Source organism: Pinus tabuliformis, chromosome 7 (assembly GCF_031772625.1).
Source record: "Pinus tabuliformis cultivar Carrire ecotype Pingquan chromosome 7, CPIR1, whole genome shotgun sequence".
In the NCBI taxonomy this organism is placed as follows: domain Eukaryota; kingdom Viridiplantae; phylum Streptophyta; class Pinopsida; order Pinales; family Pinaceae; genus Pinus; species Pinus tabuliformis.
This window is the reverse complement of record NC_142293.1, coordinates 1,317,798,120-1,317,870,208: the sequence shown is the minus strand read 5'-3', so window position 1 is coordinate 1,317,870,208 and position 72,089 is coordinate 1,317,798,120. Positions and strand designations below refer to the sequence as shown.

At 35.4% G+C, this 72,089-nt stretch overlaps 2 pseudogenes; one reads left to right on the top strand and one right to left on the bottom strand.

Moving 5' to 3' along the window:
* Positions 1–25,103: 25,103 nt before the first annotated feature.
* Positions 25,104–62,645, bottom strand: LOC149252413 (ATP-dependent 6-phosphofructokinase 2 pseudogene; annotated as a pseudogene).
* A 144-nt stretch (positions 62,646–62,789) lies between these two features.
* On the top strand, positions 62,790–65,333 carry LOC149252412 (expansin-like B1; annotated as a pseudogene).
* The last annotated feature ends 6,756 nt before the right edge of the window (positions 65,334–72,089 follow it).

Sequence of the window (72,089 nt, the reverse complement as noted above, 5' to 3'; positions counted from 1 at the left end):
AAATCAACCAACTGCAACCCTTCGATACTATTAATTTTTGGATGAGGAGACAATAGCTAGGGCACGAGCGCAAGAACTAAGCGGGTCACCAAGGTACATGGATTTCAACATGCCTTAAGTAGACATCAATTTTGTCCACATAAAAGCACATGTTCCTCAACATTCTCTTAACTTCCTCTAGGGAAGCAAATAGGTTGTATTTTTCAACTTGTCTGATTTTGAGAGCTAAGTCCAACAGTGTCTTCATTTTCCAATGAAGGGACACTAAATTCAATATTCTTTTCTTTCTACCTCTTGTTTGTCCTGAATCTAGAACCCATCCACTCAAATGTTTGAGAAATTTTGAATCCAATATAGACTTCCTTTCTTCTCCCACCTTCACCACCAATTCTTTTATTTCTATACACACATTTAGTGGTACTGTGTTGAAACAAGATGCCACTGATTCATAATAAAACAACATCGTTCCCCTCTGACTAGGTTGAGCAACACTTCTACCACCACTTCTGCTTCTTTGATGTTGCCTTGCAAGAATTTTGGAGTTGTCGACATGGGGGTTCACTGGGGGAGAAATACCATATCACGTGCATTCATATTGGGGGATATATATGTTGGCATTATGATATAGGTATTGTACTTGATGGCAACTCACTCAAAAGAAAGATCACAGTATAGCAGGTAAACAACAAAGAATTACAGATCAATGTTCACAGAATAAAGAAATAAAGGTATACACAGGTTCACCATTGACCAAGTTGTGTATACACGCAGGTTCATTGTATACAAGTCGTGTATATGTACACACACACTTTCATAGAAGGAAAAGCGCATATACCTTGGAAAACTAAGTTTCTGTTTTGAGGTATTTGGTCCATGGTATTTTGATCCATGGTATTGGTCCAAGGTATCTGGTCCGAGGTATTGACCCTAGGTATTTGGTCCAAGGTATTGGTCCTAAGTGGTTTTGGTCCATGGTATTGAGAAAGGCCTAAAAACTATAAAAGAGGAGAATATCATTAGGCCAAGAAGTGCAAGTATCGAATATCTGATGAAGTGTGAGATCTAGTATGCAGGTTATTCGGTTATGGTGCATTGCTGGATCTGAACCAAGGATGAACCTTAGTGGATGATGAGGGATTAGATATAATGATGGATCGGGATCTTAAGGCGTAAAATGAACTATCATTATGTGTTTTTGCTCATGTATATTCTAGATCTGAATACTGACACATATATTATTCTGTAAATGATATGATCTAGGTATAACTAAAGTCTGGAATAGCTGCAGAACTCTGAATTTATATTTGCAGATGTATACATTGGTTGGCGTTGAGAAAAGTGTGTATACACGCAGGTGCGACACATCGAAGTAGCGTATACCTTATAAAATATGATTTAGTTGCTTCTGTTTGTTGTTGCAGAGTTCTGGGTTCTGGCTTGGGTTCTGGTTACTATATTTTGGTGATAGTATTCTGAATGATCAGATTGATGGGTTGTCAAAGTGATTGATTGATTCGGTTGTGGTTGGTTCAAAAGGTGATTGGTTGATGCAGATATATTTGATGATTGAATTACAATTATGATGTTGTTTATGGATCCAGTCTGAAAATTTATGAAACATGGTCCCTGGAGGAAGAGAGAAGGTCATAGCCTTCTGTAGGTCAGCGTCTATGTACCAGCAAACTTATCGGCTAGTACAAGAGCTAGGGGGTTGTAGCTCCCTTCCAGTAGTAATTGGAAAACGAGAGAAGGTTGCAGCCTTCTGCAGGTAGAAGCCTACATACTGGTATAAGTCTGCACCAGTACAAAATTGTAAACATAATTTTCTTATTATTAAAAGAAGACAGAGATGACAATAGCAAGTGGTTTTTACCCACATTGGGTTTCCACCTTATATCTTGGTGTTCATGTGTGATGCTTATGCTTTATTCTGCTTTTACTGCACTGTCTAATTAATATCTGACATACTGGTTAAAGTTCAATACATGATAAATTGGGTAAATCAAAAGTTCTCTGCATATACGCTGGTTTCTTTAATAACAGTCGTGTGTACATGCTGGTTCACTTAGCTAAAGTAGCGTATACAAATTTGCCTATGAAAATGAAAAATTATTGAGTTACTAATACTGATTCACCCCCCCTCTCAGTATTATTTCCAACAATTGGTATTAGAGCAGGTCCTTCAGAAGAAGCTTGATCACTTGAAGGAAGATCCATCATCATGAGTAATCAAGAAAGCGGGGGATCCATCAGACCGCCAATATTTGATGGGAGCAACTTTGTTTATTGGAAGATAAGAACCACAACCTACCTTCAATCACTTGGAACAGGTGTTTGGGAAATCGTGAAAGGAGGATATACATTTCCATCAGCAATTCCTACAGATACGGTAGGTAAAAAGCAATATGAAACCAATGCCAAGGCTGTCAATACATTATTGGGAAGTCTATCACAATCAGAGTTTTTCAAAGTTATGCAGCTCAAATCAGCCAAAGAAATATGGGACAAAATCATTCTAAGCTACGAAGGAGACTCTCAGGTAAAACGTGCTAAAATGCAAACTCTTAGAATTCAATATGAAACTCTTAAGATGCACAATGATGAAAGTATTGCTAGTTACTTCATACTTATAGATGAGGTTGTTAATTGCATGAAAAATCTGGGTGAAGAGATAAAGGAAGTTACCTTGGTTGAGAAAGTTTTAAGATCCTTGTCTGCTAAATTTGAATCAAAAGTATCTACCATAGAAGAAAACAAGATCTACAGACTATTACTATGACACATCTTCACAGAATCTTAACTTCTTTTGAGATGCGAAAAGGAGGCCCATCAGATATGAGAGAAGTCGCATATAAAGCTTCAGCAAAAGGAAAAGAAGAACTCAATGAATCAGGACATATTTCAGAAGAAGAAGATGAAGTAAACTTTGTCAAGAAGCTTCAACAGGGTTTCAGAAGATTTAGAGGTAAACTACATTTCAAATGTTTTGACTATGGTAGAGTCGGTCATTATGCTACCAAATGTCCTAATAAAGATAAATATGATAAAGGGAAGGAACCTGAAAAAATGGAATAGAAAACAAAGTGTAAGTAAAAAGAGCTACTATACTCATGAAGATAGCGATGGATTATCAAATAGTGATGAAGATGAAAATAGTAATGACTATAGACTTCTAATGGCTTATGAAGATGATAAATTTTTGGATGCTTTAGAAGAAGATGAACTTCATGAAGAAATCTCTAAACTCAAAATATGTTTAGAAGAAAAGAATATGATTATAGATACCTTGACATATCAACTTGCTGAAAGAGAAAAACACAATGAAAAACTAGAATGTGAAATTGTGGGTCTAAGAAAGGATCTTGAGAAAACAAAATCTCTCAATCTTAGATTTGCTAAAGGATCAGAAACCTTAAATGAAATTATCAAAGTGCAGCGTTCTCCTCTGATAAAGACAGTTCTTGGATATACTGAAGAAACACCTCAATCACAAAAGTCGTCACCCTCCACTAAAATCTATCTTGATGCAGCGAAGAACAGTGAACAGTATGACAATCGTCAGCAAAGGCATAAAGCAGATCTTTAAGTAAATCAGGCTTAGTTTGCTCCAAGGATGAACAAAATTCACAACCAACCTCAGGTCAATCATACTCAATCTGTTTCAAAGATGAATAGAAACTACAATCACCAGATCAATAGATTCGATAATCGCAGGAACTTCTTCAATGGTCAATGTTTCTCATGTCATAATTTTGGACACAAAGCTGCTCAATGTGTTGCTTACAAAACCATCATGACTAGAGAAGCACGAAATCAAAGAAATGTGACAGGGATCAAGAAAAGTTCCTATAATAACTTTTCTCTTCTTGAAAATGAAATAGAATGCTCAATTTGTAACAACTTTGGCCATGAAGAATCTAAATGCAGGAGTAAATTTTGGAAAATATCTCAAAAGGAGAAAATTCCATTAAATCCCAAAATATGGAGAAAGAAAGAACCACAAACAGAAAGATGTGGTATAGCCTTGTATGCAGAAGGACAAAAAAACTAGTGGTACATCGACAGTGGATGCTCAAAACACATGACAGGTGACAAAGAAAAACTACACTCATATAATGCCTTAGAAAAGGAAAAGAATGTCTCATTTGGAAACGACACTCCTGCTATCATAAAAGTTAAAGGCTCTATTTTCTTGAAAGAAAAAGTTAAATTTGGGAATGTTATGTATGTTGATGGTCTAAAGCATAACCTGTTGAGTGTGAGGCAAACGTGTGACCAAGGAAATGAAGTGTTGTTTCGATCAAACGGATGTGTTGTTCGTGAGCTTGATACAGGAGAAGCCGTGATCGAAGGTACAAGAACTCCAAACAACTTATACATACTCAATGGAGGACAACAATAGTGCTATCTAAGCAAAAATGATGAAAGTTGGCTATGGCATAGAAGGTTGGGGCATCTAAGCTTTTCTCAAATAAGAAAAAACATGCAGATTTCAGGCTGTACGTGATCTTCCAGATTTCAGCATTCCTAAAAATACTATATGCAAACCATGTCAATTCAGTAAGAAAACCAGATCTTACTTCATCGAAAAGGAAGGATCAGCTAGTAAGCCGCTTGAACTTGTTCATACTGATTTATGTGGACCATCAAGGAAAAAGTCACCTCGTGGAGAAGAATACTTTATATTTTTCATTGATGATTATTCCAGACTATGTTGGATATGTCTTCTAAAGCATAAATATGAAGCATTTGAAAAGTTCAAAGCTTTGGTTGAAAATGAATCAGATCGCAAAATCAAATGCCTCAGATCTGATCAAGGAGGGGAATTTACCTCAGATGAATTCTTTGACTTCTGTGAACAACATGGAATAAAAATGCAGTTCTCCACCACAAGGACTCCTTAGCAAAATGGAGTGGTAGAAAGGATGAACAGAACTATTCAACAAATGGCTTGAGCTATGCTATATGAATCTGGAACTCCTGAAACCTTCTGAGGTGAAGCTACTTTCGCCGTTGTCACTATTCTCAACCAAGAAAATGTTCAGGTAAACAACACTCAAAATCCACATGAACTTTGGTATGGTAAGACTACTACTATAAAATACTTCAAAGTTTTTGGAAGCAAATGTTACATCAAAAGGACCGATGAAAAGCTTGGTAAGTTTCAACCTAGAGCAGATGAAGGTATTCTTCTTGGCTACTCTTCCTGAAGTAAAGGATATAAATGTTATAATAAAAGACTTGGGAAAATTATTGAAAGTATTGATGTTGTGGTTGATGAAGCATGCAAAAATCCAAAACAGATAAAAACCAAAGATTATGACAATGAAGAAGATGAGGATCATTTTCCCACATCAAATCACACTGATTCTGAAGAAGAAACCAATGAAGCACCAGAAGAAGAGATAACGGTAGAAGAAAAGACTCCGTCCAGGTATGTTCAGAAAAATCATCTAGAAACTCAAATTTTAGGGGAAAAAGGGGCAAGTGTGTAGACAAGAAGAACTATTACAGAAGCCTCAAGCTATCTAGCATTACTATCTTCCACCAAACCTCAAAATGTAAATGAAGCATGCAAAGATGAATGTTGGGTCAAGGCCATGAATGAAGAACTTGAGAAAATTGAAAAGAATAATACTTGGGAATTAGTTTCTAGACCTCATGATAAGAATATCATAGGAACTAAATGGATATTCAAAAATAAGCTGAACGAAAATGGAGAAGTTATTAGAAACAAGGCCAGACTTGTTTGTAAAGGATATGCTCAAGAAGAAGGTAAAGATTTTGAAGAAACTTTTGCACCTGCTGCTAGACTTGAAGCCATAAGGATGTTTCTTTCTCTTTCTAGTTTTCAGAAATTCAAAGTATACCAAATGGATGTAAAATATGCCTTTCTTAATGGAGACTTAGAAGAACAAGTCTATATTGAACAACCAGGAGGATTCATTCTTGGAAATGATGCAAAACTTGTATGAAGACTCAGAAAGGCTCTCTATGGTCTAAAACAAGCTCCAAGGGCCTAATATTACCATCTTGACAAATATCTCCACCAATATGGTTTTTCAAAGGGGTCAGCAGATAGCAATCTATATATAAAGATTGACACTGATAAATTGCTAATAATTGTTGTTTATGTTGATGATGATGCTTTGATATATCTTACTGACATATGCAATGATCAGATCTGACAGTGAACAGGTGGAACAGGTTCAAGGGGAGAACATGGTATGCTTCTAATAAAGCATTGTTGGCATTATGACTAGAAGTCTTTGGTACCTAATGAGTTCTTACTTTATGATGATAGGTTGATACTCACATATGTTGATTATCATGGTTGATGATGTGGGATGTTCCCTAGTGATGATATAATGAAGGTTCTTGTGGAAAGATCATGCAGTTCTTGATAAAGATGTCTATGGTGTTTTCACATACATATGATATGATTTTGTGCTACCGCTTGGAGATATGACATATGCTTAGTTGATTCATGGAAGGTTATGATAAGGGAACGAAGCAAGTTGATCTTGATGAGATCAAGAGGATGAGTTGATATATGCCGACATACTTTGTCACAGGTTGATGATATTTTGGGAACTAATGATGGACATATATAGGTTGCTGGTCTGGATGCTGTTGACAAATGCTGCTGATGGTGCAGATCATATGATAGTTGTTGATGACTATCATGGTCTTGTTTAAGATATTTGGTCTCTGTTACATATATCATGTATATCATTTAATGTAAAGGTCATGAAAAGACCTAATTTGTAACCCCACTATGCATGGGATGGATGATGTAATGTTTCTTGTCTTTGTCATGTATAAACAATTGGTATATCCCCACTTGGTTGGGTGGATGAGTCAAATTTGGTATATCCCCACTTGGTTGGGAGATGGATGTATGTATGAGTCATTGGTGATAGGAAGGTCATTGGTGATATGTATAGAGTCATGTTATTCTTTTAGAACATCTTTTTGCAGACTTTGCTTAGGGGGAGCATGGACTCGATCATGGGAGCTCAATCAACACACTTCAGCATATCAGAGAATTCAGCATGTACTCAGGGGGAGCATGACCCTTTGCCCTTGATGTCAAAGGGGGAGAGTGACTTGGTGTGGTTGTTGCCATCAAGTCCAAAGGGGGAGATTGTTGGCATTATGATACAGGTATTATCCTTGATGGCAACTCACTCAGATGAAATATCACAGTATAGCAGGTAAACAACAAAGAATTACAGATCAGTCTTCACAGAATAAAGAAAGAGAGGTATACACAGGTTCACCATTGACCAAGTTGTGTATACACGCAGGTTCACTGTATACAAGTCGTGTATACGTACACATGCACTTTCAAAGAAGGAAAAGCGCATATACCTTGGAAAACTAAGTTTTTGGTATGAGGTATTTGGTCCATGGTATTGGTCCAAGGTATCTGGTCCAAGGTATTGACCCTAGGTATTTAGTTCAAGGTATTGGTCCTAAGTGGTTTTGGTCCATGGTATTGAGAAAGGCCTAAAAACTATAAAAGAGGAGAAGCTCATTAGGCCAAAAAGTGCAAGTATCGAATATCTGATGAAGTGTGAGATCTAGTATGCAGGTTATTGGGTTATGGTGCATTGTTGGATCTGAACCAAGGATGAACCTTAGCGGATGATGAGGGATTAGATCTAATGATGGATCGAGATCTTAAGGCGTAAAATGAACTATCATTATGTGTTTTTTCTCACATTTATTCTATATTTGAATACTGACGCATATATTATTCTGTAAATGATATGATCTGGGTATAACTAAAGTCTGGAATAGCTGCAGAACTCTGAATTTATATTTGCAGATGTATACGTTGGTTGGATTTGAGAAAAGCGCGTATACACGTAGGTTCGACACATGGAAGTAGCGTATACCTTATAAAATATGTTTTAGTTGCTTCTGTTTGTTGTTGCAGAGTTCTGGGTTCTGGTTACTATATTTTGGTGATAATATTTTGAATGATCAGATTGATGGGTTGTCAAAGTGATTGATTGATTCAGTTGTGGTTGGTTCAAAAGGTGATTGGCTGATGCAGATATATTTGATGATTGAATTATAGTTATGATGTTGTTGATGGATCCAGTCTGAAAATTTATGAAACGTGGTCCCTGGAGGAAGAGAGAAGGTCATAGCCTTCTGTAGGTCGGCACCTACGTACAACCAAACTTATCAGTTAGTACAAGAACTAGGGGGTTTTAGCTCCCTTCCAGTAGTAGCTGGAAAATGAGAGAAGGTTGCAGCCTTCTGCAGGTAGAAGCCTGCGTACTGGTATAAGTCTGCACCAATACAAAATTGTAAACAGAATTTTCTTATTATTAAAAGAAGACAGAGACGACAACAGCAGGTGGTTTTTACCCACATTGGGTTTCCACCTTATATCTTGGTGTTCATGTGTGATGCTTATGCTTTATTTTGCTTTTACTACACTCTCTAATTAATATTTGACATACTAGTTAAAGTTCAATACATGATAAATTGGGTAAATCAAAAGTTCTTTGCATATACGCTGGTTTCTTTAATAACAGTCACGTGTACACGTTGGTTCACTTAGTTAAAGTAGCATATACAAATCTGCCTATGAAAATGAAAAATTATTGAGTTACTAATATTGATTCACCCCCCCTCTCAGTATTATTTTCAACAATATATTGAGGAAAAAATGACAAAATATATTGAGCATATAATAGGGGGTAAAAGATTTTTATATGATGTATATGAAAAAATGGAGCTTAATGTTAATGAAAAAATATAGAAGGGTATAAAATGTTAATGAAAAAAATGGATACTTACAATATATAGTGAAAGTAGGGGTTTTTTAAATTGGGAAGATGCAGGGGGTTAAATAAAGTGATTTTTAGAGGTATTTTCCAATATGTAGTCAAATTAAGGGTATTGTTTAGTATGCCATGAATGCACAAGCTATGTCAAAGGTTCATTGAGTGAACCCCTCATGGTCATCAAGGGGTTGACTTATATATCTATAGGGATTACCCCTACCTACAAAAGGACAAACGAACCAAGCTCTATCTCTATTAACTAGTTCAGGACACCAACACACCGAATCGTCATAATAGCCCCAAAAGAAATGACTAGACTTGGAAACTAGGCACTTGAACAAGTGGAGGGCAACAAAAACTCCAAAGCAAGCTTTAAATCCTCCAACATTTGACCATGACAACAACCCCTCCCAACACTACACCAACAATAATCCCAAAACCATAGGTCCATGACACAACCTTTTTTCCCAAGCTCAACATCACGTGAAGCCAACACAACCCTCCACAAAAGACACACACACATAACGCTACAACCACCCATGATGAAACATAGATAGTATCAACTAATAAACTCCCAAACCCAAAACCGAGCATGAAGAAGACTCACAATTCTAGAGCTATAAACATACTTGGGCTGAAAAAGATGCACTCAAGAGAACAAAATTACACAGAGTACGAGTAAAAACATAAAATCACTAAGACAAAAATCCACAACCGATGATAAGTACTTACATTCCTAATTCACCATCCCACAAGGAAGAGCTCGCCACCCCTGTCATACAGCAAAAATTCTGAACTCATAGCACCAACTTCAAGTGCCTCGTGAGGGATAACCTCAACTCCTCCCTTGTCCTTAGAAAAATCCCTTGAAATAAACACTCCAAGAGAGACCCCATGAACCAATACTCAGACGATATGCTACATGAAGCCAAGAAATAAACCTCATATCTTTCAGTCTTCTTCACATTACATGCCATCACTTGAAACCCTCTCCTTAGATTTAACAACATGCTCATGCATTCAAAGGAGACACCGCATATTCCCACATTAAATGGGAGAGTAAATTCCCAAGGGTGGTGGGCACAAAAACCTAGGCCCCGTCCTATCTCAATTAACACCGTCATTGGGGGGAACCTTGAAAAATGTTATGTCTTTAGTATAGATTTAATTTCATTGTGTAGAATAAGGAAGTGTGGAGGAACCTTTCATTGTTCTTTGTCTGCACTCGCACACTTTGCACAATCAAAGCTTCCTCTACTCTATATGATATGAAAATATTGATATTTCTGTCAAGTGTGTGGAGGAAGGAATATTGATAGATTGCATAAACGATGTCAGAAACCGAGCATCCCACACTACCTTAATCACGCAAGCATATTTATAGCTACCAAAAGAGGCGATAAATTACGAAAATAGGCCATTCTTGAATGACAACAAAATATGGACCCTGCACAAAGCTTTCATTTTGCCCACTACATAAATTCTGCATAGTGTGGTATGCAAAGGTGGCTTTCATTATGTGGAGTATGGAGTTGTGGAGGAAAGCTATGAGAAGGTGGCTTTCACTATGCAAGGTATGGAGATGTAGAGGCGGAAATAACAAAATATTGCATAAATGCGGGCATTCCGAAATAATGGCAAAGTGTGGGCTCCGCACAAATAGGCACAATCTTAATCAATTAATTAACACTAGGGGCAAAGGCTATGTCGCGTTGCAGCTATTAATGTTGTTTATATATGTATAACGTGAAGTTGAAGTGTTTAATTTTGATAAAAAAGAGAATTGGATTATCTATATATATATAACATGTGCATTAAGACATTTTATCTATGGATTACATTGTTCGCATTTAAATGGTTTTTTATCATTAATATATTTTCAAATCAATATTACTTAATTCTTCATGTTATAATATTTTATTGATGGCTCACATTTAAATTTTTTATTATTATGAATATTTTTAAATGTCACTTATTCATTCTACATTAGAAATTAAATTAATTACACATCTTCTCATTATTCTGATTAGGAATTACTTAATATTTGTTTTTTCTTTGGACATTGAGTATTTTATTACATACAAACAACAACATATTTCCGTTTAACATGTTTCTATCTATATATAGATATATATGAAGTTGAAATTGAGATAAATTATTTAATATAGATGTTGTAATAGTTTATTTGAATTCCGTATTGAAATATTTTTCAAAAATATAAAGTTTAAAGTTGATATAGAATTATATTATGTCATTTGGACATCGAAATATTTTATTTATAACTAAGAGTGAGTGAAACATTTTTACCACATTGGATTGTAATATTAACAAATAGAGTGACTATAGTAAGGTTAATATTATTGATGTTTTATAATATTTTAAATTAAAACTAACTAAACATTAATGGTTTTTTAGGCTTGGTAATGTGATTTAAAGGGCTCTTCCCACTAGATGTCTTGTTTCCAACATTATCAAGAAGATTTGGAAAGCATTGTAGACAATTTCCCCTAAGCTCAAATGGATGGTATTATGTGGCTATGTTTTATGGACCTTCCCAACATCAACATGCTAGGTAGGTCTACCCCCAAGTTGTTTAGTAAGCATCTTTCAAAGAAGGGATTTCACATTTGGAGGGATCTATGGGGTCACAACACTTTCTTGGTTGGATTGGAGAATATTTAATAAGCCCCATATTCACCAGCTCAAGACAAGAATGTGTTTTCAAAAAGATACCAGAAATTTCAAGGCCCATTTGGAAGCACTGGAGATGTAGTCATTCAGTGTTACACGGGTACATGTTCCCCATCCTCCTAGGACTTGGGTACTCCAAAGGGGATTTTTTACCCACATCCCCTTTTGGGGAAGATGCAAGGGGACACAACATGGAACATCCCCCTCAAAAAATCAGATGCCCCCATGCTCCCTTTTGACCAAAGTCACTATTTTGAGGAAAAAAATACCAAAGAAAAGAAGACTAAAAAATCAAATGAATGTAGCCTATTGCATTTTTAAATGAGGAGGGGCCTAAAGCACAACTCGAGTTGGTTAGTGTGCCATTGATGAGTATTCTTGAGAATGAAAATGATTTTTCTTCAGATAGTGACATTCCCTATTATATGGCAATTCATACAACATGGTTTTCTCATCTATAGTCTTAGGCATCTTAGATGTTGATCCTGTGGAGAATTCAACATGTTCTAATCTAGATACACATTAATTGAGCAAATTATCATACTTCAAATGAAAAAGAGATGTGGAAGGTGTGAAGACTATCAAAAGAAACAATATGGGGAGGAGATTTTGTTACTCTCCTTGATGTCTCCTACAAAATCCTAGCCAAAGCATCGGTCAAAATCCTAGGTTGTTGGTTGCCATGATAATTAGAAAGGAGTAAATTGAAATTCTTAAAGGAAGATTAATTCCATATGATATTATAACTGAATTAGCTCAAGTGACTAGCCAAATTTCTCTTTTACTGAAATTGAATTTGAAAATGCTTGTGATAGGATTGAATGGAACTTCATACTTAACATGTGGTATGGATCGTTCTATAAAAGTAGTGGAAATTTTGTTTTTGTGAGCCTCAAGAAGAATAAGTCTGAATGTCATACTTTCAAACCCTATTCTTCTACAACAACATTTATAAAACCTAGGGATATCATACAATATTTGGGCGTTCCCTTTGATATGAAGCTCTCTATTACTAGTCAATCAACAAGGATAATGGTCAATTTGAAAAGAAAATCTCAATCATGGATTAATAGTGATCTTTCTCTTGATAGGAAGGTTACAATTGTTGATCGAATTCTCATAGAAAGGCACATTTATTACTCTTGTCTCTTCTCCTCTCAACTATGGTTGTTGGTAAAAGATTGAACAAAAAAGAACTTTTATATTGGAGTTCTTTGTAGAACCATGAACATCAACAATGGCATACTTGGCATGATCTTAACCAAGATCAAGAGTCAAAATTCCTTCCTAATTTGTCTTTTTATGATGGAACTCCATGGGTTATGTCCTATCTAGAGGAATATGATGTGGACAAGTGGGAAGGAGATTTATAACCTTCAAAGTTACTCCATTCTTGAATAAAAGAGGGGGGTGAAGGATATTGAAGCACAAAGGCAAGGGAGGTGCCAATCTATTTGTAAATCTCAAAATTTTCTGAAGAAAAATGTGTTGGGGTGGATATAACAAGGCTTGGTTTTTGAGGCTAGGCTCACAGAGTTAATGAAGAAATGATGCACGCACACTTTTTGGTAGGAATTAAATGGTTGAGCATGTATTTTGGAGGTGCCAATCTATTTGGAAATCTTAAATTTTTTCAAGAACAAGATGTTGGGGCGACTCTAAGAAGGATTGTTTGTCAAGACTAGACTTCATAGAGTTGGTGTTACAAATGATGCATACATGTTTTCTGGTACAAATGAAAAAGTTGAGCGTGTATTTTGGAGGTGCCTGTACACCAGGACATTTTAGGAATCGTCTTAGGCTGAATTTAACTACATTTTTACTTCCCACTTGTTTGGAAAGGTCCTCTCACACTTGGATGATTAGGGACAACTGCAAATTTTTATGGCACATGATTTGGTTGTCCATTATTGGATCTCTGTGGAAATACAAGTGTAATGCTACTTTCAATGAGGAACCATCCCCTTTCAATGAGGAAGCAGATTTTGTAGCTGACTGTACAAGCAATTATAATCCAAATGAAAATAATCAATCATGAGTAATTTTCTTATGTAGGGAACGTGTCCCAATAACTAACACAATCAAATAAATACCTTGTGGCATTAATACCAATAAATAGAAACCAACAAATGACTAACCATTTCTCAGGGATTAGTTTTCCTTAGCCTAGTTTTACACAAAATGTCATAATTATTTGTATTAACTGGAAGATAGAACTGCGTCTAATTGTTAACAGGCAGTCCATTACCTATCGTTGTTCAGTGAATGGATATATGGCATTATTCATGATTGACCGCTTAGATTCAACACCAGCTATTTCACCACCAGAATGTCGCACTCCTAAAGAAGCCCTTTTGTCAGTAGCTAGAGAAAAGGGTCGTGGAATAGTGCAGTTTTTCCTTACAGCTCCAATGTTGACATGCCCGTGAAGTGAACCCTTTGAAGCAGGTGATTGGATTTCAAAACTATCATCCTGTGCTTCATTTCCTTTCTTTAAAATTAGAAATGTACCCTTGCTACTTTGTGTTGTACTCTTTGTTCTTGGATATGTGCCCTGATTCTGCACTCTTGAGTTTATGATCCAAAGAAATGCATTTCCATTACTAGTGTCATTTTTGGGTGCCTTAGGTTTCTTTAAATGATGGTTAGCTGAGATTTTATTTTTCTACAATAAGGGAGAGGAACACAGATTCAATGTCATTGTAACTTTGATGAGCCTAATAGTTTGTAAGAGAATGTCAAGTAATATAAGTGAACATGTATAGACTATATAGTATAAGAACACAAAAACTACCTTGTTGGCAGTTGAATTCTCTCCATTTTCCGGGTTGGATTCATACTTCCCTTTAGCTATCACTTCAGACTTCTGTTGCTCATCATGTGATTCCTCATTGTTGTTGTTGTTGGATTCACCCATTGGTGTTTCTTTAACAATTTTTCTCTTTGTAGTCCCATTAGATTCAAACTCTTCCAGCATATCCACTTTTGTAATGTTTTTTCCTATATTTGCATCATAAACCAAATTTTCATTTCCAAGCTTCCCTAAGTTAGAAGAGAGTTGAGAGGTTGAATCATCAGATAAGGAGCTATTTTCATGATAGTCATTCCCATACTGAACCATTTCATTTTCCGTTTTGTGACCTGCACCTTCTCCATTCATAATGCTCTTAGAAAATTCTTAAGTGCTTACAACTTCTTGAACAGATCCTAATTCAATCATCTTTGGAGAAATGAATTCATAAATTCAATTCACTTGTTCCTAGAGCTTCCTGCAACATACAAGGCCACACAATCAATTCCATAATTCATTCAGCCTCTGCCAAAATTTTCTTAGTAAAGGTTTTGAAGATAAGTTACCACACATTGAATAATATCATTTTTAGAAAGTAACAACAAAATCATGCACGTTGTTTCATCAAAGTTTTGCACATTCAAATTTCATAGAACGATTAGAAAAACACTGAATAATCAACTTGATCATTAGCATTGAAAATTGAAATTGAAATTAATATTCCTTGAATCTCATGTCTTAAAAATTTAATCAAGTGGTAAGTACATATGTCATACTACTTTCAAAATTGACTAATTCCTTTCGATCACTAAATGAAGTAGTCCATTTCACTTCAATATCTATTTTTGTACACAAATTTTTCAGCAAGAAAAGATCACTGAAATCCCTTCACTGCTGGTTTTTTCTCTCCTTCACAGTAAATTATCTTTACTTTTTTGAGTGCATGAAGGTGTCAAGTAAGTGAAGAATTATATTTTTGTGGGATGGTTTTAGCCTTACATTTTTCAGCCTTTTTAAAATGAAAACATATTTTTTGGCGGGTGAAGGATGCAACCTCAGGGTACTCAAACGCAACTGAAAGTAGGGTTTTGGACACCCCTTCCAAATTCAGTATGGGAGACAGGAACTTGGGACAGTTTTGGGCACCCCTTGAACTGGGTGAAAATACCCATGTAACATAGCATTGATCCTTAGAGGCAATCCAAGATGGGAAATTGTAGAAGGAAATTAAACGTATTTCCAATTAGTAAAATTTGTTCCTTAAATTGAGGAATAATCAATAGGTACTCACATACAAAATCTTTAGAGACATCGTTTGCAAGTTTTTTAGTTTTCCTATGCCATAGAAGCATAAAGACTCAAAACATACTTAAAATTAGAAATCCCGGTTTCCCACCATTTTGGAAGAAGGAAGGCCTCTTGAAAGCTTCCAGATCTTTCATTAAGTAGTAACAAATTACAATTAACTAAATATCAGTAGAAATTTCTTCTGGTCCAATCAATGTAAATAAGGATAATCCCACTAATTTGTTATGAAACCAGCTCAAGAAAAGATAGAAAAGATAGATCAACGCCTTAGAATTCAGCCTCTTCGAGGGGGCAACCTCCTTTACATTACATAAATGAACAATTCTTGGATGATACAAATGAAAAAACCTCCTTTCTATATATAGGAGTCTAAGGAGTCATAATATAACCCAGCCGACCTAACAATAATACTATAAAGCCACAAAAATAACAATAGAGGGTTTCTATGGGGCACAATAATAACAATATGGGGGCAATAGGGGCACAACAATATTAATAAGGGATACAACTACAATAGTAATGGGGTAATCACTAGTATTATAGGGATCTAACATGCCCCTCTCCTTCAAAAAAGTGTTGTACTCAACGCTTGAGTAGTTCTGGATGCTTCTGTATAAAATTCTCATCCTCCCATGTGGAATCTTCAGCGGATAAGTTCTTCCACTTGATGAGATACTCTAAAATTGATCGATTTCGTAGCTGTCTAGTTCTTGTCTCTGTGACTGCTTCCAGTTCCATTATAGTTTTTCCTTCCTCGTCAAGTTCTGGCAATATTGTTTGAACTGGGAGCTTGTTGCCTATAACCTTCTTTAAACATGAAACATGGAAAACTGGGTGCACTCGAGAAGCTGCAGGAAGCTCCAATTTGTATGCCATAGTACCAATGTTTTGCAACACCTTGTACGGACCATAATACTTTGGTGATAATTTATTATCCTTCTTAGCTTGCTTCAGGGACATTTGTTTATATGGTTATAGCCGTAGGAATACCCAATCACCTACGTCAAAACTTCTTTCGCTGCGATGTTGATCTGCCCGTTGTTTCATTCTATTCTGTGCCAACACGAAGTTATCCTTTAAGAGTTGGAGGACTTGTTGTTGATGTTCGATGTGATGTTCCACTGCTTGAACTTTAAAATTTTCACTTAAATATGATGTGATGGATGGTGGCTGATATCCATAAAGTTCCATAAATGGGGTCATTTTTGTTGCTGTATGGAAGGATGTGTTATACCACCATTCAGCTATAGGCAACCATTTGACCCATTGTGTCTGTTTATCAGAGACAAAGCAACGAAGATATCCTTCTAGACATTTGTTTACTATCTCAGTTTTCCCATCAGATTGAGGATGATAAGATGAGCTATGAGCTAATTGAGTACCAAGACAAGAAAATAATTCTATCCAAAAATTTCCAATAAAGATGGGATCTCTGTCACTTACAATAATCTTTGGCTTTCCATGTAGCTTTTGAATTATTTCCATAAATCAGTAGAAACTGTACTGGATTTAAATGGATGTGATAATGCACAAAAGTGTGCATACTTGGTAAGTCTGTCAACTACCACCATGATGACACTCTTTCCCTCAGACTTGGGTAAACCTGTGATAAAATCCATTGAAACCTCCTCCCAACGTTGGCTTGGAATGGATAAAGGTTGTAATAGACCCGGGGTCTTAATTGTTTCAACTTTATTTTGTTGGCAAACCAAACATTCCGCCAAAAACTTTTGAATATCTGATTTAAGGCCATCCCCAAAAAAATCCTTCTTAACCCTGTGGTAAGTTTTTAAAAATCCTAAGTGCCCTCCTAAGGGAGAAGTGTGCAATTCCATAAGAATCTTTTGTTTGAGTTGGGAATTCTTACAGAGGTATAAGCGATCTTTGTACCATAATGAATCATTTTGCCAGCTAAATGTATCAGATGTACTGGAATCTTGTTGTAACTTTCGAATAAGTGCCCACACTTCTTCATCATTCTTCCATTCCTCCCTTGCTTCGTTTATCCAATCGGGTTGGATAATAGAAATGGTGCACAACAATGCTTCCACATCCTCATCCTTTCTTGAGAGTGCATCTGCCACCACATTTTTCTTCCCTTTTTTGTAGATGATTTCAAAGTCATAACCCAACATCTTTGTGACCCACTTTTGTTGCTCTTTAGAAGATAATCTTTGTTCTAAAAAGTATTTAAGGCTATCATGATCCGTTTTTACCTTGAAGTGTCTTCCCATTAGGTAGGGTGCCATTTCTTAAGTGCATGTAGTATTGCCAACATTTCCTTCTCATAAATAGCTTTGTGTAAAAACTTTCCCTTGATTGGACGACTTTCAAAAGAAATGGTTCTTTCATCTTGCATTAAAACAACACCAATTCCATTTCCTGAAGCATCACATTCCACAATAAAGGTTTTTGTGAAGTCCGGTGTAGCTAAGACCGGTGCTTGGCACATTGCCTCTTTAAGATGTTCGAAGGCCTTTGTTGCTTCTGGAGTCCATGAAAATGCATCTTTCTTCAATAATGTTGTTAGAGGTGTTGCTATTCTCCCATAATTCTTAACAAACTTGCAATAATACCCTGTCAACCCGAGAAATCCTCACAGATGCTTTATGGATGTGGGGATTTTCCATTCCTTAATGGCTTTAATTTTGCTAGGGTCTACCTTAACTCCTTCATGAGATACAATATGACCCAGATATTCCACCTCTTGTACTCCAAAGAAACATTTGGATCTTTTTGCATATAATTGATTCTCCTCCAATAGTTGTAGCACCCTGTCAACATGTTCAACATGATCCTTCCAAGACTTGCTGTAGATTAGATATCATCAAAAAATACTAACACAAATTTTCTAAGGAAGGTTTGAAAATGGAATTCATCAAACCTTGAAATGTAGAAGGTGCATTGGTAAGGCCAAAAGGCATGACCAAAAATTCATAATGACCCTCATGAGTTCTAAATGTTGTTTTCGGAATGTCTTCAGTCTTCATTCTAATTTGATGATATCCTGAATGAAGATCCAACTTGGTGAAGTAAATTGATCCATGCAATTCATCCAGTAATTCATCAATGACAGGAATGGGAAACTTATCTTTAATAGTGAGCTTGTTGAGCTCCCTATAATCCGGACACATGTGCCATGATCCATCCTTCTTGTGCACCAATACTACTGGAGCAGAGAAAGAACTTTGACTAGGTTGAATTATACCAGCCTCTAGCATTTCTGCAACCATATGTTTAATTTCACTCTTTTGGGCATAGGGATATCTCCACGGCCTGATGTTTGGAGGAACACTTCCTGGAATCATATGAATAGCATGATCATGATCACGAATAGGTGGGAGACCTTTGGGAGTCTCAAATACCTTGGAATGATTGTCCAAGACTTTTTGGAGATCTGGAGAAATATATGATTCCGATGTGGAAACATCTAGCGAACATAATTGTGCAATTACACCTCTTTGTTCCTTTTTTAGAAGCTTTTCATACCGTTAGAGCTGATTATCTTTCCCGCTTTCCCTGCAATACCCCTTAATTCAACTTCCTTTCCTTCCGCATAAAATTTCATGAAAAGTTCTTGAAAATTAAAAGATATTGTACCCAAGGATTGTAGCCATTGGACTCCTAGTACAACATCAACACCTCCCATTGGAATGGAAAGCATTGGGCTAGTCAATACATATTCTCCCATGGATAGCTTGATATTATGGCACTTTCCAGAGCAATTTATTGTTCCTCCATTTGCAACCATCACTTGACACTCTGGTGCTGGATATAAGAAGCAATTCAATTCTTTTGCTACCTTACAATGAATAAAATTGTGGGTACTTCCTGAATCAATCAACACTATTACCTTTTTCTTCTTGATTTGTCCTTCTATCTTGATGGTTTGGGGAGTGGTAATTCCTGCCAATGCATTACAAGATATGGTCAGATTCATTTCTTCTTTATCTAGGCTTTGTTCCTGGAGTATATCCTCTTCTTTTGACCTTTCTTTCTCCTTTTCTTCTTCCTCTTCACAATCTATGTAGAATAATTTCTTCTCAGCACACTTATGACTTTTAGTGTATTTGCTATCACAACTGTAACAAAGCCCTTTTGCTCTTTTTTCTTCCAATTGTTGTGGTGTCAACCTTATAGGTTGTGGAAGACTAGGGGCAACAACACTTCCATCTTTATAGTTGTGAGTGGTATGCTTCCTAGTTGCCATAATTTTGCTTTCCATTTTTCTTGCTAACCTGAATGCCTTCTCTAATGAATCAGGTTCCCAAAGGCGAACATCATGTTGGATATTATCCTTTAAAGTCCCTATGAACACATCAATCCTATGCTCCTTTGGAATATTTTTTACCCTTATGTTCAATTTTTGGAACTCCTCAATGTGATCCATTATTGAACCCTTTTGTTTGAGACTTATCAATTGGCTAAAAAAAATGTTGCTTTTTGTATCCTCATAATGTGCTGTCAATTCTTCCTTAAAAATTTCCCAAGTGATAATTTGTTTACGAGAGCAAAGCCATTGATACCATACAAACTGATTTCGTTCCAAATATAAAGTTGCAATACGTACCTTTTGTGTGTTTTGCACATTATTGAGATCGAAAAATTGCTCCATCTGTAATATCCATGTTGCGGGATCCTTGCCATCAAACTTCCTCATATTGATTTTTGGAATATGGTGGGTCTTCGATCAACATTAGAGTCTATGAAATCATGATTAACATTTCTTTTGTTCTCATCATGAGTTTCCTTTACTACCCTTTCACCATTAGTAAGCATTTTTTGTAGAAACTTTGTCAAATATGTCTTCAAATCTTCCATGGATGTCTTCAAATCTTCCATGTTTGTCTTTAAACAATCCATCTTAGCTTCTACGCCTTTTTTTAAACCATCCATCTTAGCTTCTACATCTTTCTTTAAACCATCCATCTTAGATTCTGTTGCTTTTTGTGAAAGTGACACTTGTTGCACTTGGTCTCGTAATTTTGATATATCATGTTGCATTTCTTCCTCTTCTTCATGAGTCATGCTAGAGCTTTTAGGTTGCCTACTAGGTGTTTGAATTTTCTTCCCTCGGGTCATCAATTACTGATAATAATGCTTTACTATGCCCTTTGAATTCCTTCAAACTAATTTTTCAAACCAAGCTTATGCAAAAATTTAAAAAAACTACACACCTTTTTTCACTTTGTAGGAGCTTGATATTGAATCTGATGTATCTCTGTAATTTCGAATCATCTAGTTCTGAAATTGCAACCTGCGATATCCCTCTGTGTCCTCTTTCCAATGCCACTAGTCTGATCCAAATTGGATTCTCCACGGAAGAGTTATGCCAAATCTCCGACAGTGACCTGATTATAGACTAGTTTAGTAGAGTGAATTTGTATGACGTGCCACGAGTCACGGTTTTGACTTTTGGCTCTGAAAAATATATAAAATAAAACTATAGTCCGTCCTCCTTCTACACCTTCTTACGAAATTTCAATCCGATGCTCAGAAAGAAAGTTATGACGATTTTCCCCAGGTCACCTGTTTGGAATGTAATTCAGGAGTCTGCAAAAAGACCAACTTCCTCAGATCATATCTCCGCAAATATAGAGCGAAAAGCTTTGAAATTTGGACCCGAGATTCAGTGCAATGTATTCTCAAATGGGTTTTTCTTTTAGTTTCTGAAACATCGCAGAAAAAAAGTTATAGCGAAAATTCCACGATGACCTGTTTGGAGCAGCGAAACCCTAGAATCCAAAGCTCTGATACCAAATGTTATGAAACCAGCTCAAGAAAAGATATAAAAGATAGATCAATGCCTTAGAATTCAGCCTCTTCGAGGGGGAGACCTCTTTTACATTACATAAATGAACAATTCTTGGATGATACAAATGACAAAACCTTCTTTCTATATATAGGAGTCTAAGGAGTCACAATATAACCCAGCCGACCTAACAATAATACTATAAAGCCACAAAAATAACAATAGAGGGTTTATATGGGGCACAATAATAACAATATGGGGGAAATAGGGGCACAACAATATTAATAAGGGATACAACTACAATAGTAATGGGGTAATCACTAGTATTATATGGATCTAACATAATTTCATACAACTTTTCCAACAATATTCTAGAGCCTATAAATGTGGGAATGAGATTTCGAGATAACCCCACCTGAGGCAAAATATTGCAAAATGCTAGGTGAGAGCCATTCAAATTGTGAAAATTTCTGGTTGGACAGTAAATTTAAAACCAGCCACTCATAACAAATTTGACTTGTGCAAGTCCATGGAATTTTGAGTATACAGTTGTTGGCTTATTAATTCTCAAGAGAAATAAAAAATGTTTGCATGAAGTTGCACATTCTTCCAAGTAAAGGGGAGACTTGTGGATTCAATTCGTGTTGGATGCAAGGGAACTACACATATCCATTATTTATGGCATGAGAAGCATGAAGAATAAAAACAAACATTTGAAGAATACCAAACCTTTCATTTTATTGAAAGGTTTGGTATTCTTCAATTAAGCAATACACAATAAGAATCTGTCAAAGTATTATCCATAATACAGCCTAGCAAGCTCTATGGTGGCTGAATGACATGGGAGTTAAATGCCACTGGGAGAGGTAAAACACTCGAAAACAAATGATCCAACATTCCAATGCTACACACCAATTCAATGAATTATTGAACAAGATATACAATATGGATTGTCTCAATGTACTTATGGTGTTACAAACTTGAGAAAGCATTCATTGACAATAAATATCTCAAAGAATACTATTGATTCCCAAACAAAGTTTGGGTTACATCCAAATAAATTAACTTGGGATTATGTGTATGCATCTTTATGACCCGCACAGGAGAAAGGAGAATCTCCTATGAGGAAAAAATAAGAAGCATAAATTTTTGCAGGTTAAGTGTAGCCCCTAATTGGATAAAAGCACTATGGCTCATCCCTACTGCTTTGAACTTGCAGGTGACATGTTAATTAACCAAAAATATCACTCTACTTATTTTCAGTAGAGTGATATCTAGGCAAGGTTTAGGATCAAACCTTTTGGCTCCCACTATAACACCGAGAGTGTATCCAAAATCTTGTATGCCGAATATACCAGGAATATATGACTTGGAAAGAACCGATATGTCTTGTATTGAAAACGAAAAAAGTGACTCCCTGAGGTCATCTATTCCTCTAGCCTCATCGCAATAGGATTAACCTGTCATTTCGGGGAATCGAACTTGGGTGGAAAGGGAGTTAACATCCCACCTTAACCACTCATCCTACCATTACTTGACTAAGTTACTAGGATATTAAAATTAATATAGATATGAACACATGGACCCATTTTAAAGAAAATTGTGTATACAATACCACTAAAAACAACATATATAGAATGACGCACAAAAATTTGTTTAAGTGTGATACTAATTCTAATCAGATTCCATGGAGAGACATAGTGTCAAAATAATCCTACATGATAAAATAATATTTAAACATGAAGCTATTAGTTGACAGGCACATGCATGATGAAGACTTTTACACAAGGGGAGGTAATAGTTGGGATTTTCACATATCAAGTCTAATAACATATTTTTTGTTGTTTAGCTGTTGAAATTGCTATGCATGCTTATTTATGTTCTTTTTTATGGGGATTTATCCCAGATTAATTCATAAAAATCCCATATATATATATATATATATATAGTTTATCCCTTTTGGCTATGGATCGATGAAGGAACCAAGACATATCTAGGAAGGATCCAGATTTGGTAGGTATTAAGAATATAATGGGATGATGAGAGAAGTATTCAGTAACACAAATTCAATATTACCTATTATCTATGTCTAGAGGTCAATAAAGAGGGGGATTTCTTGATGCTTGATTATTTGTATCGATTGAGTAATTTTCCATTGCGATATGCCTTTGGAAGTAGTTTCCCTATCTGACATAATAAATTCTTTGTTTCCTCATTTACAAAATCTTTTACTAAAACAACATAGGTGTTAAGGCACTACAAACTTTTCTCCGTTGATTTACAAAATATTTTGCTACAACAACATTGGTGTTAAGGCACCATAAAATTTTCTCCATTGATCTTTGAGTTGCTTTAGTGTTAGGTTGAGTGCCCTACAGTGTTAGGTTGAGTTTCATACAAGATGGACGTAATTGGCCACTAGATCACTAGGAAACATAAGATCCTTAATCTGAGGCCTTGAATACAGTCTGCTTTCAACAAATTCGAGTACCTATAGTTATATTCTAAAATTGAGGTGCCAATGGATAGCCTTTTTAAAGTGGATTTTCAGATAAGAATGGTTTAAATGGGATTTATGTTAACTCTTACCCAAGCTAAGGTATTAAGATACTAAGCATTCTAGAAGAAATTGTGAAGAAACAACTTCTTTAACATGTGTAATGAAGCCTCAAACAACCCTCTCATAGGCCTAAGTATTTCTATAAAGCTCAAAAAGGGAAATATTTACACCGAAGGGGATTATTTTCCTTGGTTGAGAAATTTTCCATTTTTCGGGATGCCTCTGGAATAGTTTTCCTATCCAATATAATAGTTTTTTTTTTCCTCATTTATAATATTTCTCACTACAATAACAGAGGTGTTTAGGACCTAGGTACTACAAAGTTTCCTCCATTGATCCCTCAGTAAACTTTTGTGTTAGGTTGAGTGATTTATAAGGTGGACATAAGGCCACCAGACCACTAGGAAGAATGATAGCCTTAATTAAGGGCTTTCAATATAGTCTTCATTTAAAAAATAAGAGCACCTACACTACAAAGTTTCCTCCATTGATCCCTTGGTTAGCGTTAGTGTTAGATTGAGTGATTTACAATGTGTACATAAGTAACTGGCCACCAGACTACTAGGAAGCAGAATATCCTTAATCTAAGGCCTTCAATACAGTTTTTATTTATCAAATAAGAGTGCCTGTAGCTATATCCTAAAAATGAGATGTCAAGGGATAAACTTGTTTAGGTATAACTTTGGATAAGAATGGTTTAAATGAGATTTCTGTTAACTCTTACCCAAAGTTGAGGTATTGCAGAAAAAACTACTAATTGCATGAGAACCAACTGCTTTAGCATGTGTAATAAAGCTTCAATCAACCCTGTCATGGGCCTTAAAGACATCCTTCTAGCTTTACTCCTTGGTCTAGCCAATACATTCTTGCGTAGTAATAGGAATGTCGAAGATAACCTCACCTTGATGAACCTAGCTTTCTCTCATCTTATGATCCTGGAGGCCAGCAACTTAATTCAGTTTCATAAAACTTCCAGGATATTGAAAGGGACATCAAAGAGAGAGAACCTCTAATTATCCCCCTACTTTTACATTGACAAAACCACATTAGTGTGATAGGAAAAGTAAAATAAAGAGGCGGAAAGTAAAAATTCATTTGGAGCTACCAAAGAATCCCAATTCCAGAGGATTTCACCATGGATAAATACTAATTAGCCAATATATAGCATCTGATCTAAAACATTGGGTTGTAGGCCTACCTTAAACAACTATGAGAAACATCTTGACTGTCATCATAATATGTGAATACATCCTTCTTTCTAAGATTTGTAATTCGAGAAAATTTTGGTTGATTAGTCACAGACCTCATCCATGCCCATTTTTGATCATTGACATTCACAAAGTGTTGAGCAACAACAACCTGATCCACAAGAATGTAGGCATAAGTTCCATTGATTAATCCTAACACAAAACCAGTATAGCCAGCCATGACCCCATGTATAGCAGAATGAGCAAGAAGAGTACAGTACAAATTATTTGTAGCATTTGCTGGCACAACCCTAACCATATAATTTGGGTCAATATATTTCACTGTAAACAACTCATTGGGGTGATGTTTCTTCCACCACTGTTTTAGCTCACTATAGAGCCAGGGACCAACATCAAAAAACACAAGATTACCAGATTCGTCCCTCTTCTCCTTTTCATCAAGGCTCTGAGGGATCAACTCCTGCCTAGCTCCCGCTGCAACTATACAGACAAAATTCCCATTCTCTGCCAATCATTTCTCCATAAAATCACACAATTCCCCTTCACCCTTTAGATAAAATTACATCTCAGGTATAAGAGAACAATCCACATCTCTGCTACTCAATGTCGTATGGAGTGCAATATGGATTGCATTGCAGCCCATCAACTTAACCACCCCTACTCCATTGGTTGCACTCTTGACATCTATATGGGTTGTATTGATAGCATCCTGTGAAGCCTCAACTTCTTTTGGAAGCCAAAGGACCAACCAATGATGCCCAAATCATTATCCACGGTCTTCGGAACCCCAACAAAGGAGACCCTAAGATTCCTCCTCTTGACCTAGAGGGTGTATCAATGATTTTATCTTCGCAGGAATCAAAGGCATGGAAGAGATTGCTAACTAAGTTATCAGACACCCTCAATAGAAGAATGATTTCGCTAAAAGAAGAGCATTTAAGTGTACCATTAGTGGAAATTGAGGTAGTGTCATTAGGGGTGCTCCAATTCAGCTTAAGAAACATGAACCCTCTTAGGGTTGGAATGGATTCCTTCACCACCTCCATTTATGGAAACCATGGCCGAGCCCAAGCCTCGTTGTCTTCATCTTCTTCCTACAGTGATGGTAATCTTCTACTTGGAGATCCTAGCATGTTATTCGAACTCTAGTTGGAGACGCATCTTTTCCTTCACCAAAGGAGGTTTTGGGGAGGAATCAAACTTTGTCATCTAGTAGAATGGTTTTGATGGAAACCCTATGGGAACATGGGTATCATTCCTGTATCTAGCATCAAATTTTGTCTGCCTCCTTCATTTCTATCAATTTTAGAGTATCTCATCAAGTGGAAGAACTTACCCGCTGAAAATTCCACATGGGATGACAAGAATTTTGTACAGAAGCATCAAGAACTACTCAAGCATTGAGGACAACACTTTTTGAAGGAGAGGGGCATGTTAGGCCCCTATACTACTAGTGTAACCCCTTATTGTTATTAGTACATCCCCATTATTATATTGTTGTACCCATGTAGTCCCCATATTGTTATTATTGTGCGCCATAGAAGCCCACTATTGTTATTATTGTGCCCTTACATTATTATTGTTATGTTGGCTCTGATTATATTATGACCCCTTAGACTCCTATATATAGAAAGGAGGTCTTGTCATTTGTATCATTCAAGAATTGTTCATTTGTGTAATGTAAAGGAGGTTGCCCCCTCGAAGAGGCTTATTTCTAAGGCGTTCATCTATATTTTCTATCTTTTTGTGAGCTGGTTTCATAACAAACCATAAGAAGAGGTTATTACCCAACTAGCCATGGAAAAACCTACCACATATAGACCTTTGAGATAAGAAAATGGGAAATTCATAATAAGCTTCAATAAATAAGTTTTGATCAGTGCATTTGAAAACTAGGTCACGACGAAGTATAAGACCAAGGAAGCATCGACTATAGTCAAGTCTAGTTAAAAATGTAAATTTTGGCGACTTCAAAATTTATGAACCTTTCAAGAGTATTGTTATGGTTCAATACCAATGTTCAAAAGTCCAATAATCTTGAATGCACTATACATGAAGAAAAATTCACATTTCTAATAGAGTTCCATAAGACTAAATTAAGAATAATCTTCAATTAGGAAAAAAAATTAATGATAAATGGGAGGTTTTACACAATATTAGCAATTCCAACAAGAAAGTCGTATTCCCTTCAACCTACACAACCCAAGGTTATTAAGGCCTAAAGGCCATAAGGGAGAGGAAGGATTGCTTTCCCATGGAATCAATATTTACAGATGCAAAGTTCATTCCTTTTCAATTTTGCAATGGTTATAGTTTTGTATTCTAAGAAACATGAAAAATTTTAGTTAGGATAATTCTTCTTCAATTGTTGTCTGGGTGGGAGTTTGTTGTTTTAAGTGCAATAGGGAAATTAGGAGAGATTTCTACTAGATGAAATCAATTTTTATAGATATGGAACTTTTTTAGAATTATGAGTGTAATCTTCATGCCTCAACACACTTATATGTATCATTAATTTATTTTCCATCATGGCTAAGGCTGTCTTTTGATCATTTATTATCATTTTTTGTAATACTAGGGAGACAATAAGGCCAACCTAGAAAAATTTGTACATGTAGACTCATTAACCCCTTGGCAGAGCCCTGCTTGTGTATAAATACACCACAAATCTCATTTGTATTCCATCATCTTGTGATATTCTTGATCTCCCTTATAGAGTGTTTTATGCCAAAGGACACATATCTTTGTGCATCTATTGTGTAGCACACTTGTGCTTGGGCCTCTCTAGCACACTAGGGTTATCTCTCTAACACACTTGTCCAAGTTCATCATAATCTATAAATACTTGAGGACATGGTGAAGTTATGGCCAAGTTATTTCCACACATTCTTACTAGGTTATCCTTTGAATGGTTTGTAAACCTTCCCAATAACTCTATAGAGACTTTTGATCAACTATGTGATAAGTTTTTGGGAATGTATGCTCTTAAATCAATCAATGTATCAGAAGTACTTATTCTTATACGATTAAAGCTTAAATCAATCAATGTATCAGAAGTACTTAGTCTTATACGATTAAAGCAAGGAAAGTGGAAAGTTATGACCTCTTTCATCCATAGATTCTAATTTTCCTTGGCTAGATGTGAGACCAAGTTCTCTCTGGATGAGCTTAGGAAAATCTTGGTAGAAGGTATAAGAGAATATTTGCAATTATAATGCACTAATAATAAATAGATAAACTATTAGGATGTTATCAATAAGGTGTTGGACTTATAAACTTTCAACATTAGACACCACCTAACAACTTATTATCCTCCTTTTATAGATAGTGAAGTAGCTTCCCTCTTAGGTGACCCACAATCAAAAGTAACTAGGCCAAAATGAAACAAAAAGGATAGAAATGTTGTAGGGGATGGTCTTACCGATTTAGTACATGAAGTTGTTTCTGCCACTTCTTCCACTCATGCTAATCCACCCACAAAGAGACTTTTGAACATTGGAATCAAACACAGGTACAAAAGTAAGTGTAAAACATGGCGCAAATTGTGGCACAATAAAAGTGGACGTAATGATAGATGCAACAAAATAAGAAAAATTTGATGCAAATGAATATGAAAAAAGGGATGCAAAAGTGGACATAATGATAGATGCAAAAAAATAAGCATACTTTGATGCAAACAAAGATGAAAAAGGGATGAAAAATTGGATGTAAACATGGGTGTAACAATGGATGAAAAATTGGATGCAGCAGAAGTCGATGCAAAAGTAGATGAAAAACGAGACACAAAACTTGATGCAAATCCTAACGCAAAAGTTGATATAAAAAGGGATGAAAAAATAGATGTAAAAGTCGATGAAAACCTAGACGCAAATGAGGATGCAAATGTGGATGCAAAATTAGAAGCAAAAGTGGGTGTAAAGGGAGGTGCCAAACTAGGCGCAAATTGTGTCACAACAAAATTGAGTGCAATAATGGACACAATAATATATGCAAAACTAGACATAAACCTCGACACAAAACTTGGTGCAAAGAGGATGCAAAAATGGATGCAAAAAATGATCTAAAAAAGGATGCAAATGTTGATGCAATTGTAAGCACAAAAAGTGGATGCAATAGAAGATGCAAAAGTAGGTGAAACAAAATTAGGTGCCAAACTCGATGCAAAACCTTGAACAAAGCCTAGTGTAAAAGATGGCTCAAAACTTGGCATAAAACCTAGTGCAAAAGCTATTGCAATACATGGTGCTAAACTTGGTGTAAGATTTGGTGAAAAACTTGGTGCCAATTTTGCATCGCACCATATTTGATAAATTGACGCAAATAGTGGCTCTAGACGTAAAAGAGGAAGAAAAAAGGGATACTAATCACAAGGTTTTGTTGTAGGGAGAAAAGGTTTAGAAGAAAGACCATGTAAACAACTAGCTAGTGCATCTCAAATAGACCACAGAGTAGACAAACAACTAGATTTGAAAACAAATTGTTATTAGTGTATCTTGAAATAAAAAAACCAGTAGAGATTCCTGATATCATCTAGAATCTGGATAAAAACGGAATCTAGCTCAGATAATTACGCTTAGACGTATTGCAATCAATAGCACCAACAACTGCACCAACGAAGGCTACATTTAGTCCATCTACCTCCACACTTGCAACCAAAATTACTTACCTTGTGATTTTTGTGACTAATGCTTCCACAATCCAATCTTTTATCCTCAGCATCTAATTCTCAAAAAAGTTTTCGTAGATATTTTAAAGTAGGCATATTTTCTGCTAATGAATATTTTGTAATTTTCCTCCACCATCGTTGTAGAAATGATGGTGTATATTTGCAACTACTTATGAAGTTTTAATCAAAATCACAAGACACAAACCTACTCTACTGCTTTTTGGAAGCTAATTCACAATTTAAAACAAAAATCCAGACATGCAATAAGAAATAACACACATGCACACAATATTTTTCCTGTGGAAATCGATATCCTAAAAACCCTAATGATTTCTTGCATTAATATGATGAATATAGATGTATTACAATTGATTTGCTCAACTGAGCACAACCTGCAAGTGAATAACTTATCTCTCTGCTCACTAGGAAGCTCTGGCCCAGACTTAGTCAATTTATTCCTTTGCTTGATCCCATATTTCCTTCTGCAATTGCTTGAGAAATTAGGCCCTAATTATTTAGGAATTTCTACAAAATGGATTGTGCAATTCCCAAGGTTAATCATTTGACGGCATGCAACACCTGTACACTCAAAACTAGTCTACAATTGATGTTACATTGCCTTGGAATCTCCACCACAGCTGGGGAACTCAAATTATCTACATGCACTAGATATTTTAGTCTAATTGATGAGTTAACTAGATGATCACTGAATTTGAATGAAGTCCCACTGCACAACTGATCTTCCACTAGTTCCTCTAACAATTGGAACTAGTTTAACTGAAAACAACTTGATATAACTGACTTTGATTGCTACAAATTAGAAATCACACATGCTTAACTAAAATATAACTCCTTCAGATAGAATTTACTAAGTAAACCGAGTGACACAAGCCATGTCACACAAGTTAATTGCATCCAAGTTGTCTGCTGATGTCGAAATTCAAATTTTCTCAACTTGACCAAGGCAAAATCAAATTGAGAATTTCTTGCTACATTTTTCAATACTCCCTCAGAAAGAAAAAGATTATCAACCACCCTTATCCTCCACCTTTGGAACTCGAAGTTCCCTCTTGACAAAGATTTTGTCAAAATTTCAGCATCTTGTTCCTTTGTCAAAATGTAGTGTAGCAACATTATCTGCCTCTGCACACAGTCCCGTAAATGGTGATACTAGATATCTATATTCTTGGATCAATCGTGAAATACAGGATTGTCAAAGAACTTGATTCAACTCTGATTATCACAATAGATCACATTTGGATCCATCATCTAGCCAAACAGTCCAACAAGTATCTTTCTCATCCATATTGCCTCACATGTTTCTTGTCTTGTAGCCATGTATTACGCTTCTGTTGAGTTGAGTGCCAAAAATCTTTACTTCCTGTTGTACCAAGAAATAATTGAAGACCCAACACTAAAAATTCCACTGGTGTATTGTTTCGGTCTGATGGACTTCACGCCCAATTTTCATCTGTGAATGCACACATCTTCACTCCCTTTGCCTGTTTGTACCATAGTCCAAACTAGGTAGTGCCTTTGAGGTACTGTAAAACATGCTTAGCTGCCTTCCAAAATAATTTGGTTTTGGCTTAGATGATTGACTGCATAGCACATATCTGGTCATGTGTTCACAAGATACATGAGTGAACCCAATAACTGTCGATAAATGATAGGATCCAATTCTTCACCTGAAATGGTATCCTCCTTCCTCCAATTGGTCGCTAGAGGTGTCTCCATGGGTTTACAACTCTCCATTCAGAATCTCTACAGTATCTCAATTTCATACTTGCCTTGAGAGACAAATAGCTCCCCATTTCCATACCATACTCCCAACCCGAGGAAGTAGTGCATGAGACCCATGTCCTTCATTTCAAATTCCCTTGCAAGGTCCTCCTTGTAATATCTGAACAACTAGTCATCACTAGTTAAAATCAAATCATCAACATATAAGACAATAATAAGCAATTTAACTTCTACCAAGATGTGATAGAAGTTTGCGTTCGCTTCATTTTTTGTGAAGCCCAAACTAGTGACATAGATATTGATCATGGTGTACCAAACATGGGGTGCGTGTTTGAGACCGTACAACGCTCTCTTGAGTCTTCACACATGAGACTCTCGATCAAATGTCTCAAAACCTTCTGGTTGCTCAATATACACCTCCTCCTTAATAACCCCATTTAGAAATGTTGTTTTTACATTAATTTGGTGGATCTTCCACCCCATCTGTGTAGCCAGAGAAATAATTGATCTAATGGATGAGTACCTTGCTACAGGAGTAAAGGTAACCTCATAGTCAATTCCCTCAACTTGAGAGTACCCCTTGGTCACAAATCTTGCCTTATACTTCTCTATTCTTTTTTCTGTTGCCTGCTTCACCTTGAAGATCCATCTTGAACTCACTATTGATTTATTTTTTGATCTTGGGACCACTTTCCAAACACTTTTCTTTACAATGGATTCATATTCCTCCGCCATTTCACCAACCCACACAGGTTGCTCTACTGCTTCCTCGAAAGAGGATGGCTTAATGTCTATAAGCTCAGTCATTAGATCCATGTATCTAGTGTACCTCTCAGGTGACCTCATTTTCCTGCGCAAGAACGAGCTCCCACATTCTCCTTCGCATCTTGCACAAGTTTATCAATGTCCCTCTTTATTTTTCTACCTTCTTTGGATGGTTGTTCTTGAGTGAATGTCTCCAGTCTCTTCTCCTCAATTTGTGGCTACTCCATAACTTCCCGAGGCTCCTCCTTTGGAACTAAAATATCCTCTTTTGGTGGGATCTAAAGCTCCCTCTCAAGAGATCACCACATCGCTTTCTCCTCATAAACATTTACATCCCTTCTCACAAATTTCATTATGAGGGATGGAAACTACACATGGTAGTTGTTGGGAGTTTCTTTCTAACCCACAAATACCCCCAATTATGCAGTCAACTCAAGCTTATTCCTTGATTCTTTAGAGACATGGCAGTAAACAGAGTCTCCAAAAATACTGAAGTGTGACACATCTGACTTTCTCCCTGATAAATCCTCCTCCAGTGTATTATCATGCTAATAATCTGATGAGGACTCTAGTTCTGCAAACAAATTGTTGTGTTTCATGCCTTAGCCCACAAATGCAAAGGTAGGCCTTGGTCATGTAACATCACCCTCATTGCTCCCACAATGCTATGGTTATTTCTACCAGCCACTCCATTCTGTTGTGGGTTGTGGGGTGCTATCAACTTTCATCGAATGCCTTCTTTTGCACAATTTTTTTTAAATTCATTCGACACGTACTCATCTCCATTATCACTCTTGAGAGCCTTCACCTTCTTACTGGTTTCTTTCTCAACCAATGCCTTGAATTCTACAAACTTGGAGAATGTCTCATCTTTCTTTTGAATGAAGAATATCCAACACTTTCGTGAGAAGTCATTAATAAAAATGACAAAATATTTGTGTCTGGCAGTGGAGGATTTCAAGAAAGGTTCACAGGCATCAGAGTGGATCATTTCTAAGACTGCATGTGCTTTGTTATCCCAATCATGGAATGTGGATTTTATGTACGTCCCCAACATACATCCTTTGCATACATCCTACTGCTTAAGTGCTCATTTAGGGAGACAAGTGGTTATTTGTTGTATAATATTCGAGATGCCATGATGCAAATGGCTAAGTATTCTATGCCAAAGTTCACTGACATTGCGGCTGACACTTTCTTCGCATTAATGCTTAATGCAACACATTATTCCACATCAGCTTTTATAGGTTCTTCACACGAACCCTGTTTTGCTGCACAACTGACCTTTCGCTAGTTCCTCCAAGAATTAGAACTAGTTTAACTAAATACAACTTGAGATAAATGACTTTGTTTTCTACAAATTAGCAATCACAAAAGTTTATCTAAACTCTAACTCCTCCAACTTGAATTTACTCAATAAACTGGGTGACACAAGCCATGTCACACAAGTTAATTGCAACCAAGTTGTCTGCTCATGTGGAAATTCAAATTTTCTCAATTTAATGAAGGCAAAATCAAATTGAGAATTCCTTGGTGCATTTTTCAACCATCCTTCAAGTGAATCTAATCCATGTTTCTGATGATTGACAGGAGTTCTAGCACAAAAATGCGTTGATAATAGCAACCAGCGGATAGAAGTAGCATTTAAAATAAATGAAACAGTAAAAAAACACATTAAATCACAATTGATGGAGACCCCGAAAAGTACTCCAACTATGTTATTACCTATCAACTTTCAGCGAAAGTGCCTACATCACTCCTCTTATGAATCACACCTTTGTTTTCAGCCTCCACCACCCTAAATCCCATCAGTTTTTGTCGACCTCCATCGCTTCACTTCCTAAAGAACCCATCAACAACGTAAAGACAAACCCCTAATCCTTCACCTTTACCTTTTTTACTAGTGCCTCGTATTGAAAAAAATTAGACAAAATTATATTTTAACAAAAGATTTCTTTTGTCTTAAAAAATTGTCTTAAAATCCCCCTGTATGTAGTAATGTTGAATTCAACGATAAAAAAGTTGTCTCCAATCGTATCAATAGAGATTGAAGGGACAAAAGAGAAATTGATATCCAGGAAATCTTGTTAGGAAAAGTTGTCGCATTCTTTAGACTCGGCTACCCCGACAAAACAAAAAGTCTACAAATAATTGTTTTTATATAAGATAACGTGAATGGTAAGTGAAATAGAAGCCTCGGCATAGGTGCGAGACAGTAGTAGCCTGCAAGCTGGCAAACTTAGGGTGCATTGTTCAAGTCAATTTTGGAGTTGTTAGATAATATTGTCTTAAATTGATATTTTTTATTTTAATTGTTAATTGTCTTAAATGGGTTTCATCTTAAGTGGTCATTATCTTAAATATAAAGTTTTGTATTAAAATATTTTTGTCTCAAACTCTTTTTGTCTTAAATTTTATATTTAAGAGAATTCAATTGATATTAAATTTTAATGTAAAATAACTAAAATAAAAAATGACTTTTTAAGGCAAAATATTTCTTGTCTTAAAAAAATGTTTTAAAGTTACCCTTGATGCAGTAGTGCATCTCTGGCCACTCTAGTTTGGTTAAGACTTCCTAATATGCCCATTCATTTGTTGACTCTAGATAGTGTATGTAGGAAACTCTCTAGGCCATTTTATTAAGATAAATACAAATAGGATTGGGAGGGTTATTATAACATTTGCACACATATGTGTCAAAATAGATCTCAACAAAGGGTTGCTTGAGAGGATCCTCATCAATTGGAATGGCATAACCTTTTCTTAGCTGATGGATTATAAAACCACAGTTTTATATTATAGGTCCCATCAAGAGGCAGGTCATCTACAAAATGCTTGCCCTTCTCTTGAGGGCATTCTCATCCCCCTAATACTAAGGAAAAGAATCAAGGATGGAAAGACCCAAAAGAACCAAAATACCTAAGAATTCCTTGACTCATAAGCAAGATAATATGCATCAACGAAAAACTTCTGCAACCAAATCTGGTGCTTTGGCCTCGGCTTAGCCCCACGCAATGCCATCTCATCCCACATACTCTAGGGCCCCTCATCCTCCTTCGCCATCTCCCCATTCATTCATACCCTCAAAATGGAGAAGAAAGAGATACAACCATGTTCATAGCTTTTTCCACAAGTAGGCAATAAACATCTTCATGAGAAAGATCATTCAAACACGGATAAGGAAGCAACCACTATTCCAAAGCTTTTAGAAATGGAAATACAAGATTGACCAAAAATCAACATCACAATTTCTTATTGTTTAAAATGCACTTTTGATTGCATGAATGGATTTAGCATTGTAGAAAACCCCTAAAGAAATAAAACTTTTATATTAAGTAACTTAAACTTACAAGTCTTTAAAATATTTACTAGATTTTGGCTAAAATTGACGAAAAAACAAAGAGCAAAAAAAAGTGTTTCTTCTATTAGTTATATTATATTATTATATAATGATATTAATAGTGTATTTATGTTATTATTGATGTATTATAGTTAATGTTATTATTATTAATATTAACGTTAATATTAATTTTAATACACTGTTTTTAATATTATGTTGCATTAAACCCTTAATATTAAATTAATAGAATATTATTAATAACAAGAATATTAACAATAATATAATATTAATAATATTATTATGATATTTCATTACATAAAATACTATTATATCTTATTATTACATTAACATGGTTAATAATAATAATAATTTATTAAATAATGTTATTATTAATGTAATATAAATGTTATTAATATTATGTTTTATATTATTATTATTATTATTACTATAGTATACATATTTATTAAAATTAATATTAAAACAATTATATAATGTTAATGTTTAGTATTAATATTATTAAAATAAATAAAATAATCTATTCTAATACCATATAAATGAATTAATCTAATACATATATTAATTATGTAAACATAAAAAAATATTAATATATAAAAAGACTAAAATAATATAATAACAACTAGGTCATTAAGTTCACATACACTATAGACTTGTCCATAAGCTACATATATTTGTCTCCTTAGGATTATGGCCATGAGTAGAACTGGCACTTCCCCAATTCAAGGGGAGCATCAACCCTCTTTACATTTCTCTAGTTGTTATCGGGAAATCTAGTGTCTATGCAGAGCTGCTAGTCCCACTAAGGCTGGTAGCTACCTTAGAAACAAACAAACTAAAACCACTTTCGTTTTCCTTTATAAAAAGTAGATAAGAGGGGAACAAAGGAGACCAACTTCTGTCTTGTGCTTGGTTCCTTGCTTGATTCCTCTCCTTTCTGATAGATCTTTGCCACTTGCTTCCTCGTCTACCCAGCTTCAAAGAGCACCTGTAGAATCAAAGTAGCATAACACTATCCAAGAACAGAGATCTACTATCATAAACAATATAGGACCAGATATATATTGACCACACAAATGCATATATCATCAATCATACAAGAATGTGGAGGAAAACTTGAATATCTTTATTAATAATCAAGAATAGCAAAGAGGATTACAACCAATTGTTCTGACCCAGCGTCATCCTCTCAGCAAGAAAGCCCTTCTTCACCTCATGAAAAGCTTAGATCACCCAACACTATGATGTTACACCAAGAAACCAGCAACGCTTCCTTACAAGATACAAAATTCCAGCCTCTGGATCTCTGGGATGAGGGATCCATATATAGATGTTTGCAAGGGGGTTGAGTCAGATTCTGAGATTTGATTAGTGTCCTCTCTCTGATAGTTCTCGATTCCACTTGGAGATTGATGATCTCTTACTCATCCCTGGGCGAATGCAGAGAGGCAAGTGTCACAGGAGTAGTTTCTAGAAGATTCCATGATCTTCCACCTCGCAAATTGACTCTGCCATTTATCCACTCTCGCCCATCGCACCCCATAGAAGGGCTTTTCAGTATGCATCACACCTCTCGTGTGCATTTAGGTGGGATGCAGCGCACTTTGACCATGGAGCAGGTGAGATGGTCCAGTTTTGACCAGTTCTGAGTAGTTTTTCATGGAGAACTTCTGGGAGATGATGTAATCAGCTGACCTTGTTCTTTTAGGGTTTGGAACAACACTTTTAGGGACTTAGGAGCCCTTGGTTTATGGACATTTATGATTGGGGTTGCAGTGCCAAAAAATGTCTATAATAGTTGCCCCCTAAAGCATGAGGTCGTTAATCTTTTGATGTCGAGTGAAATGCTTTATCATGAGGATCCGAAGTTTTTTTCAAGCTGGAAGGCGACCTGTAATAAGATATAATACAATACATTATTTTCATAATATTTTCATGATCTAGCTGAGGTGGGCATTCCCATGCTCAGCTTTATAAATTCATTTTCATGTACATAAGACAGACAATCGTCTCAGTGCAGAATGATGATTCTGGTGGAGCCATCATCCCTTGGATTGGATGATTATCTGTGCAGCAATGATGTACATTTGATGTCTTTATTTTCCTGAATATATATCGCAGCGCGGATGGATGAAACTAGATCTGGGGTCTTCAATCTCGTTCGATCTTCACTCAAAGTACAAGTCGATCCATGTGAGAGATGTTCTGGAGTCAAACATGGAAAGACATCGCCTGATTACTAGCCAATGATGTAAGCTGTTAACAGGCGTGAGAGGAATCACCGATGATGATGATGATCCTCAAGGTACTACAGTACAATTCACGTGGTGTGATTAAGGGACTTGGCGTCGAACACCACGCAAAATATTTTGGTCGAAGGCCATTGATGTAAACCTGTCGCCGGAAGTGAGAAATTTGCCATTGAGGCATGCAAGCTTCAAAGTACTGAAAGGGTTGTTCCTAGATCGACTTCCTGGATAATGAGCTGATGTCGACAAGAAGCGATCCGTCATAGGAGGGCCTTAGTGAATCCCACATCAATGACACGGAACGGAGCAAATGATTTTAACGGAGGTGAAAACGATCTGATGACATAAGGTTTAGGGTGGCGGTCATGAAAGAACGGAGTGTAAATGTATTGCAGTGGATGAGACATAGGTGAATTCTTTGAGCGACTTCTCTTGAACATATCGGCGACACTGGCATGATGGATTGGTAGCGTTAACCCCAAATATGGATGGTGCGACGGACCAATGGTGATATGACCAATGAACGGAACAACCCAACCCGACTCGGATGCGGAGCGAAAGTGTCATGTTCAAGAGCGACTTGCTACCAATAAAGTTTCTTCAAGTTTCCTTCCCAATTTTTCCCCAGTCATTGCTGACCAGTACCTCTTATTTTTGTCAAGCTTGAGGAGTATAACATATGCTTGTTCTATAATTTTCCCTTCGGGCAAACCCATCGCTATGTTTTAACGAGCCTAGCGATAGTGAAACTCGTTCTTGTCGGTATGGACAAGTTTTTTGCTATTCGGTTTTAACAAGTTTAACAACAAAGATAACTCGGTCCTTTTCAATTTTAGAGAGTCTGAAAGGGACGTAAAGAAGACTACAACAATCCTTTTTCGTCATATAATCCCTTAAGTCTGAAAAAGTATAAAATAATACAAAAGGGATGAATTTTCGGTAATTTTAACGAGCCGAACAAAACAAGCGCTCGATCTTTTTGTGTAATAATCCCTCAGGTCCAAAAAGATTAAAATCTAAAAGAGGGATAGCACTTCCGGTCACTTTAACGAGCTGGAGAGGCCAATTACTCGACAATCTTTTCATATTTTACGAGTCAGATGAAAAGAGCTTAAAGGAGACTTATTTTTTGAGGAACGAGTGATAAATTCGGGTAGCAGCTAATTCCAGGTAAGGTTTGGAATTTTCCAATCACGACAGTGTTACAAGGGTGGCTAATAGGATCACTCTTCGCAGCTATTCCTCAAAAAGGGTAAACAATCAAATGGGGGTGAATGATCAGCCAATACAGAGTGGAGGTGATGATGAGAACACGACCAAGGCTTCAAAGGCTAATGATAATGCATTCACATTGGTTATTTACCGGAAATTGGTTCATTTTTTAATGAGATTAAACTATGGTCTGTGAAACCAGAGATTTTGGGTTCGATCCCCAGCGGAGTCGCCATTTTGTTATCGGGAAATCTAATGTCTATGCAGAGCTGCTAGTCCCACTAAGGCTGGTAGCTACCTTAGAAACAAACAAACTAAAACCACTTTCGTTTTCCTTTATAAAAAGTAGATAAGAGGGGAACAAAGGAGACCAACCTCTGTCTTGTGCTTGGTTCCTTGCTCGATTCCTCTCCTTTCTGATAGATCTTTGCCACTTGCTTCCTCGTCTACCCAGCTTCAAAGAGCACCTGTAGAATCAAAGCAGCATAACACTATCCAAGAACAGAGATCTACTATCATAAACAATATAGGACCAGATATATATTGACCACACAAATGCATATATCATCAATCATACAAGAATGTGGAGGAAAACTTGAATAGCTTTATTAATAATCAAGAATAGCAAAGAGGATTACAACCAATTGTTCTGACCCAGCGTCATCCTCTCAGTAAGAAAGCCCTTCTTTACCTCATGAAAAGCTTAGATCACCCAACACTATGATGTTACACCAAGAAACCAGCAGCACTTCCTTACAAGATACAAAATTCCAGCCTCCGGATCTTTGGGATGAGGGATCCATATATAGATGTTTGCAAGGGGGTTGAGTCAGCTTCTGAGATTTGATTAGTGTCCTCTCTCTGATAGTTCTTGATTCCAGTTGGAGATTGATGATCTCTTACTCATCCTTGGGCGAATGCAGAGAGGCAAGTGTCACAGGAGAAGTTTCTGGAAGATTCCATGATCTTCCACCTCGCAAATTGACTCTGCCATTTGTCCACTCTCGCCCATCGCACCCCATAGAAGGTCTTTTCAGTATGCATCGCACCTCCCGTGTGCATTTAGGTGGGATGCAGTGCACTTTGACCATGGAGCAGGTGAGATGGTCCAGTTTTGACCAGTTCTGAGTAGTTTTTCATGGAGAACTTCTTGGAGATGATGTAATCAGTTGACCTTGTTCTTTTAGGGGTTGGAACAACATTTTTAGGGACTTAGGAGCCCTTGGTTTATGGACATTTATGATTGGGGTTGCAGTGCCCAAAAATGTCTATAACACTAGTGTCGTCTGCCAAAGTTATGACCCATTCTAGAATGACCAAAAACAAACATTTAATGAGTTAGAATAAAGATATGCATACTTTCATTTCGATAATTTTTTTTTTTTTAAATACAAATATGTTTCTCCACATTTGTGAATAACATATTAAGTAAATTTATTGAAAAATAATAATACATCTCACCCAATTGGAATCAAATTGTACATCCAAATATCTAACAATATTAAGTATCTAGTTCAACAAACCACTTAGTCTAAATCTCTTGAATCTTAAAAATAAAAATGGACAACATTTTCGCATTTTTATCAATCTGTGCAAATATATGTGCATACTTGTTTGATCATTTGATGGAGGAACAAATAACAATATAGGTGCACTTTGGCAAAAACGTTGGAGCAACACTAAGAAAGTGCCATAAAGTGGAGGAGAAAGATATCGTCTTTTGTAGATTTTGCCTTTTCCAAAAACAAAACATTTGCCTTGAGCATACACTCACTTTGTATGGGCGAAGCCACTCCTTTTTCTGCTCGGGATCCAACAAAGTCACATAATGAAAGACCAACCATTCCCTTCTCAAATCTTAGGTGTAAGCCCTATTGATAATAGGTTTTTATAGGCATTTCATTTCATTAGTTATATGATATTATTATATCATAATATTAATAGTAACATTGTATTTATGTTATTATTAATGTATTATAGTTGATGTTAATAATAATATTACTACTCGTGTTTTTATTAATATTAATTTTAATGTGATGTTTTTAATATTATATTGCATAAAACCCTTAATATTAATATTATTGTGATTAATTATATCTTATTAATAACAATTATATTAACAATAATATAATACTAATAAAAATATTATTATATTCCATTACATTAAAATACTATTATATTTTACTATTTTATTAATATTGTTAATAATATATTGAATAATGTTATTATTAATGTAAATAAATGTTATTAATAATATTATTAATATTGTATTTTATATTATTTGAAAATTTTGCTAAATTGCTTGGGAAGATTAAGAGGTAAACTACCTTTCAAATGCTTTGCTTGTGGAAGAGTCGGTCATTATGCAACGAAATGTCCTCATAAAGATAAGCTTGATAAAGGTAAGGAACCGGCAAAATAGAAAAGAAAACAGAATGTAAGTAAGAAGAGCTACTACACACATGAAGATAGCAATGGTTTATCAAATAGTGATGAAGATGAATATGGTAATGATTATAGACTTTTGATGGCTTTTGAAGATGATGATTTCTTGGATGCTTTAGATGAAGATGGTCTCTATGAAGAAATTTCTAAACTTAAAATCTATTTAGAAGAAAAGAGTATGATTATAAATACTCTGACATTCCAACTTGCTGAAAGGGAAAAACACAATGAAAAGTTAGAATGTGAAATTGTGGGTCTAAGAAAAGATATTGAGAAAACAAAAGCTCTCAATCTTAGATTTGCGAAAGGATCAAAAACTTTAGATGAAATTATCGAAGTATAGCATTCTCCTCTGATAAAGACAGGTCTTCAATATACTAAAGAAGCATCTCAAGCACAGAAGCCATCAACCTCCAAAAGCTATCTTGATGTAGCAAGGAGAAGTGAACAGGTTGACAATCGTCAGCAAAGGCATAAAGCAGATCACCAGGTAAATCAGGTTCAATCTACTTCAAGGATGAACAGAAGCTATAACCAACCACAGGTAAATCAGTCTCAATTTTCTTCAAGAATGAATGTCAATGGAAACTACAATCATCAGGTCAGTAGATTCGATAATTCCAGGAATTTCTTTAAAGGCCAATGTTTTTCATGTCATAACTTTGGACATAAAGCTACTCAATGTGTTGCTTATAAGACCATCATGACTAGAGAAGCACGAAATCAAAGGAATGTGATTGGGATCGTGAAAAGGACCTACAATAACTTTTCTGCTCTTGAAAATCAAATAGAATGCTCTATCTGTAACAACTTCGGTCATGAAGATTCTGAATGTAGGAGTAAATTTCGGCAAACATCTCAGAAGGAGCAAACTTCATTGGGTCCCAAAACATGGAGAAATAAAGAACCGCAAATAGAAAGATGTGGTATAGCCTTGTATGCAGAAGGACAAGAAAATCAGTGGTACATCGATAGTGGATGCTTGAAACACATGATAGGTGATAAAGAAAAACTTCAGTCATATAATGCCTTAGAAAAAGAAAAGAAGGTCTCATTTAATAATGACACTCCTGCAGTCATAAAAGGTAAAGACTCTGTTCTCTTAAAAGATAAGGTTAAAGCTGGGAATGTTATGTATGTTGATGGTCTAAAGCATAATCTATTGAGTGTCAGTCAAATGTGTGATCAAGGAAATGAGGTAGTATTTCAATCAAATGGATGTGTTGTTCATGAGCTTGATATAGGAGAAACAGTGATCAAGGGTGTAAGAACTCCAAACAACCTATACATACTCAAGGGGGGACAACAACAGTGCTACCTAAGCAAAAACGATGAACATTGGTTATGGCATAGAAGATTGGGGCATCTAAGTTTCTCTCAAATAAGAAAAGCATGCAGATACCGGGCTATTCGTGATCTTCCTGATATCATCATTCCAGAGAATAAAATATGCAAATCATGTCAATTTGGTAAGCAAACCAGAGCACATTTCCCTGAGAAGGATGGATTAGCTAGTAAGCCTCTTGAACTTGTTCACACTGATTTATGTAGTCCATCTAGGAAAAAGTCACCTTGTGGAGAAGAATAATTTATATTGTTCATTGACGACTTTTCCAGAATGTGTTGGATAGGACTTCTAAAGCATAAAGACGAAGCTTTTGAAAATTTCAAAGCCTTCAAAGCCTTGGTTGAAAATGAATCAAATCGCAAAATCAAATGCCTCAGGTCTGATCGAGGAGGGGAATTTACCTCGGATGAATTCTTCGACTTCTGTCAAGAAAATGGAATAAGAAGGGAATTATCTACCACAAGAACTCCCCATCAAAATGGAGTGGTAGAAAAGATGAACAAAACTATTCAACAAATGGATCGTGCTATGCTAGATGAGTCTGGAACTCCTGCAACCTTCTAGGGTGAAGTTGCATTTGCTGTTGTCACTATTCTCAACAAAACAAACATCTGGGTAAATAACACTCAAACTCCACATGAATTTTGGTATGGTAAGACTCCTACTGTAAAATACTTCAAAGTTTTTGGAAGCAAATGTTACATCAAAAGGACTGATGAAAAACTTGGCAAGTTTGAACCTAGAGCAGATGAAGGCATTCTCCTTGGTTACTCTTCCTGAAGTAAAGGATATAAGTGTTATAATAAAAGACTTGGGAAATTTGTTGAATGTATTGATGTTGTGGTTGATGAAGCAGGCAAAAATCCAAAGCAGGTAAAAACCGAAGATTATGAAGAAGATGAGGACTATCCTTCCACATCAAATCAGACTAATTCTGAAGAAGAAACCAATGAGGCACCAGAAGAACAGATAAGGGTAGAAGAAAATACTCCATCTAGGTATGTTCAGAAGAATCATCCAGAGACTCAAATTTTGGGGCAGAAAGAGGCAGGTGTGCAGACAAGAAGAACTATTACAGAAGCTTCAAGCTATCTAGCATTGCTTTCCTCCGTCAAACCACAAAATGTAAATGAAGCATGCAAAGATGAATGTTGGGTCAAGGCCATGAATGAAGAACTTGAGTAGATTGAAAAGAATAATACTTGGGAATTGGTTCCTAGACCTAATGATAAGAATGTCATAGGAACCAAATGGATATTCAAAAACAAGCTGAATGAAAATGGAGAAGTTATTAGAAACAAGGCCAGACTTGTTTGTAAAGGGTATGCTCAACAAGAAGGTATAGACTTTGAAGAAACTTTTTCACCTGTTGCTAGACTTGAAGCCATAAGAATGTTCCTTGCTCTTTCTAGCTTTCAAAAGTTCAAAGTATATCAAATGGATGTGAAATCTACCTTTCTTAATGGAGACCTAGAATAAGAAGTATATATTGAGCAACCAGATGGATTCATCCTTAGAAATGATCCAAAACTTGTATGCAGACTCAGAAAGGCTCTCTATGGTCTAAAACAAGCTCCAAGGGCCTGGTATTATCGTCTTGACAAATACCTTCATCAACAAGGCTTTTCAAAAGGATTAGCTGATAGCAATCTATATATAAAAATTGACAATGATAAATTGCTAATACTTGTTGTGTATGTTGATGATATCATTTTTGGTAGCAATGAAGAAGCCATGAGTCAAAACTTTTCTTTGGTAATGCAAAAAGAATTTGAAATGTCCCTGCTTGGTGAGCTCACATATTTTCTTGGTTTACAAGTTCAACAAAATAAAGATGGTATTTTTCTATCACAAACCAAGTACCTCAAGCAGATCTTGAAGAAATATGGCATGGAAGATTCTAAACCAGTATGTACCCCTATGGTAATAGGATGCAGCCTCAACGTAAATGATGAATCAACAGTAGTACATCAACCAACCTACAGATCCATGATTGGTAGTCTGCTCTATCTAACAGGTACCCGACCAGACATCATGCATGCAGTGGGAATAGTTGGAAGATTCCAAGAAAATCCAAAGGAAGCACACCTTCAGGCAGTCAAAAGGATTTTCAAATATCTTCAAGGAACACAAAACTTTGGTTTATGGTATCCTAGAGATACAGATCTTACACTTCATGCATATACATATGCAGATTGGATAGGAAGCGTGGATGACAGAAAAAGCACTAGTGGTGGTGCATTCTATATGGGTTCCAGATTAGTGTCTTAGTTCAACAAGAAACAAAGTTCAATTGCATTATCTACAGCTGAAGCAGAATATGTGGCTGCTGCATCTTTTTGCACACAACTCCTTTGGATGATGTAAACATTGCAAGACATTCAGATCACATGTACTCCACCCATATCCATTCTATGTGATAATACAAGTGCAATCAGTATTTCAAAGAATCCAGTCATGCATTCCAAGACCAAGCACATATTTATCAAATATCATTTTCTCTGTGAACAAGTTCTTGAACAAAAGGTCAAATTGGAGTATGTTCCCTCCAAAGAATAGGTTGTTGATATATTCACCAAACTGCTACCCAGAGAGACATTTGAATATCTCAATGAGAAGCTGGGAGTAGTTGATGCATCATCTTGCTGTTGAAACCTATCTGGTTCAGAGAAAAGTGGTTGTGCGTGAGTTTCATGAAGCATATCCACGTACATACGCTGGTTGCTATAGATATAGTCGCGTATATGTTGGTTTGAAGAAAATAGTGGGCTAGACTCAGGATGAAAAGAGTCTGATATGGGTCTGACAGAGACCATCTGGCACAGGTTCAGGGGGAGCATATACTTCTAATAATGCATTGTTGGCATTATCTTAGAATATCTTGGTACAATTTCACAGTTGTTTTTGATTCAGGTGCAGAGGGAGATCATGGTTGCTGGTCTGGATGGTGATTGACAGATGCTGCTGATGATAGTTTCTGATGACTATCATAGTCTTGTTTTAGATATTTTGTCTCTATGTCATGTATATCTTTTATTATCAAGGTCATGTAATGACCTATTTTGTTTCCCCACTATGCCTGGGATGGATGATGTAATGCTCTTGTTTTATCAAGTATAGACTTTTGGTATATCCCCACTTGGTTGGGAGATGGATGTATGTATGAGTCTTTGGTGATAGGAAGGTCATTTATGATGTATAGCATCATGCTCTTCTTGTAGAACATCTTTTTGCAGACCTTGCTTACAGTCAGGGGGAGCATGAACAACACACTTCAACATATCAGAGAATTCAGCATGTACTCAGGGGGAGCATAACCCTTTGCCCTTGATGACAAAGGGGGAGAATGACTTGGGGTTGCCATTAAGTCCAAAGGGGGAGATTGTTGGCATTATGACACAGGTTTGGCGCTATGACACATGTGTTGTCCTTGATGGAAACTCACTCAAATGACAGATCACAGAATGAAGGAAAAAGAGGTATATGCAGGTTCCCCTTGACAAAACCGTGTATACACGTGGGTTCGCAAACCAAAAGGCGCGTATGCGTACACATGCACTTTCATGCAAGGAAAAGCACGTACATGCTGGAAAACTTGGTTTTGGTCCATGGTATTTGGTCCTTGGTATTTTGACCCATGGTATTGGTCCAAGGTATATTGTCTGAAATGTTGACCCCAGGTATTTGGTCCAAGGTATTGATTCTAAGTGGTTTTGGACCATGGTATTGAGTAAGGCCTAAGACTATAAAAGGAGGAGAAGATCATTAGGTAAGGGCACTCAAGCATTGAATATCTAATGAAGAGCAAGATCTAGAATACTGGTTATTGGGTTATGGTGCATAGCTGGATTTGAATCAAGGAGGAACCTGCGCGCTTGAAGACGGATAAGTTCTATTGATGGGTCAAGATCTTAAGCCTTGAAGAGAAGTATCTTTGTGTGGTTTCGATCTTTTATAATTGGTGCATGTTGTAATCTGTAAATCTGATGATCTGGGTATAACTGATGTTTGAATAGTTGTAAAGGTTAAATCATCTTTTACAGATATGTACGCAGGTTCAGTATAACAAAGGAACGTATACACACTGGTTAGGCATTTCAAAACAGCGTATACGTAGGTCTGCCTTCATATAACAACGTATGAATGCAGGTTCGACACATTGAAGTAGTGTACGTCTCATAAAATATGTTTTAGCTACTTCTGTTTGCTGTTGCAGTGTTCTAGGTTCTGGTTACTGTTACTGTATTCTGGTTACAACATTCAGAAAAGTGATTGTTTGATTCAGTTTTGGTTGGTACAAAGGAGATTGGTTGATGTAGATATATTTGATGTTTGATTGATGTTATTGATGGATCCAGTCTGAAAATTTATGAAACGTGGTCCCTAGAAGAAAAGAGAAGGTTGTAGCCTTCTGTAGGTCAGCACCTATATACTAGTAAACACATCAACTAGTACAAGAGCTAAGGGGGTTGTAGCTCCCTTCCAGGAAAAGCTGGAGAATGAGAGAAGGTTGTAGCCTTCTGCAGGTAGAAGCCTGCGTACTGGTATAAGGCTGCACCAGTACAAAATTTGTAAAAAGAAGTTTCTTATTAAAGAAAGATAGAGACGATTGCAGTAGGTGGTTTTCACCCACATTGGGTTTCCACCTTATATCTTATGTTCATGTGTGTGATTTCCTATTCTATTTATTGCACCTGATTACTAGTTATATGGTTCTGATACACAAATTAAAGATCAACTAACTAAATTATAAGTTTTCAAGGTATATGTTGGTTGCTCTAAACACAGTTGTGTATACACGCAAGTTTCATTAACAGAAGTAGCGTATATAAATTTGTTTATGGAAATGAAATATTGTTAAATTGCTAATACTGATTCACCCCCCCTCTCAATATTATTTCCAACACTTTTGAACCTTAAGTGTTTAGGTGGGGCCGTGAGCCTAGGTGGGACGTGCCTTGGCGATGAAATTTGGACGATTAGACTAGACATTTAAGGCAATTTCCACATCTAAGGCCTTGCGGAAAGCTTCCAACCAAGTAGGTAAGTGGTGCATCCGAACATGGGCTTAGATGGCTTCTTTTAAGCCACTGATGAAACATTCCAAGTAGAAGTCATCTCCTAAACTGCTAGTTCTGATGACCAATTGCTCAAAGGCTGCAATGTAGTCCTTTACTATATCGGTTTGCCAGATCTTAGTGAGACGACCCAAAAAATTAGATTCTCGGTCAAAGCGATCACATATGGATTTTAAGAACATGTTCCAAGTTTCTCTCCCTGGATAACATTTCTGATGCCACTACCACCATTTCCATCTCTCTTCGTCCAAGTAAAGGGATCCCACATGTAGTTTAGTTCCACCTCCACAGATATCATTAAGGGAGAAATATTGTTCCATTTGTGCTACCCATACTGCAAGGTTAGAGCCATCAAATTTGTACATGTCCATCTTGGGTGTTCGTTGGTTGGAAGGGTGGTGATTTCCATGGAAGTGAATTTGATGGTTGGATTCTCTTCTATGTGTGCATCAACAATAGTATCCTCCATATGAGACTTTGTTATCGGGGCTACTATTTCTTAGAGTTGTTTGGTAATATTGTCCTTGAATCCCTCAAATATTTTCTCAAGGTGGTCAACCCTCTCAATTTCCTTTTCCTTAGTCATAATTTGAGATCTGGTACTAGCATACACCAACCCCGGTAAAAATGTTTGAGCTTACTTAAGAGTAGTTTTCTTGGGAAGAGGGCAAGCTCGAGATTCTAATGGCATGGGTCACTTGAAGTCGCGTCGGGAAAAAATTTGGGACCACCGAAAATTGGGGGCTTACAAGCGAATGGTACCACTGTGACCAGTTTGTCGTCCTGAATCTTATGGGATAAGTCTCTTGCAAGTGTCTTGGGATGCTCTCAAACTTTTTTTCTTTACTCCAAAAGGAGTTTTCTCCCTGTTGATCAATATTACAGTGGTTGAATTCTGGAAAGCTTGATAATGCCCAATGTCCTTTGAAAATCGAGCCTGGACAGTAGTAATAGAAACTCCAAGGTCTTGGTATTGTCGAATGTGTTGCAACAATCTGATATGGACTATGGAGGCCAAACCCTCACTGCACAAAGATTTTTATTTGCACTGTGAAAACCCCAACAACTGAATCTAAGTTGTACAATGGTGGTAGAACCCCAACTATTGGATATGATATGGAAGATAAGGTAGAGGGCGATCTTCAGATAATGGAGGGAACTATGGTCATAAAGGAGTGTGAGGTGCTACAGATCGAAATATACACAAGGGTCCAACAATAGTACTTAGCCCAATCTTTCAGTGCGCTAACTCAGGAGGATTGACCGTACCCTTATCCGTATTACCCGACTACCCTATTATACATTTGATTAATCTCCCCGAGTGTTGTTCTCAGTGTACTGTAGTAGCAAGACTATCGATGGGGGTAGCGGGGGTGGCAGGGGGTTTCAATTTTATCGTATATGTGAAACAAATCACCCTTATATATTCCAAGTGTGCTAGGAAAATTTCTGTAGGGAAGTATGATTTGATGGCAAGGACAATACTTCAGCCCCCTTCGAGATCTTCTGAGTTTTAAAAGGGGAGAGGGGGTTCGATATTTTTCATGTGTACCCCCAATCTAACGTGCCACCACATCGATCAGTTGGGCCCACTATACTACTGCTTGAGATTCCATTTATCGCTTCACATCCATTGGAAAAGTTGATTAACACCGTGGAACCTTACAAAACTAATCCTCGGCATGAATCTTGAGGTTCTGTCACCTCACCCATCACATCAAATTTATGCATTGTGTCATGCCACATCACCTCCATGTGTCACTTGATAATGAGCCACTTGGCCACTCAAAAATGCTAGATATACTTTCCACAGGGCACGATCATAGAGTGTCACATCAACACCTTTCCACATTACTACCACCTAGCGGCCAGCTCATGCTGCCACCTAACTAAGGTCCAACGCCTTTTTATTTATGAAGAAATCCATGTCTGAGTATTTTAAAATTTTCATATCTTCTCCATACCTAGGCGCCTAGATACCTGGATACATCCTCTTAGAGCCATGTCATCAAGCTAGCTCAACTTCAAAGTCATCTGAGTCAACCAATCAAGATTTGTCACCTATCATCTTTGCCAAATGTTTTCCACATCACTACTTGATTGAGAAAATTAAGTATCTGATTTGTTTCATAAGTGATTCCTTATTACACCTCTAATGGGCCAGGACACCTAGATACATTTACAGTGTTGAACCATGATCAATATGGAACTATGACCCATCATTATTATGATAACTCTGGATTTGGGTCTTTTCTTAATTGGTTGCATTATGAAACCCCTAGGTACCTAAATTCCTAGATACCTCTTGTGACTCTTGGATACATGAATTCCTAGATACATGAATGCTTGGATAAGTTTAGATGTCTCAAATGTAGAAAAATCTGGTGCAGGTTAACCTAATAATGCAATATAAATCAAAGAAAAATACTATAACCTACTTCTACTATCAATTTGCGGAAGCTTAAAGATTGAGTTGAACAATATACCCAAAAGAAGAAGAATCAATCGCACAATACACATGAAAACACTTTGGAGAAAGCATTAGCTAAAAACCCCACTATCTGTATTATCATACAAGGTGGAAATACATAGGAATTATACAAAGCCTTAGCTCTCACAGCTGGCCAACTCTCTGTACAATCATCACAGATGATCACAGGCAATCTTAACTTCTCTCTAACCTTCCTCTCTGCCCTCCAAGCTCCTATTTCCTTGCGATGTTCCTCTGGGATGATTCACCTTCAACCAAGTGGAAAACCTCCTCCAAAACTGTGCAATCTTCAAGGATTAAATCCTTGACTGCATGCATGAGTTTTCTCCATGAGAAAACACATGCAACTGATAGTAAAATGTCCTTGAACATTAATCTCAACTAGGTCTTTCTTAGAATAGACATGCATGAATTTTTGATGAGGGAATCTTCAGTTAACTGGAGTAGCACTAGTTGAGTGCATGCATGCATCAACTGACTGTTAACTCTCTATTAGTTCCTCAAACAGTTTGGAACTAATTTGACTGGACTTAACTCAGTAAACTGAGTTAACTAGTTAAAACTCAAATATAACTCAATCTTATCTCCTTAATTTAATGGATAACTCTTGCATGACTACAGAAAGACTTATAACTTGAATTTCTCCAACTAATTAATTTAAAATAAATTAATTAATTATTTCCAAGTAGCTGTTAAGAATAAATTTGATTTTAATTCACAATTTAATTCAAGGACAAATTAAATTGGAATATTCTTGTTGCCATATTTCAACACTCCCTCTCAACAAGAAAGGGATTATCTGCCACCCTGATCCTGTCTCTATGGAACTCAAATTTACACTTTGACAATGCCTTTGTCAAAATGTCAGCATCTTGCTCCTCCGTCGAAATATACTGCAACAACATGATCCTCTCGACCTGTGAAAACCCACGGGCAACAATTATTGCCTTATGCTTCTCCACACTATCGTCAGAAGCTTGCTTTACCTTGTAAAGCCAACGGGAACTCACAACTGAATTTTTCTCCAGTCTCGGAACCACGTCCCAAACACTATTACAAACTATGGAGTCATACTCCTCCACCATAGCATCAACCCAAATTGGCTGCTACACTACTTCCTCGAAGGAAGATGGATCGGTCTCAACATATTCCCCAACAAGGGCCATGTATCCAGTGTACCTCTCAGGTGGCCTCCTCTATTTGCGTTGAGAAGATGGTGCTCCCACATTCTCTCTCGCATCCTCCAACAATCTGTCAGCTTCTCTTGTGCGCTTTCGTCCATCTCTGGAGACTCTGCTTGATTGGATATCTCCACTCCTGGAACCTCTGCATGTAGCTACTCTACATCAGTCTGAGGCTCCTCCTCCTTAGGAACCAACAGTTCCTCCACAACCTATAGTTGGAGCTCCCTCTCAAGGGAAACTCGCATGGCATTTTGCTCATTAAACTTGAGATCTCTGTGAACCACTGTCCTCTGACTGTTAGGCAAGTACACCCGATAGTTGTGAGGTGTATCAGTATACCCCACAAATATCCCCAACTCTGTTGTTGGCTCAAGCTTCTTCCATGCATCCTTTGTCACATGGCAATATACTGATGAGCCAAAGACCCTAAAGTGACCCACATCTAGTCTCTTACCGAAGAAAGCTTCCTCGGGTGTCTTCATCCCAAGTATGCGATGTGGGCTTCTACTCTGCAAATAGACTGCTGCGTTGCATGCCTCAGCCCACAAGTGAAGTGGCATGCCTTGGTCATGCAACATTTCCCATGCTTCCCCTACAATAATTTTGTTCTTCCTCTCAGCCACCCCATTCTACAGTGGGTTATGAGGTGCCGTCAACTCTTATTTAATTCCTTCCACTACACTGAAGTCCTTAAAATCTTGAGAGACATATTATCCACTATTGTCACTTCGCAAGGCCTTTATCTTCTTCCCTGACTCTTTCTCGACTAAAGCTTCGAACTCACAAAACTTTGTGAAAGTTTGGTCCTTCTTCTGAATGAAATAAATAAAGCATTTACGAGAATAGTCATCAATGAAAATCATGAAATACCTTTGCTTCGCTGTGGATGCCGCTAAGAATGATCCACACAAATCAATATGAACTCCCTCTAAGATAGCCTCTGCTCGACTATCTTGATCATGAAAGGAAGACTTGGTATACTTTCCCAAGGTACAACCTTTGCATGTGTCAACTTGCTCAAGTTTACCTTTGGGAAGTCCCGTAGATATTTGCTGCATTATCTTCAAAGCCCCATGATGCAAATGGCCCAACTGCCTGTGTCACAACTCGCCAATGTCTTGGCTTTGCACCAATTCTGCTTTCGTACTCAATGTTGCACAATCATCTACCTCTAGTTTATAGAGAATCTTCACCCGAATCCCTATCCTCTTGGTCTGACTTGTGGTTATGTGTCTTAGGAACGCCTTTCCTTTACTAAAGACAACATCGTAGCCTTTGTCCTCCAACATCGCGACTGATACCAAGTTTTTCTTCAGTCCAAGCACATACATCACATTTGTCAAGGTGAGAGGAGCTCCATGCTCCCTCTGAAAAGAAATCGTGCCCACTCCTGAAACACTACACCTTCCATCGTCACCCATCTCTATGTGCATCTTGAGGTATTTCTCCTCCAAGGCACTGAATAAATTTTTATCACCGGTCATGTGGAATGAGGCTCCACTGTCAAGATACCAGACACAACCCATCATCGATGACACCATGCATGCAATGAGGGTAAAGTCCATTTCGAATTGAGAGGCTAATGCCTCACCTTTCGATCTATCCGAGGATCCCTTCTTGGACTTCTTCGATGGGAAATTAGTCGCATAATGTCCCATCTCCTGACAATTAAAGAATATTACTTTAGACATGTCACCCTTCTTCCCTCCATGAGAAGAATTCGATTTGAAATGGGAAGCCTTCCCCTTCCCTTTCTTTTCCTTACTTGCTAAGGCCAAATTTTCTTCATCATCATTCTTGGATGAAGAACCATCTCGTTTGCTACTCCTGATCTCCTCCTACATAAGATCCGACCACAGTCGTTCTCAATCTGGAAGTTTCTCCCTTCCATTCACAGAGTCTTGGTAGTTATTCCAACTGTTTGGAAGGCCAAGGAGAGCGAGGCTCACCATATCATCATCGGAAATAGTTATTCCCACATTGCCAAGCTCATCTCTGTAGGCGGTGAGCTTGTTCAGATATGTGGAAATAGTATCTCCCTTCTCCATCTTAATTCTTTGAAGCTTATCCTTAAGCGCCAATTTCCTCTGGTCGCTAATGTTCTGGTAGAGGTCCTTCAAAGTCTTCCACATTGAAAATGGAGTATCAACCCATGGAGACTCGAGACAATATGGTCTCAAACTCCCTCAAGGAAGATCCTTCTCACCTTCACCACACACTTCTTCCACTCAGCCAACTCTTGTGCATTAGTTGAAGCTAGCTTTGGGATTTCTTAATCAATGAATTCCTTCAAGCCATTGTCTTCTAATATAGCCTCCATTCTATCTTTCCATGCTATGTAATTCGAGCTACCTTCCAAGGCATACTCGAGTCTCAAGCCATAGAACGCCATTGGCCAACCTTGAAGTATGATATGAATTCGATTTGCACCTGCAACCCGAATTTCAAACTTTGAATTCTCTTCTCAGTATACTGTTCACAGCTCCGATACCATGTAGATAATTTCTAAAAATCCAGCTCTGATACCATGTAGAAAATTTGGTGCAGGTTAACTCGATAATGCAATATAAATCAAAGCAGAATACTATAACATACTTCTACTATCAATTTGCGGAAGGTTAAAGATCGAGTTGAACAATATTACCAAAAGAAGAAGAATCAATCGCACAATACACATGAAAATATTTTGGGGAAAGCCTTATATAAAAACCCCACTATATGTATTATCATAAAAGGTGGAAATACATAGGAATTATACAAAGCCTTAGCTCTCACAGCTAGCCAACTCTCAATACAATCCTCACAGATGCTCACAGGCAATCTTGGATTCTCTCCAACCTTCCTCTCTTCCCTCCAAGCTCCTATTTCCTTCCATTGTTCCTCGGGGATGATTCACCTTCAACCAAGTGGAAAACCTCCTCCAAAACTGTGCAATCCTCAAGGATTAAATCCTTGACTACATTCATGAGTTTTCTCCAGGAGAAAACACATGCAAAAGATAGTACAATGTCCTTGAACATTAATCTCAACCGGGTCTTTCTCAGAATAGACATTCATGAGTTTCTGATGAGGGAATCTTCAGTTAACTGGAGTAGCACTAGTTGAGTGCATGCATGCATCAACTGACTGTTAACTCTCTATTAGTTCCTCAAACAGCTTGGAACTAATTTAACTGGACTTAAATCAGTAAACTGAGTTAACTAATTACAACTCAAATATAACTCAATCTTATCTCGTTAATTTAATGGATAACTCTTGCATGACTTCAGAAAGACTTCTAACTTGAATTTATCCAACTAATTAATTTAAAATAAACTGATTAATTATTTCCAAGTAGTTGTTAAGGTTAAATTTGATTTTAATTCACAATTTAATTCAAGGACAATTAAATTGGAATATTCTTGTTTCCATATTTCAACATCAAATGTGCAGATGAATTTGACATCCACCTCTTTCTTCCAAGTGCTAGCTTTGTTGCACAGTGGATGGCCTAGATGCCTAGATTCCTTGAATCAACATCTGCCTACTAACACTACCTTCACTTCAAACCACCTTTTCTATTCATTCCTTTGGATTTTTATCAAGTTATAAATACAATTGGAAGGGTATCTGAGATGACTATTTAACCCAAGACTTTGCATGGGAATTAGAACTAGTTACCTATAGAGAAAAGGCCTTCAAAGATAGGCCACTAAGTTACATTCTGACAATTACCAAAGAAAAACACACCTTAATAATGACATCAACAACCTCCCCCTGAACTTGTCATCACTTGAAATCAATTACTAGACATGATACCAATGACAATAATTACCAAGTTTCTCAACACCTACAAAAGAAGGCACTTAATGCACAAGTCCTAATTTTCATACTCTTAATAACTTGATATTTAGGGATGAATTCCCCATTCAAATCATTTATAATATCTTAGAAAATCTACATGGGATGTAATACTTCACCAAACTTGATCTTCATTATAGTTATCACCAAATTTTCATGAAGTTGATATTCTAAAAACTACTTTTCACACACATGATGGTCATTAAAAGTTCTTGGTGATGTCCTTTGCTCTTTGTAATGCACCTTCAACCTTTCAAATCCTCATGAACTACATCTCTAGGCCCCTTTTCTTCTATTTTATTTCGGTCTTCTTTAATGGCATATTAGTCTAAAACTTAACTTTGGTGACAAATATAGCACATATGGATCAACTCTTACAACTCCTTCATAATCTCTCTATATGTTCCTCAACCATTATGAATGTTCTTTTGGTACTTAAAAAGTTGAATATTTGTGACACATTGTTAGTGGGGAGTGTGTGTGTGTGTGTGTTGATCCTAAGAAATTTGAGGCAATGAAAAATTGGCCTTATCCCAAGACCTACATTGATTTCCTGGCCTCATAGGTTACTACCAATTTTTTTCCAAAAATATGGTAGAATTGTTGTTCCTCTCACCACCTTACTCACAATAAAATCCTTTAGTGACAATGAGGACGTTACACATGCCTTTAAGGTTTAAAAGATGCTACATGTACCACACTAGTCAGTACCTTGCTTTATCCCAATAATATTTTTTCTTTGGAATGCGATGCCTTAGGACAAGGAATTGGGGATGTGTTAATGTAAGAAGGTTTCCTACTCTCTCCGCTAGTAAATGATTATGTGATAGGAACTTGGGAAAATTTAGCTATGAGAAGGAAAAAGTTAGTTACTCTTGATGACGTTGATATGTGATATTTTTACTTAATGGGGCATCATTTCAAGTTCAAATAATACTACCATAGCTTGAAACGTTTCCTGGAATAAGGGTTATCATCATTGGTACAACAAAAGTAGATCACAAAAACGTTAGGTTATGATTATAAGTTTGTTTACAAGAAAGGAAAGGAAAATATGGTGGTTGATGCTCCCTCTAGGATGTATGATGACGAAGGGTCCTTATTTGCCTTATATTTTCTAGTTTATTATTGGTTGTAAGTGTTATGTTAAGAAGTATAACCAATTAATTCCAATATCACACACATGATCCACAAGCTATAGGTTAACAATTAAGAAAACCCAGGCTAAACTTGCTAGATGTTGAATTCTTTCATAAGGATTGTACTATTTTGGTTTAAAATTCCTTAATTAAATCCAAAATATCATTTAAATTACACGCATATATCACAACAGGTCTTTTTAGGTTTTAGAAAACTTATTTCAAGATTAAACGTTCACTCTTTTAGGAAGAAATGGAGATAAACCTTAGCACCTTTGTGGTAGAATGTGATACTTTCCAATAGCACAAAGGAGAAACAATAAAGCCTCCAAGGCCTTTATAACTCTTTCCTATTGTTGCCACTATGTGTTGAAATTTCTATGGAATTGATTATGATGTTATGAAAATCAAGCAACAAATTAGTGATAATGGTAATTATTGGCCACCTTCCTGAATATGATCACTTACATGTCTTACAATTCTCATTGAAGGCATCCACAGTAGCACATGTTTTCATGGACAATATTTTTAGGCTACATGGCAGCCTACATTGTGACTTTTCGTGATCCCACCTTCACCAAAAATTTCTAGCAATAGTTGTTTTTCTTTAAGCTTCCCAATTGAATCTCAACGTAGAATATCACTCCCAAATTGATAACTAGATAGAAATCCAAAAATTATTTGGAAGTTTATTTATGTTTGTTGGCTTTAGAATGGTAATCTCAATGGGTTCGATGGTTACCCTTGGTTGAATGATGTACAGGGCTATCGACCATGGTGCTACCAAAATGACCCGCTTTAAGGCATTCTGTGGAAAACCACCCTTATTAGAAATATTGTACTTGTTGGGCTTCTCTAAGGTTTGGGAGATGGATAACACTGGGGTAGCCCATGTTGAAATTCTTTGTGCCAACAAATTTAATTTGGTGTTGGCTTAGAAATGTGAAACAACTAACAAGTCAACATTGCTTTGAATGGCAATTTGATGAAAAGGATAAGGTGTTCTTGTGTCTCCAACCCCATAAATTGATGTCACTCAAGAAGCATAGTCGCTAGAAGTTAGCTCATAAGTTTTATGGGCCTTATAATATACTCAATTATATAGGTCCAATGGCTTATAAATTGGATTTTCCCAACCATTTGAAACTCTACTTAGTCTTCTATGTGTCCTACTTGAAGTTTCCCTACTCAAAGAAAGTGCATGGGTCCAATTGTAGATTTCTAACCAACCTTCCAAATTAGTTGAGGGTTCCATTTGGTTGCAACAAAAGGCCATTTTGGACAAACATGAGCAATTACACTATTCATGACATTTTGTTCCTATGGAAGGATACACAACCCAAAGATGGTACATGGGAACTAGCAAATATTATCCACCAACTTAATCACCTCCAACCTTGTTGACAAGAGATCTTTATAATAGGGAGGATATGTTAGGGTCCCACCCTAACCCTCCTATTTAACTGAATAGATTGATATATAATGTATGAAGGGCCATGTTTATTAAATAAGTCCCCATGAGTTGTTATAGTGTAAAATCAATAAATTTAAGTGGCCTCTTTAAATAGGGTTAACTAGTTAGTGGTTAGGGTTGGTCAATTGGAAGGTATAAATTGTAGTACAAGCAATGTAATTAGTTGTCAAGTAATATTATTGGAATTGGAACCCTAAACATGTTAGAGGTATTCCCCTTGAAGAGACAAGAATATGACATCCATTTCATTAAATCAATTAATGTTTGCTTATTGTTGTTACTTTTCAAATTTGGTTATGTTTATATTTTTTGTGCAACCATATACCCTTTTGTTTCACTTTGTTTATTCATTTATTTATTCTATAGCTATATTCTTAGCTATTCTTTTTATTTCACTCCAAATACTATGTTTAAGGTAACAACGAGCACCACCTATTGAACAACCACCTATGATTAGCTTCACCTAAATGAAAAATGGGAAATAACATGACATCCACTTCATATTGCGGTGATTAAAGAATAAGTTTATATGTTAGGAGCATAAAATTGTCATAAAAACTTTCAAAACTTTCATGAAATGCTCCTTGGACCATTATAATTACCTTCTTAATCAAAACAATGAGGAAAAAATGCTATACCATTTTTTTCAAATTTTGACATTTAGAAATGTTATTCAATCCCTCGTTATAATTTTCCCACTATTGGGATTTAGAGTTAAGTTAAATATAATCCCTATAAATTGAAAGATTTGAGTTTTAGCTTAAAACAATATCAAAATAGATTGAAAATTAAACAATAATCCATTTTGATCACTATTATACATATTGTTCAAACACACCGCCATTATAAAACATTTGCATAAATTAATCAATTTTGATTTAGAGTGTGATCTTTATAGTAATACATATAAAAACGAATTATTTTATAAAAATAAAAAAATGTTTTTAGCTAAATGAAAAGATGTTTACCAGAAGCGAAAACAAGATACCGAGTGGGTACGTCCCAAACTATATGCATGCCGACAGGATCTTTATAAAGAGGACAAATAGGCATAAAAAAAAGACAAAGATGCCTATGTTCAATATTGAGTATTAAGGTCAATCAGCTAACATGTGTAAAGTCAAATTCATCACCTCATCTAACTTTTATCTTACACCCGACAAGTTAACCCAATATTTAAATATTTTTCTATTACATGCTTTCTTTAAAAAAACTGTATTTTTTTCATATATATATATATAAATTAATTAGTTTCATTTATTAAAAAAGTTATGTTTAATTTAAGTATATATATTTTTTAATAATTTTGTAAAATATTATTGAAATATGAAATTGTAATTTTTTTGTTATTTTAATTACAATTTTAAATATATTTATGGATCTATCATTTTAAAAAGTTTATCATTTAAGAGTATTTTTAATTTCCAATTATTAATATTTCCAATTTCAACATTTTTTTGAATTAATTTTGAATAAAAATAATTTTAAAAATGTATTAAAAAATTCAAAAAATGTATTTAAAAAAATTAATGAATTATTCTAAATGTCACATTCAAAGAAGATATCAAATTTTGTCTCTGCTAGAGTAGGGTTATAACAATAGCTTTTTGATTTATTTATTTTTACTATGTTGAGCCTAAGCGGGGGCTAGCTCATTTACTGGATAGAAGATGAACCATCAACCCACATTATGGTGTATGAGACCCCCTTGTTTGTGGGACAAGGGACCCAATTGGTATATGAGACTCCTAAGTCTAGGAAGGAATACATACTTTATCCCTTTTGGTTTTGAACCTATGACCTTTTCCCAGGAAACACACACTCTTAACCATTAAGCCCACTCAAACAATATTTAACATTACAATTTCTAATATTTAACATTAATTTATGTATAAAAAAAATTATATATCTAAAATATGATTAGTGAATAAATTAAAAGCCTCATTACATCTTTCTCAAAATATAATATCAAATATATTGTTTAAAAATCCTTACCACTTTCCTATTTTATTATTAATACTGTGATTTATGAATGTTTTTTTCTAATTAAATATCAATATTACTAATTTTAATAAATATTATAATTTTGTTATATTAATAGTCAGTAGTTAATATATATCTATTTAATGAAATTGTAATAAATTTGTAAAACAAATTAATTAAAATCATTAAAAAATTAATTAAATTTAGAAATTAAAATTACTTACCATTATTTCATTTCCAATCTTTCATCCAAAAACTTTATCCTTATTTTTCATAAATTGTTATTTTATTAACGTAATTATAATTATTCTTATTAAAATTAAGATATTTTAATATACATCTGTATCGATATACTAAATTGCATACTAACGTTTGTTTCAATTTAATTCAGTTACATGGAAAAACTCTACGCATAGCGTTACATGTTATTGTCCATTAAAAAATTGATACATGAATTTTTCACCAAAAAAATGTTGAACCTTATCATAGTTATGTTCCCATTTTAAAAGTGAATGAACTATATAATGCAATGTGGTCAGAGCATACTTTGAATAGAATACGTTATCCATTTATGATAAGCCCAGGCTTCACTGTAATTCATAAATAAGTCAGTCTTAGTAAAATCTCACATTTTAGTCATATTTATTATTTATAAATGTAGATTGATTTATTATTTGTAAATGTAAATTGATTTTTCAATGTTATTTGTACATTTTATTTGACAAATTAATAATAGGATAATTATCAATATTTATTATTTGTAAATATAAATCGATTTATTAATATTATTATATAAATATAAATTGATCTTATTTGTAAATATAAATTGATTTATTAATATTATTATGCAAATATAAATTGATCTTATTTGTTAATATAAATTGATTTATTAATATTATTATGCAGATGTAAATTGATCTGTTATTATTATTCTAAAAAAATCACGTTACTTAAAATTAATAATAATTCGTTTAAAAAAAAAAAAACAAACAAATTCGTAAATCTTAAATCATCAACTTATTTCTTTACTTCCAAAAATAAATTCTTATAACCAAACAATAACCTTTTTAAGCGTGCTCCACGCCCACTTAAATACATACTATTTCCTCTCTAAATTACACCACATATATTAAATTCTAATAAAGTACTTGGCTCACTATCAAAAAGATTTGAAAATGTTGGCAAAAGTCTCCCATCCAAAACTGAAAATGACAACAATAACGACTTCCATATGAAAATTTACGCACTCACCGTACGAAGTTTCTCCGCTCACAGTACGACAGAATGAGGACGACTTCCATATAAATATACACTTTATCGCAATCAGAATAGAGTATCAGATTGAGGCCGCTCCACGACCAATTAAACGATATGTACTGTCTATAATGTGTTTTTAACCTTCTTATCAGAAAAACATTTTTGTCGTTCGCCAAGGGATTTGGCATACGTTCATCAACCCTTGCTCTCCTTTTGTCGAGCAAGCAAGAAATTCCTCACCATATGAATAGTGAGTGACCCCTATGAAGAAGTAAAGGCGTATTTGATTGCTCGTCTCGTTGTTCTGTATTTGATCGGTGACCGTAACATCTTGAAATGAGGAGCCTGCCTTCCTTGCCCCCCGGAGGGACAAGCGGCTTCGCACCTTAGGTGTATTTTCTTTCTTGCCTCTTTGCTGTGAAGCATGATGGCGTTGGTCGAGTGTGCTCCGCATCCTCTCCTCTCCCTTATGGTCGAGCACCTAAAGGTGATGGCGGCCTTAACAGTCGAGCCTGCTTACGCATCCTTAACAGTCGAGCCATGCTTCGCATCCTCTCTTTTGGGGCCCCTCCCCCACCTTTTCTTCATTCTTTTCAACATGAAATCATGATACATGCTGTCAAATTATGATACTGCGTGCACAGTGTTTTGAAGCAACAGATGGAATGAATAAACGAAAGAAATTTTAACGTTGAATAAGTTAGATATAGTATATAGGATAATTAGTTTTTTGTTTTTTATTTTTTGTAATTTAATTTTGTTATTATTCAAATTAATGATGAGCTAATTCAATTTTCTAACAGATTTTTCACTGAAAAGACAATGTTAAAAAATTGCTGTTAACACACTGTTGTAACTGTCTTTATATTTCTGAAAGCATCACATTCTAAAATGAAATGTTTTTGAGATTCCACTATTCCAAAAATACAAAAATACACACCTACTCTTCTCGAACTTCTTTAAACTTTTCCTATCCACCTATTTCACATCAATTAAACTTTTCCTATCCACCTATTTCACATCAATTATGATGTAAATTATAATGGATGTAAATTAGTTTTTAATAAAAAAATATATTATACAATTAGCACATAGACTGTTTATATGATCCTCCATTAAATAGCCTTGGCACACAGATTTCCCGTCTTTTCACTTTAGAGATGCCTGCCAGTGGGATGTCAACTCATACCAAACGCGTTAACATATTTGGAGATGGTTGCCCGTCCGATGGAACTCATACCAAATGCATTAACATACCTGGAGAATGAGTAGTGCTAGTAGAATTGAATTCCATTCCATACTCCATTAATGGAAGATGAGCAGAGTTCGTTATAAATACTCTGTTACATTTCATTTCATTCCATGGAACACAGATTGTAAACTATCAGAGACTTCCTTCTGAATCTTCCTCTCGCTCTATTATCGCTTTCAATGGCTTCCCCAATGGCTGTCAAATTGTGTTATTATTTCTGGCTAGGCCGCCTCCTACTTTGCATTCTGTTGTTACGGAATTTTCTGTATCTGGGGTTGGGTGGAGACTTTTCCACTGCATCAAGAGGCACCTACTATGGGAGTCCAGATTCCCTTGGAACTGACGGTACATGCATGCATCAATGCACAAAAATCTATATTATTATAACTATATTTATCCTATCATTTTGTTTGTGGGGCAGATGGCATGACTGGCTTTATGGCCTAAAAATTCATATATAATAATATGAGTGCAGGTGGAGCGTGGGGATATGGGTGCTAAGGCAGAAATCTCAATGGAGGAGATGTAGCTGCCGTCTCCCGGCTATATAGAAATGGTACCGGATGCGGTGCCTGCTACCAGGTAATCACCCTCCTCAAAATTACATCATCTTTTTTTTCTTTTTCTGAGCAAAGACATTAGTTTTTCTTTCCTCGCTATTCATTATAGAGTTCACAAGTATATGTACTAATTTATTTTTAGATATGTTTCTCAAAAAACCTTAAAAATAGGAAAAGAGAAAATGGATTAGGATGTATTTTTTAAATACGTTTTTATTTTTATAAATTGTGATTAAAAAAAAATTAGAATATGAATTAATTTATTAAGTAAATATTTTGGAGAAATAAGTTTTGGAACTAAGTGATCATGTTAAATTTAAGTTTCGAAGAAAAACCATAAAAAGAAGAGAAAATGATTTTGTTTTTAAATTATATCAATACATAATTATATTAGGTAGAGTTATTAAAAATCATTTAAATTTTAAATTTTAAAATAAATTAGAAAAAACTTAAAAGTTTTTAAGATGTATAATATTAATCTTTTTAGGAATTAAATTTTTTCATAATCTTATAGTATCCTAATCTCCTAATCCAAATTAATTTGAATTCCGAACTTAGTAACTATAATTTACACCATAAAAACTATTTAATTCTAACTGAGTAACTATGATTTACACCATCAGAACTATTTAATCAATAGCTGCTGCTAATTCCTGGAAAATTATTAGCCAAAGCAACGAAACATGATTAATGAATTTAGATATTAATGTGACAAATTCATATGGATGAAATTATAGGTAAGATGCACGAATGGCGATCTCTGCATCGACGGAGGAGTGAAAACTGTAGTGACAGATTACGGGCAAGGCGACCGCAACTGATTTCATCATGAGCCTTCATGGGTATTCGAAGCTTGGCCGTCCAGACAAAGTTAGCCAACTCATATCGTTGGGTGTGGTGGACATCGAGTATCAACGGTACATATAATTAGGATCATTAGATTAATAACGTGCACTGTGTATATATATGAATTCATGGAGTTTCATGGCTTGAATTCAGGATATCATGCCAATATGTGGGCCACAATATCATGTTTAAGATCGATAGCAGCAGCAACTTTCCAGACTATTTGGCATTCATGTTTTTGTATCAGGCAGGCCAAAAGGATGTTCTTGCTTTCTAACTCTACCAGGTAGTTAATTCCCTAATCATTAACTTCTTTCTCTTTGAATTCTTATGTGCTAATCATAATTCATATTAAGTTTTTTTAAGGAAATAAATTCATTATGACAAGAGCAGAATCATAATAAATTTCGTTAAGTTAAAGGTTTATTTTACAACTTAACATGAAGGGATAAGTAAATTTGTTTTTCCCCTTAAGTTGACACTTGGGTCTTTAAAATAAAAATAAAAATTATACTCTAAATAATATTAAAAATAAAAATCAATATACTATATAGTAATTAGAAGTAAAAAAAATATTTGCATTTTATACTTTGCAAAAATATTTCAAAAGTAAATTTAGATAAACTATTTGAAGATCTATGTTAACTAATTTATGTGGATATCATATTGATATATATCTATAAAATAAAATAAAAATTGTTAAAATAAAATATTTGAGTGTTGTTTATGAAAAATATTCGATGTAGATTATCAATAAAATATTTTAATACGAATTAATATTGACATATATTAATAATAAAAACTACTTTAATTTACACTATAAAATTTTTAGAATTAAATATTATATAAAATATTTTAATATCAATTATGTATATATTATATATTATTTATTTATTTTTGTTAAAATCTATATTTCGTCATATATATTTGATCTTATATATTTTTTATATAACTTTCAAAAATACAAATTAAATAATAAAAAATAACACCTTATATTTTATATTCCAAAAAAATTATACATGAAAAAAGATTTATACTTAAAATAAATATATACCGATTGGTTGTGTATTACAGGAAAAATCATATGAATGGAAAACAATGTGCCACAACCATGGGGCAGCGTGGGACGTAGTAACACCTCCGAGGGGTGCTCTTTCGCTACGTTTTCTTGTGAGCGATGGGAGCAGCCAGGAGTGGATATCGGCTGACAATGTAATCCCACCTGACTGGAGGGCAGGGGCAGAATACAACTATTGTGGATTTATAATAACTCAAGATATGCTAATAACAATGTTATCTTCGACTATATTATTCAATGTTAAGCTTTAATAATTCAGCCTCTAAAGGCTTCTCCATGCAAACCAGAGACTTCTATTCAAATATATTAAGCAAGAACCCAGCCATCTGTGTTTATGAATGCGTGTATAGATGTTGAGATAGCTCCGAATAGATGTTCGTAATGGCCCAAGGGACTCGTCAAATATAAGGATTTCGTTGCGTTTCTTTAATTCTAATGTAAATCAGATCAAAGTTAATATTCTCAAACATTGAGATTCAATAGAACCATTACCAAAATGGGTACATGATTATTTTTATTTTATAAAAATGGGAATTTATTTAAATGTAGGTAAAAATAGATGAAAAGTTTTATTGAATTGGAAATTTTGGGTTTGAATCTTGTATTACTTTTTTAGTGAAATGAATAATAAATATATAAACACGAAAAATAAAAAAACATTAACAAATTCACAAAAAAGATAAAAAAAATCAGATGGTATTTAAATTAATCTAATTTTAAAATTATTACATTATAAATAAATTGAAACCTTAAAAAATATTACTTTAAATAGATATAAATTTAACGTGAGATTTCTTTTCCAAACAATTTCGTTATTATAACCATTTTCTTTATATATATTTTAATTAATATTTAAAAGTAAAAATTAAATATAATTATTTTACTAATAATTAACGAATTTTTGGTAAAAAGAAATTTATATGTATTAAATGTTTAGAAAATAAAATTATTAAAATTTTGAGTGTGTATTAAATTTTTAAGAGGTGAATTTAATTAATGAATATTTTATTTTAATAATATAGATATTAAAAGATTTTTTTAATAATTTTAATTGTCTTAATATTTAAATAGATAAAAAAATTAAAATATATATATTTAAAATTTACAAATTATATAAAATTTATATCCAATTTTATTATCCAAACATTATATCATTATAATATAATAATAAAATCTCAAAGTTCATGAATATGTTTATATTAAAATTTACTATCCAAAAGTTATATCATTATAATATAACAATAAAATCTCCATGAATGGGAAGGTTTTGCTCTTTTACTAGATTAAGTGAAAACCAATCTCATTTTATAAAGTAGTTTGTTTAATCCAAAATGGAAAGGCATGTTAAACTAATTTCATTTAATTTAATAATTAATATTATGTTATAATATGAAATTATGTTGAATTTGGTGTAGATTTATAGGGAAACCTGTCCAAGAAGGTTACCATAAAACATAATAGTGCCTAGCTTAATTGAGGAGGTAAGTAAGCAGGGCATCCTTCTTAGGTAGGATGCATTCATCAATCGTACAACATTTAGCCCTTCAACACCTTAATACCTTATTAGGGTTGTGGGATGTCATCTAGACTCTATCTGCAATGTTTATTATGAAGATGGGGTTATAAAAATTCTTCTTTCTCTCATCACCTAAAATCAAAATTCTAATACCACCATCATATTCTGCTCATCCAGAGCTTTCCACCTATATACATTTCATGTCAATCTAAGCTACGGCACAAAATTATGGCCCTTTGAGAATTTATCCCCCTTTTCAGGCCACATCATCATCTGTACAACCACGTTGTTGACACATGACTATCATTCGCCGTGTGTTTCTTGCATGCAAGTCCATGTCCTTAGCCCATCATTCATATTGGAACCTCGCCATATTGGCAATTTCCTATACAAAATTGCTTATGCAAAACCTCTAGGGTTTTGGTATCTGATATGATGATATGGGTGGATAGGTTGTTACAACAATATATTGATACTTGAGGTGCTAATAGACTAGGGCACTAAGATCTCAAGAAATTATTTATAACTATAAAATCTTACAAACCCTTGAGGGGTCAATAGGCCATTAGCTGACTCATCATGCCAGCTCGTACTTCTACTACCCAATCTACCTCCAACATGTGTTGGGTGCTGACACAAACTTTTCCACCTAGTACAATTGACACAGATATCAAGATATCAATATATCAAGTATTTTCAATGTATATTCCCTCACAAGGTACTAATATGCAAATATGATGATATGAAAGCTCAACATGCCACATCATACTACAACATCCAAGCACCACATGACATGGAAAAAGCTAAAGTGTCTCTTACCATGTAACATTGTTAATGTGTGTCATGCGTCACTAATTTCTTACCTAGTTTGAATGTGAAAAAACCAATTTTGTGTGGCATGTGTCAAGCGCATGGCACTACCACATCACCTTCTTTCAACATCATAATGACATCATCCTTAAAATGTCTTGGGTTGCACTACTTTAGTGTCATTTGTTGACATTCCCTGTTAATAGGGATTTTGCAGTAATGAAAAAGTTCATTGAAGAGAGTTGTGACATATTGATAATCCCCAAAAGGAATTACTTGTTTTCCTCTAGGGATTGATAATATGATCAACCCCTTTCCATGCTAGCACTTGGTCCTAGCTCCTATCAGGCCATATAAATAAGGGCAAGGCCGAGACTCCCAAAACTCCAAATTTCTAAGGAAACATGGGGATTCTGCCCAATATTGCCTCTTATAACACAACTAATTTCAACCACCTTTAGCAAAATGAGCCACCACTTTTAATGAGGTGGTTTCAAGCCTCCTTCACTCTACCAATTAAAACACAAAGAGGTCCACTTACAAGCTTACCTCTAAGGACATACAGAACCTTATGTTCCTCCCAACATACAAATTTAGCACATCATTATATTACATAGTAATTTAACATATCAACCTTTAAGAAGCAATTAATAAATGTAGTTGGCTTAGCCAAGTCCAACCTCTCTATTTGTGGACATACAACATATAATAGGCATGAATAACATACAAATTATTTTTTTCCTATGCACACAACATTAATATAAAAGGAATGCATATTAGCATCCAAATAACTTGTGTTAGTGTCAATTATTCATTACATTTATTGTACATATTTAATGTGACAACACAACAAATTTTACCCTACCATTTCATACATACATAGTAAACTAGTATGGCATTAAAACAAGAAGCATTGATCAACATTTTCATTCATTTACAAGGGGGAAATACAAATATATATTCCACTTCAATTTGTTAGAAATTGAAGAAAGGATTGCCCTTGGGACTACCACTCTCCATTCAATCGTAGGCACAACTATATTGAAAATTTCTTCCAACTAGTCACCCCCAAGTTAGATCCAAAGTGTAAAGGATGCTTCACTTAGGAAATTTCACAAAATTATCAATTCAAGGTATAGGGTATGAAGGCTATCCTCCTTCACTTACACAAATAGTAAACAAGACTGCCTCTTAGGAATTGCGTTTGGGTTATACACACAACACATTATTGTCATAAATATATTGCACAACACAAAGGGAGATCCTTTCACCACTTCCTATGGTTCACTTAGTGATCCTCCGTCTTTATCATAACTAGAAAAGTGAATTATTTTTAGTCTACCTGAATCGTTCTGAGGGTTCCTTGTTGGTTTCTTTAGCTAATGCAAATGTGTTATTCACATAATAAGATATGGCCAACAAGGGCCTACCAAGCACAAAGGGATACCCATTTACCACTTCCTATGATTTCCTCCATGATCCTCCCTCTTCAATGATTCTTAAGCTCAAAATACACACATGTGGTTCAAAAGCCACTAATTCATAGTAGTTTAGAGATAACTAGTTGCAAGTACACCCCATGGATTCCTCAATTCACATTCACACACATGGTATCCTTCCATTCATCTCACAGATAACAATTTCCTATTCCCCACACTGTCATGAACACAAGTTTTGCCTCATGTATGAGGGATCTAAGGTTCCATCTCGGGCTAGAGAGTCAACCAAGGCCTGCCACATGGTATGAAACCCATGCTTGGGGGGAATTTGGTACCCCTCCCCCATCTCTCTCATAAATTATTTAGTAGTTGGGTGGTTCAACATGAATATCAAGGATCTAAATCAATAAATTTAGGGAAGATATGAAACTTTCCAATATCCCTTCCCAACTTCCTCAAGCAAGCTAGCCTTTCATACTTTGAGATCCATATAGGTTGGTCCTATTCTTCAGCTTTAGAAATTTTATAATTTAATTAAATAGAATATTTACAACTCCCAGGGATAGCTCAATTGGTGATCAAAGTGATATGAAATCATGTAAACTAAGAGATCCAAGGTTCAATCCACATATTGTAACCTAGTATGCAGAGAGAAGGACAAGTAATAGGCCCCATAGGTATAGTGGTAGCGGCTAGAACTAACCCCATGTCAGGTGAGTACAAGATTGACCCAGTTGTTGTTGATTCCTCTGGTTAAATACAAATAATAGGATATTTATGTCAAGTATTCTTGAAAATAAATCCATGTTGACCCTATAGAATTATCATCCTTTAATTACATTTACAAAAAATGGGGATTAGAAAAGGGATGTTACAATTTCCACCACTTTAAAGGAACATGGTACTCGGTGTTCACACCCCTTTCAGGCACCACCTTCAACAACATTGCACTATTTGAAGTGTTTTTTGTTAATTATAGTAGTTTATGGATTGCTACCTTTTACCTACATCAACATTTGTGCTCCTTCGAATTAACATCATTCTTCATGTTCTTTGTCCTTTCAACTAATTTAGTAATGGTATTTTCTTCATGGTTTAGTCACTTTCATATCTACATAGTTGCATCTAGTATCTACATAAGCAAACACAGATAAAATATCTTATGGAAATTTTCCTTATATAGTCATTAAATATTTTTATTGGAAGATATCAATTATCACGAGGCGGCATGCATTTCAATAGATGAATTTTCAACTTAATACTTATATGTGTAATTTCCTTTCACTTCATTACTCTTCCAAAGGTAACATTTTAGCTCACTACTTAAAATCAAAGATACACATTCACACTCTTGACATAATGAGTGCATGACAAGTCTCTCCTTCCTTCTAGTTACTCACCATTTTGGTGTCTAGGTAATCCTGCTCATTCAATGATTCACCTGACTGAGATCCTCGTGTCTTAGGGTCCAATATTACTTCAATGTCCTTGTTCTTAGAATTTCTACTTCTCAACCTTTATCTACCATTCTCGGGTGATTCCTCTCTTCACCCATGTCACAATATTCAATCTAAATGAGAAATATCCATAAAATTTTCAATTAGAATTTTTATTTATTTGTTAAACTTAGTTCATGCAGAAGCTAGTCTCACAAACCTAAGATTTTTCTCATAATGTTGGGCTATGTCCAAGTGGTGATATTTCAACTTTCATCACAAGTTTACATCACATGGAATATTCAAAACTATTTTACGTGTGATCCTACATTCATACTCAACCACAATATATTAATTGTCTCATACATATAAACCTTTCAATATAATTTTACGAGAACTACTAACATTCAATTTGAAGTCATTATAGAGTTAATCATTCAATCATTTTAGCTGCATAATATTTTCATTGAAAGGTAACCATCATTTTCATTACATATTTAATCATTTGCATTCCAGTAAATCATTTTGAGGATTTCATATGATAATCAGAATTTTCATATTCATAATTCAAATTGTCTAGAGGCCAAGAGTTTCATATTCACTCTTTTTACTAAAATATTCATCTCATAATTTGTTAGCAATCAATTTTCCCACTTTACTTTCCATGGAAGAGAGGGATTTACACATCATACTTCAACACTCATCACTTATTTCAAAATATGAACCATCATTCTTTTCATGGCATTTAGTCACTATAAATATTTTCCTTCACAATCATTCATTCACCAAGTTCCTCAAACACGCATATACTAAATTTTGAATTGAAATCATATATAATGCAACAAAACTGCTATAATATTCCATTGAATGTTCTATGACAAGCATGCAATACCAACCCTAAATTTTCTTTAACTTTCAGATACATCTCTCACTTATGTTATTGGTATTCATTATGGTAAATTGGCTTGAATGAATTCATATCTAAATCAGCTTACAAACTATTACATCTTTGCCGATTTCTAAGCTTACATGTTTGTCATTACTCATTTTTGCATTCTTAAGGAGTCCACCTAGCTCCTTCTTTAGCATTTCATTCACTTTTCATAGTCCCCAAGGTCATTTGTATAACTAAAGACAAGCTTGTTACTACAAATCTCATTAATGTTAATTTTTTAAAGTAATCACACACCTTTTTCCTCCTTCACGATCTCCTTCACATATTAATTGTTAATCGAATTAATAAAATGCATATACTCTTAATATTTTTTAATTTATCAACCAATTTCATTTTACTCATTCATTCATTTTCAATATTTTTCATCAATCAGTTAAGCATTGTCTAGCTCAAACCATTTCATGATCCAATATGCAACTTAGGAAAGTCTAATTTGACTAATCTTTAAATATTCAAAATTTTCCCTCTATGCTTATTCATCAAGGGGTAGTTAGAAAATCAACATATGCACAAAATTTGCTAAATTTTTCTTTAATTTGTCATATCATCATAAGGCAAATGTTTTATAAATAGTTGATAAGAACCCTCCCCCTTACACTTTTGTGCATAAAGATTTATACATCATATAGACATCACAAGATATCGTCAAGCCCATAGCTCTACCTTGGTATTTTCCTTCAACTCTTTAATCATCTTAGAGATATTTCTTTTGCCATTGCTCCTTCATTCCTATTCACCACTAGTTGTGGGTGACTCAACCTTCTCAAATTATCCAAGTTTCCTTTTATAACTAGATACACCTACCGAGTTCTAACATGCTTTCAGTGTGTTGCTATGATTTTTTACTGCTA